The following is a 72,089-nucleotide window of genomic DNA, read 5'->3' as shown; positions in this document are numbered from 1 at the left end:
AGACTTTATTTCTTGACTTGATATCATTCTCATTTGTTCTAGGATTTGTGTGCATAATAAAAAGAAACTTAGCTGCATATAAAAAGATAAATTATACTACACAATGTGTGCCTTGGGGGAGAGTGGGGGCTATAATATTCTACTCTACCACATGTGGCTGATTGCTCCTTGCCACATGGCACACAGCAACCATCCACCCTGAGGAAAGCCTGCGATATCAGTGGGTACCACACACGCAGGGAGCACTGTAAGGCTGCCTATTATCAGGCTGTGTTTAAAAGCTCAGATACATCAAAAAGTGAACCACATTGAGTCATATCTGCTTTATGCATTATATTTTGCTCTTGAAACTTATGATTCTTTTTTCCCCTTTGTTTCTGATTGATTTGGGGCTTGGTTGGAAAGGAGATGTGCTTTTCATAGGAACCCTCAGGCACACTGCAAAAAGGATCTAAGAACCACACAATGATTAAGCATATAGTGGGAACTAAAGAAGCGACACACTGAATCATTTAGATGTATCAAAATCTCCGTAGGATGTTCACAAGCATTTGATACCGTTCTTGGGACTCAAACTTTTTTTTTTTTTTTTTTTAGGATATTACATTCGTTGGAAGAAAATGAGGCAATTGGAAATTGCTCCAGCTTAAATTTCAATCCTTTTGAGTCAATCTTCTTTTTGACTCCATGTGATTGCATTCCAAAATTGAGGGAAGTTGTTCATCCCTGGTAGTGCAAAGTTCTACCTGCCCAGGTGAAGGCCCAGAATCACGGACTGAAGTCTTATCTGCTGAGAGCATTTGCAAAGAGTTGGTGGTTCAAAGACACTTGTTGGCTTTTCCAGGCTAGGACACAGCTTCATGTTCCTTCCTGACCAGGATGCAAGATGTTTCATTCCTTTGGCTATTTCCCAGGGGAAAACAAAAAAAGGAATTACCTTAGAATTCCTTAGGTCTCAAAGCAAGGAGAATTTGGAACTCCTGCTGTTTTCTCCTCAGGACATGCTGGTCTTTCCTCCACTCTTGCTTGAGTGCCAAAGTGCTGAGACATGGTAACGCTGGGGAGAGCCAGCTCCAAGCAATCTGGCCTGACAGCAGAGGACCTTCCCTAGGATGTGCATTTTACTCAACAGCTGTTTCTGCTTCATTCTAATTTGTTCAGGATTTTGTTGGGACCCTAGAGTTCACCTTTTGCAAAATATTTGTTAATTTTTTGTTTTTAGTTCAGAAAATACCTTTTCTCCTCCCAAAATGAGAACAATTTGCTGTGGGATTGAAGATGGATTTGTATTATAGTTGCAGTGGAGATTTGTACAATTGCTTCATAGCCACATACCCAATACTCACTAATTCTTTGTAACAAGAAAATGGTAAACAGGTGGGGTTGAAATCATAGATAAATAAAGCGTCCTCTCCAATCCATTCAGTTAGGTCTTTGTAAAAGGAATTCCACCCAGCTGGCAATTCACGTGCTTAAACACATGGAACTTTTCCCTGTGTAAAAGCAGCGTTGGGAATGGGAGACATGATAACAGGCTCCTGAAACCTATTCAGTCCGAAGACTCCAAAGCAATCAGCTTCATTCTGTTAATTGTTAAAATGCTCTTCCAGACATTATCATAAAAAAAAAACTCTTCGAGCTTTATAAAAATGAGACCACAAGTATATTGAATATGCACAGTTTGCTTTTTGGGTACATATATACATTATTAAATAATTCATATAATCAAGCTAATTAATATATTACTTCATATAGTTATTAAATATCTGTGCATATATACACATGTGTGTTGATAACACTTGAAAGCTAACCACTGGTTAATTTAAAATTTATAATAGATAGTTATTATTATTAGCTACAACCACCATGCTGTATATTAATCTCAAAAACTTATTAGTGGCACACATCTATAATCCCAACACTCTGGAAGGTAGAGACAGGTATATTTCTGTGAGTTCAAAGCCATCCTAGTCTACAAAGCAAGGTCTAGACAACCAAGGCGACACAGAGAACAGAGAGAGAAACCATGTTTTGAAAAACAACAACAACAACAACCTTATTAGGGTCTTTTTGATCTATATCTCTTCTTTCTCAACACCTGAAGCTCCTAGGTACTATTGTCTTACGCTATGGTCCTATGAATTCTACTTTGGAAACCAAACAAGAAAGGGTTATAGAGATCTCTCTGTGGTTCAAGCTCCTGTCATCCATCCATGGAAATGCTGGGTTAGCAAGGCAAGCTGCTGGTAAGTCCAGTCTAAGAAGGCAGAAATAGAGGATCTCTAGAGCAAGCTGGGAAATGGTTAAGTTCAAGTTTGATTAAGAGATTCTACCTCAGACAGAGCTCAGGGAGTCTTGTGGAAGAGTTGTGGGAAGGATAGAGGGACCCAGAGGGGACAAGAACTCCAAAAGAAGATGAACAGAATCAAATACCAAGGACCATGGGGATCACAGAGACTAAATAACCAACCAAGGAGCATGCATTGACAAGATCTAGTAGGTTCCTACACATATGTCGCTGACAGGCAGCTTGGTCTTCACGAAGGTATCCTAACAATTAGAGTAGGGACTGTCTCTGACATGGACTCTTTTGCCTGCTTTTGGATCCCTTTCCCCTAGCCAGGGTGCTTTGTTGGGCCTCAGTAGAAGAGGATGCACTTAGTTCTGATGCAACTTGCTGTGCTGTGGCAGACAGGTTGGGGGCTCCCTTTTCTGAGGATAAGGGGAGGGGAGAAAGGGGGGAAATGGTGGGAGGGCAGGACAGGGAGGAGAGGAGGGAGAAGGCTTTGATAGGGATATAAAGTGAATAAAAGGGGGGAGAGGTCCTATTTCATTGAATATTGTACTAGAGCAACTAAAGATGATTCTGGACATCCGCAATACTTGTGCACCCACACACATGTGCACATACACATGAAGATGAAGGAGGCAACAAATTCCGTGTGTGAGACTTGTAGGATTTGTCTATGTCTGGTTCATAGTGCATAGAATCATGTTCTACAGGTTCATTCATGGGATAGGGTTAATGTTCTTGAAGTCTGATAATACTTTTATTAAAGACTTGGATACTCAAATGCAAAATCTACCACCCCAAAATTCCCTATCCATTTATCTCGCACATGACTCTTAAGTTTTGTCCTTATCTTGGCAATCCTGATAATACTGAAATGGAGAATAGAGATGTGTTTGAACTAGTTTTTGCTAGTATGTGTCAAGAAGAGACTGATAAATCACATAGCAGGTCTACTTCTGATTTTTTGAAAATCCCCTTACGTACTGTGAATTTTACAATTACTGTGCGAACTAATACCACCTTCAGCTCGATACAAGTGCTCTGCTTTGTCTTCATCCTCTCATCAAAAAAAAAAAATCTCATCTCAACCTGTTTGATTTCTTCTTATAGGAAAAGCCCTAAAATTATTACAAGGAACACATCTAGGCTTGTGTCTTTGAAAATGTCTTTGTAAATATTATAGTCATAAATCTGAAGCAACTCTCAAAATGTTTGTCCATTCTTCACTGAAAAGTTAGTACACAGAGAAACAGGCATGCAGGGAGAGACTGTTCTGTAGAAATTATATACCATTGGTCCTATGTAATAGTCTAGTGTCTATAGGTGTCCATAGGTATGTAGATATATTTCTGGGTCTTTGCTTCAATTTCATTGATCAACCACTCTATTTACATGCCAGTACCATGCTGTTTTTATTACTGTCACTCTACAGTACAGGTTGAGATCCAGATGGTGATTCCTCTGGAAGATCTTTTATTGTACAAGATGGTTTTAGCTATGCTGGTTGCTCTGTTTTTCCATATGAAGTTGAGACTTGATCTGTTAGGTCTGTAAAGAATTGTGTAGGTATTTTGATGGAAATTGCATTGAATCTATAAATTGCTTTTGGTAAGATAATCATTTTTACTATGTTGATTTTCCCAATCCAGGAGAACTGGAGAGCTTTCAATCTTCTGATATCTACAATTTCTTTCTTCAGAAACTTGAAGTTTTTTTTTTTTTCATAAAAGTTTTTCACTTCCTTGCTTAGAGTTATACCAACACACTCTATATTATTTCTGGCTATTGTGAAGCGTGTAGTTTCCCTAAATTCTCTCTCAGCCCATTCACCATTTATATACAGGAGGGCTACTGGTTTTTTTTTTTTAGTTGATTTTTGTATCCAGCCACCTTGCTGAAGGTGTTTATCAGCTGTAAAAGTTACTTGGTAGAATTTTTTTGGATCATTATTTATACTATCATATCATCCACAAATAGTGATAAGTTGACTTCTTTCTTTCCAATTGATTTCCTTTAGTTGTCTTATTATTCCAGCTAGGACTTCAAGTACTATATTGAAGAGATACAGAGAGAGTAGACAGCCTTGTCTTATTCCTGATTTCAGTGGAATTTATTTAAGTTTCTGTCCATTTATTTTGATGTTTGCTATAGGCTTAGTGTATATTGCCTTTATTATGTTTAAGTATGTGCCATGTATTCCTGATATCTCAATGTAGTTATACTGAAAAATACCAAGTGGAACCTATATGATTATGAGATAAATCACTACATTCTATGTAAGGTGGTTCTGTTCTGGCTTTGGACTGATATACACAAATACCTGCATGCATACATACAGCACACAATCAGTAGCTTGCTTTCTCCATATCTAATATTTAGGCACAGTAGTTTTTATGCTTCTATGTTTGAAATTTTCTTTTTTTCTGTATATATAAGCTATTTATTAATACTAAAAGAGGCCTAATAAGATCAAGGCAGATGCTGAGACTCACAGCCAATCTTTTGGTCAGAGCACAAGGAGTCTTTTAGAAGTGGGTGATAGAAGGACCTGGAGGGGCAGGAGGTCCACAAGGAGACCAACATAGCCAACAAATCTGGGCCTGGGGGGCAGGGCGCCAGCAGAGACTGATATACCAACCATGGACCATGGATGGTGAGGACCTAGACTCTCTTGGTTGGATGTAGTTGATAGACAGCACAGTCTCCTTGTGGGTCCCATAACAATGGGAGTAGGGGCTGCTTCTGACATGGACTCTGTTGTTTACTCATTGATCACTTCCCCCCAGCAGGGTATCCTTCTCAGGCCTCAGAGGAAGAGAATGTAGGCAGTCCAGATTATACTTGATAAGCTGGGGTCAGATGATAAGGGAGGAAAGCTCCCTCTTTTTGAGGACTAGGGGAGGGGAAGGGGGAAAAGTAGGGAGTATAGGACTTGGACGATACAATGGAGGGGGCTACAGTCTGGATGTACAGTGAATAAATTAAAAATAAATAAATTTTAAAGAGAACCTTATTATAAAATAAAGATTATACTATTTGTTATTATTTAATGTCCATTGAATGGACATCATTCAATTTACTTTCTAACTTACCTCTTTTGTTTCCTGTACAACTATCCTTCCTGAATTCAATGTTATGCCTCTGAGCTGCAGATGGTGTGTGTGTGTGTGTATGTGTGTGTGTGTGTGTGTGTGTGTGTGTGTGTGTGTGCATGTGTGTGTGTGTGTACTCATGCATGCTTGAATGTGTTTGTGTATGGGTATATGTATATGTGCATATATGTATGTTTATGTGGGATGATTTTCTTTCCAAAATCCCCCTCAGGAACAGTCATAGGGGAGGGAAATAAGGGGAAAATGGGAGGGAGGGAAGAATGGGAGGATACAAGGGATGGGATAACCATTGAGATGTAACAAGAATAAATTAATAAAAATAATATAAAAAAGAGGTTTATATATTAAACATGGAGTAGTCTGAAGCTTGTGATTATCTTTAGCCTCTGAAGTTATAGGATTCCAGGTACATACCACAACTCTTCAGAAATACTTTCATGTCACTGTCTTCAAAGGAGACACTAAACATTCATTGAACTATATTTCTCTTTACTCTCTGGACTTTGTTTTGGACTTCCATATTGAACCATTTTTCTTTATGAACTACTTATAATTTTAACTGTTGGGAACAATCTGAAGTTGGTAACATCCTTCCCTATCCATCTTCAGTCCCAGTTAAGATAGTCCCACAACTCTTTACCCTACCTTGAGTTAAGCCTTCTGTGTCTATCTCTTTCCTGAACTATAACTTCCATCAAGTCAAGAACATGAACTAATTACCATTCCATTTTGTTTCCTAGCCCCTTCCTTGTGTCCCAAGACAGTCTTCCCAAAAAAGATACCATGTTTATTTAAGTTTTAAAATAGGACACTTAAGGAACCCTCAAAGTGTATTTCACATAATCTGTATATCTCTGACAAAATATTTAATTAAATAATATCTCATTGGGTGGTTTCAACAAATATAATTTGACAAACAATTTGAGATTATATTTTGTGATCTATTGAGTTTCTCTTCACTTGAATTAAATTTCTTCCAACCCTATTTCTGTGTTTTTAGATAAATGCATGTAAAGATAAGATTCCTGCATTGTACACAAAAATCAAAATGCTAGTGAAACATTGCTAGTTCAGTCTTGAAAGCTTGTCCCTTGTCCTCTTACTCATCTGCTGTTTCCTTTCCACCCCCATCTTGCCCTCAGCTAATTCTCTGTGTTTTCTTCCTAGTCTCCCTTTGCTGTTCTCCACCTAACTTTATGTCCCTTGTGAAAGTGCTATCCACTTCCTGACTTTCAGTTGTCTCTTAAGTTCACATGCCTACTCTCTCCGAAAACTTCTTTTACAGCTCTTTGTCAAGTTGTTTCCCATTCTACACTTGCCCCAGGATATGAACCAGTCAGTTCCCCATATACCCTTCCACATTCATATCAACAGCCCCTAAGAGTTCCAATAGGTTCAAGTATTTTTACACTATTTTATCAGATAAAATAGAAACAAAATCTACCGTCTGAACCATTGCTTAGTAAGAGTTTTAGGAATACTAAGCATATTTATATTGGGCAACCTCACTAAGGCCCTTCTCCAGGATTAACTACATCTTGTAATCTGGAAACTTGCTGATTAAACAACTCCCTGTACTTGCCCATTGTCTGATAACTAGCACGGTTTATTGTGTCTGTGTGTAAGATGTGTGTTATAGGCACCTATTACAAATGGAATCATAAAGTACTTGTTTTGTGATTGCTTTTTACATTTTATTATAATATCTTCCAGGTTCATCACGTTCTACAATATGTCAGAATATTATTCTTTTCAATGCTGAACTATTACCACAATTTGAACATATACCACATTTTCGCTGTCCGCTTGTCTTGGGATAGGCATATTTGTTCCTTCTGTCTTTCAGGAAAGGAAATGATATGGTTATAAATATAAGTATGCCTTGATCTCAAGTTCTACTATAGAGCAACAATAATTAAAACAGCATGGTACTGGCACAGCATTAGGCTAATGGAGCAATGGAATCGAACTGAAGACCCAGAGATGAATCCACACACATTTGGTCACTTGATTTTTGACAAAGAAGCCAAATCCATTCAATGGAAAAAAGACAGCATCTTCAACAAATGGTGCTGGTCTAACTGGATGTCTACATGTAAAAAAATGCAATTAGACCCCTATTTGTCACCATGCACAAAACTCAAGTCCAAGTGGATTAAAGACCTCAACCTAAAACCAGAGACATTAACCCAGTTAGAGGAAAAAGTGGGGAAGAGTCTGGAACACATAGGCACAGGAGACAACTTCCTGAACAGAACACCAACAGCCCAGGCCTTAACATCAACAATTAATAAATGGGACCTCATGAGGCTGAGAAGCTTCTGTAAGGCAGGTGACACTGTCAACAGAACAAAGCGACAGCCTACAGACTGGGAAAAGATCTTCACCAACCCTACATCTGACAAAGGTCTAATATCCAAAATATATAAAGAACTCAAGAAATTAAACACCACCAAACCAAATAACCCAATAGAGAAATGGGGCTTGGAACTAAACAGAGAATTCTCAACAGAGGAATATCAAATGGCTGAGAAACACTTAAAGAAATGCTCGACCTCCTTAGTCATCAGAGAAATGCAAATCAAAACGACACTGAGATTCCATCTTACACCCATTAGAATGGCTAAGAGCAATAACTCAACTGACACCTCATGCTGGTGAGGATGTGGAGAAAGAGGAACACTCCTTCATTGCTGGTGGGAATGCAAACTAGTACAACCACTTTGGAAAGCTATCTGGCACTTTCTCAGAAAAATGGGAATAGGGCTTCCTCAAGACCCAGCTATTCCACTCCTTGGAATATACCCAGAAGATGCACTACCACACAACAGGGACATATGCTCAACCATGTTCATAGCTTCCTTATTTATAATACCCAGAACATGGAAACAGCCTACGTGTCCCTCAGTAGAAGAACGAATAAAGAAACTTTGGTACATCTACACTATGGAATACTAATCAGCTATTTAAAACAAGGAATTTCCAAAATTTGTGGACAAATGGATTGAACTAGAAATTGTCATAATGAGTGAGTTCACACAGAAGCAAAAAGAGTCAAATGGTATATACTCACTTATATCGAGACACTAGTCCAAGGGGTATGTCCCCATGAAAAATTGTACCTACCAGGAAAGTGGGTCAGAAGGGAGGACATCCTATTGGGACTTTAGGTGTGAGAAGCCTGGGAGAATTAGGAAATAGAAGGATCCAGCGGGTCCTGGAAAACTACAGGTGAGTCTGGGCCCTGGGGTCCTCCACAAACTATGGCACAAGCCAAGGAAAATATAGGCAGTAAACCTCGAACCCCTACCCAGACTAGCCGATGGACAGGACATTCTCCACTGTTGAGTGGAGAAGGAGATATGACTTTCACACAAACTCTGGTGCCCCATATTTGACCATGTCCCTTGCATGGAGACGCCTGGTGGCACTCAGAGGAAGGATAATAGGTCACCAAGGAGAGACTTGATACCCTATGAGCATATACAGGGGGAGGAGGTCCCCCTCAGACACAGACATAGGGGAGGGGAGTAGGGGGGAAGTGGGAGGAAGGGAGGAATGGGAGGATACAAGGGATGGGCTAACAACAAAGATGTAATATGAATAAATTAATAAAAAAATAAAAAAAATCATTGAATAATGTACATGATTCAGCATATAAAGAAAATATAATTAGGTGGGTGAAAGCCAAAGGGAAAAAAATAAATATAAGTATGCATATATTTGAGTGTCTGTATTCAATTACTCTGAATATCAGGAGAGAAGATTGTGGATCACATGGTAACTTTACAGATGAACAATTTAGTATCCTTCCTTAGATATTCAAGTTTTCAAGTTGATATTCTGAGGCTTAGTCATTGGTTACCTGGCTTTAATAAACGGAATCCTAGTTGTTCATATAAAAATGAATTATCCTGTCATAATTTCTCAAATGATTAAATGTAATATGTAAACAATTTGTGTTGTGTTTCTGAGTTATTTTTGTTTCACCATCTATCCTTTCCGGTGTCATTTCTACCTTCCAAAATTACAGAGGTCAGTCAAAGCAAAATTTCAATATTCATAGTTTCAAATACATGCTACATTGAACCCATGCTGTGTGAAGCTCTGCCTTATGTGGGTAGCTAGGCAATAATATCTGGATTCATAAATCATGGAACAAGTACTCCACAAAGTGAGAAGTGTCATCTGGCTTAGCTAATGCTGAGCACCAGCTGAAACACACTTCTGATACATAGGCAGCCTTCATCCTGTTACCTGCCAGTTACTGTCAAATGATAGAATTCCAAGCAAACTCTGTCATATCCACCATACACAAGCGTTTGGTTTCTCAGAACAGTATTTGCAATGCCCTTTGATAAATTGGGGGAAATTCTAATGGAATTTGAGTAAATAAAAAAATAAGTCCTGTTATTTTTTTTTATTTGACATCATCTCCACAGTGTTTAAATGTTGGGGGATGGTCTGATGTATTTTGATGGTAACTATTGCTTGCTGTCTCTGTGACCCACATGTTGATTAATAAAAAGCCATCCCACCTGGGCAAGGCAAAGAAGATAGGTGGGGCAAGGAGAGGAATCCTAGGAAGAAGAAAAACGGTCTCTACAAGGAGGAAGGAGAAGAAACCAGAAGAGAGGGTCCAAGAGGGAAGAGAGGAAGGGCCATGGGTTAGATGGAGGAGAAGCACATGGCAGGTGTGGATGGAGATTCCAGGCCAGATAAAGAACATTAGAAAGTATATGGGATTGCAGATAGGAGGTAGCTTGGTAGAAATTATTAGAAGCAGATGGCATGGGATTGAGGCAGGGATCTCATACCTGCCCCACTATGGGAAGTAGTTTAGAGGATTAATGTCTGCCCTGCCCCAGGTTAACCAAGGCTATCTTAAATATAACAAGGGTCTCTATCTTAATTGATTGCTAGCCGGACCTACAGATAATACAGTAATATAGATAATTTTTAAATACACTATATAAAAAATAAACGTAACCATGAAAACAACTAGAATGCTATGGCTGCACACGGCTGAGTGGCTCCATCACACTTCTTATCCCCTTTTTGCATCCCTGACACTTCTCCTGAGCTTACTTTCATAGTATCTGAGGAAAAAGGCTCTATGTAGGATGCATAGGATCTCGGACAAAAGACAGAGTCAATGTCAGAGCCATCACCTTGCACTTAACACTGATGATACAGAAAAGGTGGCCTGAGATTCCCAAGGGGACCTTTTCCAGCAGCCACCTTGGATTCAGCACAACTTTGTTTACAGGGCAGCACTGAGCCAGAGAGAGAATTGTGCAGGACAGAGAGATGGAAGCCTGTGTGCAGTGAGGCAAGCATCCTCATCTGCTCCTAGCATGTCCACCATGGCTTCTGTCAGATCCCACTCTGTGGGGAGCAGAGTGAAGTCTTTAATGAAAGTGTGCTACAGGTGCATCCACAGCAAGAACCTCAAAGCGTTAGCCACTTAAGACTAGGCAAACTGTCCCTGGGTGAAGCGCAAAGGGATGGCAAAGCTTTCTTCTGTCTCTGTGAAGATGTTGATAGCATGTGTAGAAAATGTGTCGCATAGCTTCCCTGCCCCACTGGATGTTTTCAACCTGAAAAATGGTCCTGTACAGAGACTGTTCTTACCAAGATTACCTAAGCCTGCCTGCATATAACCTCCCTTCTTATTCATCTGTATATAGTAAACCCACTTCTTGTTCAGCCATATGAAACAATGCTACATCCTTATTCAACTGTGTCTCATAAACACAAGTAGCTTCCATGATGCTTCAATACCTCCATCAGGAACACCAGACAACCCAATGCCATATTTTCTGTGTCCATGTGCTTGTCATTTCTTCATTCCCTCACTTCCCCAGTTAGGTCAATTCCTAGAGCCATACAAGGATACAATGCTGCTCCACTAACCAGCCACTCCTCAGCACCATTACTTTTTAAAAAATAATTTAATTAATTTATTCAGATTACAACTCAATTGCTATCCTCCCATTCCTCCTTCCCTCCTGCTTTCACCCTATTCCCCTGCCCTTGGCCTATGACTGAGGGGGACCTCCTCCCACACTATATGGTCATAGGCTATCAAGTCTCATCTTGGTATCCTGCCCATTGTTTCACTGAGTGCTAACCGACCCCCCCCATCAAGAGGAAGTGGTCAAATATGGGGCACCAGAGTTCATGTCCAAGTCAGTCCTTGCTCTCCACATAACTGTGGAGAATGTCCTGTCCATTGGATAGATCTGAGTAGGGGTTCAATGTTTATTGCTTGTATTGTCGTTGGTTGGTGCAGTAGTTTGAGCAAACTCCTCTCGACCCAGATCCACCTGTCATGATGTCCTTCTTGTGGGTTTCTAGGACCCTCTGAATCCTTCTATTTCCCCATTCTCCTATATTTCTCTTACCTAGAGTCCCAATAGGATGTCCTCACATCTATCTCAATCTCCTGGTAAGTGAAGACTTCCATGGGACATGCCTTTGGACTAGTGTCCAATTATAAGTGAGTGTATATACCATGTGAATCTTTCCTCAGCATCATTACTTATGTCTCCCCTCTCAGATCCTTCTCTGATTCTTATAGAGAAATCACAAAGACAGTCCGTGAGTTAACTCACCATGGAGCAGTCAAGGTTTGAGTCTAGACTAATGAAGATCAGAGGGTGGAACTTCAGGAGCAGCATTTACTCAGTTGCTACATACAACCATGCACCAGACATCTGCCTCCAGTCCATACTCTTTTTCCAGCTTGTTCTCTATGAATAGTGATGAGGACACTGCTCCCAGACCTGGGGACATGACAGAGAACAAAACAGATAAACAACACTTGCCACTGTGAAACCTTCATAGCAGGATCTCAGCACTATATGGATTATATCCATTGTTTCATGAGAAATCGTACTTTCTGATAAAGAAAAAAAACCAGTTTTCTGACTATAGTTTAATTGTATTTAAACAGCAGTCATGGTTAGATGAGATTAGTTGATTTGATAGAGGAGGGAAACCACAATTTTTATGGAATTATTGGAGACGTTTTGAAACTGGTCTAATATTCCTTTGGTCATGGCTGCAGAAGCCAAAGTTCAGAACAGAACTATTCACAACTGGACATCCAAAATGTTTTTCTAGGCAGGCAATTTGTTTAAGCGTCTTCACATAGTCAGTAAAACAAACACCAGGCTCTCCATACCACGCCCTCAAAATTGGCAAGGATCTCTGAGCCAGGCCCAGTAGGGCCTGACCCCTAAAAATAATGCTGTTTAGACTCTCTGATATAAAAATGCCTGTCAAGACGGACACATTTGCCAAATAATTCAACATGGGCATACTTAACCTATGGTCTTACTTATACAAAGTATTCCATCCAAGAAGGAAAACTAAATGGAAACAGGCATGTTCTCTCTTTTAGTGTAGTATGTATATGTGCGTATGGCTGCACATACGCAGTAGGGACCTAACCTGTGCTTATCCATGACCTGTGTACTTTTCTGACATGCCTATGGGTCCTGATATATCTGATGGAGGAACATTTAATGAGGTGGGATACCCAACTAACAAAAGATACTTCTGAACAGGCTGCAGGAAAAAAAAATCTCATCAGGATACAGGAAAGTAAAAATGCAGTAGAAAGGAGAAACTAGGAGGAAAAGAGAGTGGTATTCCCAACAAAATTAGTCCACATCCCTCTCAAAGGGCAATGAGTAAATTTTGATATTGTTTCTAGAACCTGCAAAAAGTAGTGAATTTATGGGAAGCCCTGGGACCCCTACCCATATCAATGTATGGGTGTTAATGTATATTCAGTATATTTTCTGGCTTTCGGCATTTTCACTGAGACAAGTCAGGACCTTATTAATCACCCCAGCTGTTACATAATGGTTCTGAGAGATTAGCATATGCCAGGTCCCAGCTAGGGATACATTATCTCATGTATTAAGTACTATGATAATGCCATTTTTTTTAAAGATGAACAGATAAAGAGAAGACTTTGAGAAACACATTCAATTAAGAGGCGCCTAGCATTAGGCTGCTATTCCACTTTTAGGTCTGATTTCCTACACACCTTTGGATCCCAAAATATCTACAGTGATTTATAAATTAATTGAATGTTGACCAAGAATATGAGGACAGTAGTGTATCAAATAGCAAAATATTTCCTCTCTTTTCTACCCTAAAATGCATGCCCTGAGGGTTGGGATGTGTCCATAGTAATCACAGTAAAATAGATAATTAAAGCATTCCTCCCAAGGATACTTCGTTAGGACCAGGATGTGTGTAGTCTAGACACAAAACACTGCTATTTATTTAGATGGATTGGAAAAACAAGTTGACCTCTCAAGGTCTCTATTTAATTCTCTTGCAATTCAGTTTCTGTACCTAGAGACCAAAGGAGTTCTACAGAAGTAAATGCTCCTTATGCCTTCACATGGGAGCTGGCATCACGATCTATGTTTATAGACATGGCCGACCTGCTTCTTCTAACTGCATTATCCCAAGGACCGTTCTTTGTTCCCTGACTCTGAGAACCACAAATAGGACCTTTGTTTTTAAATGCAGTGTGTTAATAGAGTGTACAGGAAAGGGAGTTGGAAAATATAGGTAGATCAGTTGGAAAGCAACTAACTGACCAGTTTCTTCACAGAAAATATGCAAATGTTCTCTTCTGGCCTCCAAGCCCTCTCCTAGTGCTGTTCAGTAGCTTTGCACTGTGCTAATAACATTCAGAATGAAGTCTTTCAAGCACAGGTGTACAGACCTTTGATGGTTTTCATAAGTGACCATGTCACCAATGTCACATCTTCTTCCCTGTTTTACAATTCAGTCTTTGTGCCATTACTGCCAAGAAACTTCTCTGTTCTTTCCCTGGTAGCAGCAGATCACTTATACTCCTATATGATTCCAGAACACCCTAACCTTCATGCCTACTACACTATGACACACAAGAACCATGTTTATTTTTTCTTTTTAGCCTCATTGTCTTGTAAAGGATCTTGACTCTGGGAGTATTTGGTGAAGTTTTAGTCAATTAAACTACACTACTATATCTCCAGTTTCTTTATGGTCAGGACAAGGTGAACCCTAGCTAAGTTGATGATGACCAAATACCCTCTACTTAAAAGTCTCATTATTTGTTATTTTTCTAGTGTCTATGATCTCTCCCATTTACTTCCTAATTAATACCAACATTTCAACTATTAGTCTGTAGAGGTTTCTGTTGTTCCATTGTAACTCTGTCAAGGATAGGAATCAGTTTTTTAAACTTTCAAATCACAGATGTTCAATAATGTTTAATGGTTAAATGAATGTAGTGAGTGAGTAAAATTTGGTATATCCATTTGATATCACTTCACATAAATAAGAACAATTTTTTAGATATAATGGTTTCTCAGCAAATGACTTCTAAATAAACAACAACAGCAACAAATGTCCTTCTTACTTTTTGTCTAAATCTACAGCAAAGTTGGTAGCATATTCATGCTCAAAGATTCTTGCCTGATGGTTGAAAAATTAAATTAAATAACTGTCAAGTGAGAATTTGGCTACATTTTTAGTTTTAAGACTTTATGAAGTTAAGTATGACAATGACTGCCAAATGTTCACATTTCTAAGTATAAAGATACTAGAAAAAACATCATTAAAAGTAGCATCCAGTGGCTATTTAATCTCAAGATTTTTGTGGTTATACATGAGGTGACCTAATATTTGGCGATGGTCATGGTAGAGTTCCTGCATTGATGCCTTTAATGAACAGCATATCCAGACATGAAGTACTTATTATGGCAATGACAGAAATACTGCATTATGCTAAATGTCAACCTCTTCTGCAATATATTTTCAAAGCTTTCCTCCAACCAATCTCCCTCTCCCCAGGTGCCCAATTAGAGCTCATTAGGATTCATGCCACAAAATCTTCTCTGTGTTTTGCCCATATAAAGAGATTAGGCCTCAAGGACCAGATGTAGCCAGATAAATTCACCTCAACATGGCCTTTCCTGACCAAATAGTCTAACTTGCTCTCTCTTCCAGGAAACTCATGATTGGATTTTTGTTGGGAAAAATCAGACTTCTCCAAACTGAGTATATTTGGCTGAACAATGCCTCACTCTCCCAGTGGGGATCATAAGGTGAAAGGAATTATAAATGGAGGAACTCAGGTTCAAAGGTGAAGGCAAGGCAATCCCACACGAACCAATGCAAATGGACAAATGTTGAAAAGTGTGGACATCTTCTATCCACGGGAATTCTGTCTCTGGTGGGAATTTTTTTAATCTGTAGTAAGGTTTACAGAAGACGGATGGAGAACTCACTGGCAACGAAAGGCTAATATATTATCGATACAACTTCTTAGACTTAAATATTCGCCAAGAATTTAAAAAGAGGGGCCAATGTGATTAAGTTGGAGAAATGGGCTATCTCTCCCATAGCTGGTCCATGGTGTAATGATGTATTGATAGATTCTTAAAAGGGGTTAAGGAAGAGAAGAAATAAGCTTAAATTCTTCATTAGAAAAAAAATCAGCTTAGCACTCAACAGCTGCCTTGTATTAACTGATCTTCTTTTCATCACTAACTTTACTTTCTCTCATAAATTGTTCTTCCCACCACTGATCATAAACAAAGAGCAGACACAAGTTCTCTGTGTCTCATTGAGAGGCAGTCACCAGTCATAAAACTGAATATGGATAGCCAATGGAGAGGCACTTGATTGTAATGCAATATGCTTCCCTACTATTTTCTTTTTAAATTATATTATTGTTAATGTTTTTAAATTTATTTGTTTATTTACATCCCAATTGTAGCCTCCTCTCCTCTCAACCCCCTAACACACACCCCTACCTCCATTTTCTTTTTCTCTTTACTTAACTCATTCTCTCTAGTAACAAGCCAGTATTCCCAGCTGCCACATCATCTGAAGATGGTAATGTAGCATGCATCTGCCATCATTATTAAACATGATCAGATCATAACAATGTCATGGAAGACCCCGAGCAGAGCAACCCACACCCTGCCCTATAATGACGAGTATCAGGTAGACCAGCTCCCCTTTTGCTAATCATAACCACAGCTCTTGAATCCCTTGTCTCTCCAAAGAACTTCAGAGAGTCACCAAGTCCCAGTGGTTCATGACTGTGACTTCAAATGTAGAGAGGAATGCAAGCCTAGTGTCTTTTTTAAAAAATATTTTTTATTAATTTGTTCATATTACATCTTGATTGTTAGCCCTTCCCCTGTTTCCTCTCATTCTTCCCTCCCTCCCACTTCCCCCCTTCTCCCCTCCCTTATGTCTGTGATTGAGGGAGACCCCCTCCCCCTATATATGCTCTAAGAATATTGAGTCTCTTCTTGGTAACTTGCTATCCTTCCTCTGAGTGCCGCCAGGCCTCCTCATCCAGGGGACGTGGTCATCTGACTCTCACACAAACTCTGGTGCCCCTTTTCTGGCCTAGTGTCTTTTTACTTTCCAAATATTCGCAAAGCCACTAAGACAGGTAGAAGGTAAAAGTACCAACAGCCCTCTCCCAATATCTCAACAGTAGAAATAAAATGGGAAGCCCACTGTTATTGGGTAGACAGGCATAGGTCATGAGAGGCCCTCTCTATTCTGTGTGTTCAGTGTTCTCTTACCTATGGTCAACATGTGGGGAGTAGCTGAGCATGCAACTTCCAGCTCTTCAGACAACACAACTGTAAGCTCAGAAAGGCTTTAAACATGGTCAAAATGGGAGAGATGATGTGGCTCAGCGGATAAGGGAATGTTCTGCCAAGACCCACAGGAATTTTGATGCCTGAAACAATGTAGAGAATGTAGAGAAAGAGATCCAACTCCAGCAGGTTGCTCTATGAAATCCACACATGTGCTGTGTGTGCATGAATGCATGTTCTCAAATACTCTCTCTCTCTCTCTCTCTCTCTCTCTCTCTCTCTCTCTCTCTCTCTCTCTCTCTCACACACACACACACACACACACACACACACACACACACACATACACACACACATTTCAGAAAATGCATCACACACAAAAATAAATAAATACAATAATTAAAAAGGGACAGAAGGACAAATAAACAAAAATAGCATTATAATGGCTCAAAATTTAAATTTTTGTTAGGATAATAGCTGAGGAAAAAGGGTAGAATTTAACATTTTATAGAAGCAAAAATTGGTAGAGCTGAAAGAAGAACAGGACAAATTCATAAATATAGTTGATTAATTTATTCTTGTTACATCTCAATGGTTATCCCATCCTTTGTATCCTCCCATTCTTCCCTCCCTCCCATTTTCCCCTTATTCCCCTCTCCTATGACTGTTCCTGAGGGGGATTACTTCCCCTTGTATATGTTCACAGGGTCTCAAGTCTCTTCTTCGTAACCTGCTGTCCTTCCTTTGAGTGCCACCAGGTCTCCCCCTCCAGGGGACATGGTCAAAGGTGAGGCACCAGAGTATGTGAGAAAGTCATATCCCACTCTCCACTCTACTGTGGAGAGTGTTCTGTCCATTGTCTAGATCTGGGTAGGGGTTTAAGGTTTACTGCCTGTATTGTCCTTGGCTGGTGCCTTAGTTTGAGCGGGACCCCTGTGCCCAAATCTGCCTATCATAATGTCCTACTTGTAGGCTTCTAGGACCCTCTGGATCCTTCTACTTTGCCATTCTCCCATGATTCTCTCATCTAGAGTCCCACTAGAATGTCCTCCCCTCTGTCTCAGTTTCCTGGTAAGTGAAGGCTTTGGTGGGACATGCCCCTTGGGCTAATATGCAGATATTAGTGAGTATATACCATTTGAGTCTTTCTGCTTCTGGGTTAACTCACTCATTATGATCATTTCTAGCTCAATCCATTTATCCACAAATTTTGAGAATTCCTTGTTTTTAATAGCTGAATAGTATTCCATAGTGTATATGTACCACAGTTTCTTTATCCATTCTTCTACTGAGGGACACTTAGGCTGTTTCCATGTTCTGGCTATTATGAATAAGGCTGCTATGAACATGGTTGAGCAAATTTTCTTGCTGTGTGCTGGAGCATCTTCTGGGTATATTCCAAGGAGTGGAATAGCTGGGTCTTGAGGAAGCCCTATTCCCATTTTTCTGAGATAGCACCAGATAGATTTCCAAAGTGGTTGTACTAGTTTGCATTCCTACCAGCAATGAAGGAGTGTTCCTCTCTCCCCACATCCTCGCCTGCATGTGGTGTCACTGAATTTTTGATCTTAGCCATTCTGATGGGTGTAAGATGGAACCTCAGAGTTGTTTTGATTTGCATTTCCCTGATGATTAAGGAGGTTGAGCATTTCTTTAAGTGTTTCTCAGCCATTTGATATTCCTCTGTTGAGAATTCTCTGTTTAGTTCCAAGCCCCATTTCTCAATTGGGTTATTTGGTTTGGTGGTGTTTAATTTCTTGAGTTCTTTATATATTTTGGATATTAGACCTTTGTCAGATGGAGGGTTGGTGAAGATCTTTTCCCAGTCTGTAGGTTGTCGCTTTGTTCTCTTGACAGTGTCTCCTGCTTACAGAAGCTTCTCAGCCTCATGAGGTCCCATTTATGGATTAAAGACCTCAACATAAAACCAGAGACACTAAGTCACTTAGAAGAAAAAGTGGGGAAGAGCCTGGAACATATTGGCACAGGAGACAACATCCTGAACAGAACACCAACAGCCCAGACATTAATGTCAACAATTAATATAGTTGAGAATTTACAACATACTCTTGACAATGTAGACAGGAAACTAGCAAAAATTAGAATAAATGAATGTGCTTATCTGTTATACAATCTAAATGATAGTTATGAATATTCTAATGGACAATAATAGAATACTTGAATTCTCCTAAGAACATTCTCAAATAATTATCTATAAACTTTGTTAGATGAAATGAAGAACCCAATTTTAAGTAATATGGATACAAGTTTTTTATTATGAGAAAAAAATTCAAACTTCTCTTCATCTATCTGTAATGAATGGGAACTGAGTATATATACTTTTTTTAAGTTGAAGTATATGTATGAGTCAGGTCCTCTTAGATAGTCCTATAATGAAGCTGGCATGAAAACAAGAGGTGACCAAAGGCACAGTCTTTTCCAGTAGTGGAATAAACAGTGGTTATGCACAGGGTTTTTAGAGCCGCCCTGGAGCTCTCAGACAAAGGCTTCTTCCTGTGGGGTCCTTGGAAGGCTTTCCATCTCTCCCTGTGTATTCCTTTTGGAAGATTTTTTTTGGAAAATATTCACATTGATCTTTGGTTTATTCCATTGCTTCTCGAAGGAGCCAAAGTTAAAAACTGACCTTGAGCTCAAGTAACTTCTAATGTGTCACATATGGAGGCAGAGAGATAAGGCTGTGCCTCAGCTGCCGAGAAGGAATAATTCTGCCAAGGAGTGTCTCAATAGTTCTGATAGTACCAACAACTCTGTATAATAGTCAAATGTTTTATGTTTTCAAATGTTTTCATATACATTATGACATGGGATTCTCAGAGCAAAGCTCTGAAGTTGGTGAGCAAATGTTATTTTCTCTAGTATTCTCAGATGTAAAAATAAGGCTCTAGTCTGCAATAATTCACAAGCAGCTATTATAGAAAACACTGGAACTTCAAACTTCATTTTTACTACTAAAGAAAATGACAATGACAAAATTCAGCATACCAAATGGGCCAGTACATTTAATATTTAAATGTGTATGTTTTATTATATATACATTTGAACTTATAGCAATTTCCACTATAGTTTTGCACTAAACATTTCAGTATTTAATCAACAATAAGAACATGATCAAGATATTGCATGCCTTTTATAGTTTGGTTGCTATTCTTAAAGTGGGGAGCTGTAATTCATTTCATCATTCACCAAGTACTCTTCAGCTTTGTTGTATTCCCCCCACATTGGGTGATTGTTCCCTTAAGATAATACTAAGGTATCTTAAACTATCAGACTCTGAAAATTCTATGCCCTTGCTTGTACCTTTTATGTCAGCATACAAAGTAATCAATGTTGTTGAACATCTCATTCTTCTCAAGTAGAACATAAAACTTCAAAGGGCTGTTTCTGCCCAAACTCATTCCCAGTTCATTGCAAGCTACCCTCTTTCAACTGAGCAAGTACGAAAAGGACTCAACCGTTGGGAAATGTTCTCTTCCCAATGTTTAGACACCACAGATCTTGCTCATGATAAATGCCATTGTTGTTCTTATGGATAAAGGTATGTTCCAGATTTGGTTTCTTCAACATTGGCTTCATATTAATAAAGTTTTTGCCTCTGTAGTTTAAAAGCCTGAGCTCTTCTCCCAAATTCTGTTTTTGTTTCTCTCTCCTGAAACTTTGCTATAATGTAGTGGCTCTACTTTTGACCCATCAGAAATATTTTGTGCAAGAATATACTTCTAAAATTTTAAACGTGATTTTTTTCTTTTTATTCATCACTACTCTTAGGCAATCTGAGGCAATATTTGAATGAATGAAGCTTTTGTAGCATTTACAATTCCATGTCAGTCATTGTTTTTATTTGTAACTACATTTTTATCTTCATATTTGTCTTTGTGTATTTGTGTATGCATATATATATCCACTTACATGTACAGGCTGATACTGTGAATTCTTCATTTTCTTTTTCTCTATTTTATTTTATTTTTTTTTATTTTGGGACTCACCTATCTGCTTCTCAAGACAGGAAATACCTACTTACCTCTTTACTCACATATGCCCTCAGACTTCCATTTCCCCAGTAAAGCTGCATTTTTAAGTCATTTAGTCCAATCCACTTTAGTTTTGCAAATATTATTTACAAGTGAGCCCGCTAGCAAGCTACAACTTTTTCCTATCTTGCATAAATTTGCTCTCCTTAGGGTCAACGAATGTTTTGTTTACTTCTGTTTTCTTCGTTGCCTGTGTTATTATGACTAATTCACCCCAAAACATTTCCCCAGTGTTCTGATACATCCAGTTTTCTACCAATTGCATCTTCTTGGAAGTCTTTTCATCCACAGCCTCTGACTTGCTTCAGTCTGGTTCCATTATTCCTAAACCTGCTACCCATTTTTGTCTTCATCTCAGAATTTCTTTTCTTTATCCCAGTTGGTATAGGCTGCAATGACAGCTTCAAGTATAAAATTTCATGCTCTTCCCACAACCGTCCAACATGGTGGGGAGTGTTAATAGAATCCCTTTTCCTTGTGGTAACTTACTGGTTCAGGTTATTCCATCCTACAGGTTCACAGTATAAGAAGACCCGGTGTTTATCTGCACCAAACATCCCAACATGGAGCAAGCTTACAACTTGACACTACTAGTCTAAAACCAGCAACATCAGCTCTACATGCAACACTTACCATGAAGTCACACTTCTGTGTGATAGGATACCAAGATAGACGATTTGACTGCATGAAGCCAGAAAAAGAAGTGATGTTTCAAGAGCCCTAACATACCTACAAAGTAACCCTCAAAGAGAAGTCACTTGCTACAATGGAATCCGATTTCCCAAGTTCTGTGTCTCCTTCTTTCTTGTTCTATTTTCTCCCACTGGTGTATATACTAAAGTAGTTTTCTGAGAAAGAATGATTAAAAAGTAAACACTGATGATGTTGACTATCCAAAGATGCCTCTCTCCTACTCTCATAGGTAACTGATACTTTTGAGTACATACGTCTAGGTTGGAAGATAATTTTTTGTATAACTTATGGACAATTATTAAGAAATGTTTTGATGCTATTGCTCGGTTTCTACAGACTCTAGTCAATTCTATTCATAATCTCTGGTACACCTGAATATTCTTTCTAGAAATCTTAGGCCTATCATTTAGCACTTTCTAATCTGCAATGAGATAATATGGATCCACATGCATTTCATTTTATAACACACAGATGCAACCCTTTGGTCATACAATTCATTTTTCTCCATTGTTTGGTGACATTTTAATTATTTCTTTACAATTTTGAATTTCATTTTAATTTTGTGTTTTTATAGATATAATTTTGATTATTGGTCTTACTGCAATGAAAAGTGACATTCTCAATTTTCTATTATGTTTCCTCCATTTTAATATCTAAATTTCTTCTGTGATTATATTATATTGTATACATTTAAATTTTATGACCTTTTCATCAAGTCATAGCATCTCTTTCATACCATGCTATTCTTACATTATCAGTATAAATTCTTCTATTTTATTTTTAGCTTATATATATCCTAAGAAATAAAGTATACATATATATGCATATATAAAAAACATTTCTATGCACAATCTGCTCCATACAAATGACTGCTTATATAGTTACAACTCTATAATCTCAGGCCTGAGAAGGCTGAGGCAGGTAGATTAACAGTTCAAAACCATCCTTATCTACTTAGCATGTTTGAGGTCACCCTTAGCTAAACAAGACCCTGTCTCAAAATGAAAATCAAAACACCTAGAGCTTCTTGCCTGTCTAAGAGGATTTTTATGACAACTGACTAAAAATGATGATCGTGCTTGGAAACTTTAATCTTCACCTGAAGATGTATCTGACTAGGACATTTCATTGAAGAAAACTCTGACAGGTTGTTTTAATTTTTATTGTTAATTATTTAAATTCTGCAAAAAAAACCTTATAGTTTATTAAGAAAAATATAAGCCAGGCTCCCAGACTTCCGAGAGCAGTGTGGGAGAACAGTACAGCACATAGTCAGCATGTGAACTGATGGACCTTCCCAGTGTGCAGTAAGAGTTTCCTCCTCTAAAATATGCCCAATATTCCAAATCCAGTGGCTGGGATGCACTCTTTAGAGATTAAACCTTCAGTAGCTTGAGGGTACGTGCGAGTACCTTTGGCTTTTAAAAAAGAAAAATTGATATTTTAATAAGATCTTAAGTTATAAATAAATTCAACCTCCTGTTTTCAACAATGTCTCATACATTCGCTCCTTTCTATTCCAGAGTTAGCTGGTGCTGATGATTTCTGAGCCTCTTGGGAAGATCTGTGAGGTAAATTATGTGATTACATAATTTCCTCTGTAGCTGACTTAGAACCGTTGCTTCCTTATACAGTCTGTGTGTTCATATTCTTCTTCTGTTTCCATCTTTTAAAACTTTTGTACCTTTTCCATCTCACATTTTCTCCATGATTTTCTAATGTTATGCTTAGAAAAATCTCATTGTCTATTTAGTGGATTCATGAAGAGTGAAAGTAGGCAGCCAATTCTTGATTATGAACCTAGAAATATTTCATATAACTCTAACTTCCCAAATGATTGTCTTCTTAAAGCATCATTGAATGAGTAATATTCATATTTTCCTTGTTATGGCTATTTCTTGAAAAAAATTAACCTTATTTCCAGATTTTGTAATCTAAGTAGCCAGCATGTTTCACACACTTGTGTGACTGATAATTCTTACTGTTTTAGAACACATTAACACATTCTTGTTGCTGTCACAGGCTAGTGCTTTGTCTTTTCAGCTAACCTCTGTAACCAGAGATATGCTAAGCCTCATCCTGAAAGCACCATGCCAGCAATCTGTGATGTTGCTTTGCTAAAATTATTTAAAGAAACATATTCTTAAAAACAGTTCCAATTTCTTCAACCATCCTTCCAGCCTATGAGAGACAAAAATGTCTCTAAAGATTAGTCATCACCTGGGCTAAGGTTTAGTGTGGAACATGATCATTTTACTGTGGTCTTCCAACATGAAACCCATGGGCACATAGAAGCAGATACATACTTCCATTATGCATAGTCCTTTCACTCACATTTCCATATCTTTGACTTTAATGAAGGTTACTGTTTTTGAATATCAAGGTAGCTCCTTACAGGGTTTTAGCAGCCTTAGTAACCCACCCTTAACCCATCAAAGTTGTTAAAAAAAAAAAGAGCACTTTGGAAAATTCTCAAGAATATAAGAACTCATTTCTAACCATCTGGGATCTCATCTGTGCATATTCTTACACATCCCCTCCTTAGAAGACCTTCCAGGCTGTTGAGATGAATTTGAAAATGATCTTCTACACTGATCTTCATGATGTCCAGAGTAAATGATGTTACTTGTACAGACTTAAACATACAGAATTTCTCTTGTCTATATATAGATTTACTCAAGAGAACATTATACTTTTACTACATAGAAATGTAGTAGAACTGTTCAGTATATCTAATAAATAAATATAAGTCACATAATTATCACTGAATTATATCTGACATAAATATTCTTATACCAAGTTAGTACTATACTTTCGCAATGATTCCCAGATGCTAAAACTCATTATCTGTAGCAATTAGAGCAGTTAGAATGAACCAGAACACAGACTGATGGGTACATGATAGAATAATCTACATGTTTCAATTTAGATTGTAACAAGGAAGATCAGTTATAACTGTGGAAAGAATTATGAGATGTAGTAATTCTATGGTTGTGAGAAATATGTGCACATGGCACTCCTGGGGATGATAATTCAATTATTTCTAAAAGAAGTTTGTACTAGTTTTAAGCTGTTTCGTTTTATATTCTAGGTTGTTTGCCTCTTACAGATTGATTATGTGATTTTTGGCTTTCCTTGTGATCACTCAGAAACATTCAAACAGTGGTGTGAACCTATTGGAACATTCCTCTCCTAATCTCACTGGAAAAGTATAAAGTTTTAAATGACCTATTTATGGTTCTTAAAAAATTTGATTTAGGGTGGGAAATATTGGACTAAGCCACTTTTTTGTAGTCAGAAGCACATACCAAAAAGAAGATAGTCTCAAAAGATTAGAAACATAGGGTCCAAAAATAAAATAGAATCCAAATGTTTGCTGAGAGAGAGAGAGGCAGAGACAGGATTCTCTCCCATACTGTTTCCACCAAGAGGAGCCTCTTAAGGGGCTTTGCCTTCCCAAAGGACTAAGACTCCTTCCAATGGGGTGGCCTCTGCAGTGGAACCAAGGTACAGTAAAATCAAGACGGTATTGAAAAGTGGCCCATTTTTCTCCACAAATAGGACTTCCCTTGACTCCAGCTGTTTGATTTTGTTGACTTCGAAGACTGTCACCAGAGGATGAGTAACAAGAATCTTTCCATGTTAAGGCTTTAAATTCTTTCCTTTTGGCTTTCTCATCGGAGGCATCCAAGAACAATACACTGATTACCCTCTGGGCCACGGGGCCAAATCTACACAGTACTCCACTTCAGGGAATGGGCTTCTCAAGGTCCTTACTCTGTCTTTTGTTTCTGACTGGGTTATTTGCCTGATTAAAATAGATGACAAAATAATTTATACTTTCTTGGTGTTTATTATGCAAGGAAATACTAGATTTCTTAATAACTAGTAGAACACCACCACAGACATGTGAGTTTCCTTGCCATGTCATTTTTCTAGCTTCTACAATAGAACCTGAGTATTCCTGTCACTGTCTGGCTCAGTTAATGAAGTTATTTGGTGCGAGTGAACAATAAGGATGAGGCCCAGCTAATTTTGTTTAGAGCAAATGTCAGTGGTGTGCTAACCTCTCCTTCATAAGGCAATTGCCAACAAATAATGTTATTTATCTCTCATAAAAGATTAGGGAGAGAGGGATCGGGTAATGAGGAAAGACAGACAAGGGTGCATATGAGTCAATTTTTGGAAATGTCTGAATAAATACTAATCAAGCTAATGGCAAGTAGAAGGAAACACCCTAACGACTCTGGATCAGGACTGTCTTAGAACAAACATAAGTTGAGTCTTAAATTTCAGTGTCTTAAGACTGGTCTTCTAAACCCACAGACAAGTACACACATTTTTTTAAATCACTCATGGAACAGCGACACGAATCAATGAATACATAAGAGTTAGAAATGGATTAAAAAAGGAGGCAATCTCGCTTCATTAAAGATCTGAACATTCAATACAGGCCCCGCATAAGATGTTTTGTTAGCAGACTCAGGTATACTTTATCCTATAGGCTTTCATACTTGGGAGTATGGGTTAGGAATGATGATTTTAAAGTCGGTTTCTGCCATTTCTTTCAGCAGCAGAAGTGGCCAGTGAATCTTATTGCTAACCTGAAGATGCTATTCCTAGTGTCTTTGGTTCCTTGTATATGAGATAGAACTGGTAAACAACCACTGAAATTAAATATGACAAAGGATGGAATAGTATTTATTCACTTAAAACATACAGTAAGAACTAAGAGCATTTATAAATGACCTATTCCTGTATCGTTCATATACATTCATATGTTAGAATGCAATAACTACAAAATATATTGATATAAGCCTTCTAAAAGACAAATTGTTCAAATAGCAAGGTAATCTTATACCATTGGCTAACACTTCTATATATGGGAAGTTTTAAAGAATATAATAGTGTTTGAACAAAACTTCATTCCCAAATGTCTTCGTTGCAGTCCTATCATACTACCCAGACAAATTAGCTGAGGCCTAATGTCTAATAAGACAACAGCATACATGTACATTAGCTACCATAGGGTGAAAAAGGAAATAAACTTGGTAATGCTCATATTATATCAAAACACAAATATTTAAATACACTGGGACCTAACTCACAAATCATATATGTTCATGTATATTCACAGACGTGTACACTCTCTCTAAAAATAAGAAAATATAACTTAAATTAATGACTATTTTTAATGCTATACATATGTGTTCCCTTAAAACACTTTAAGCTCTATCTCATTATCAAATAGCATAACAATTACAGGATTAGCTAGCATTATTTATCAATGTCTAATAAATTCAGAGATCTAAAAATTGATCATGGTGGAAGGCATAATTCAAATATTATCCTCCTTGTTTCTGATGATAGGACTCCCCTGTGATTATATTATGGTACATAGAGCCAAAATGCTAACCAAGAATATCTATCAGCAATGTTTATGTGCTTTTAACAGAATCAAATGAATTTAGCATCTTAGTGGTTTTTAGAAAGGGAAGTCAGAAAGAGTGAAAACATGATGGGTTTGAGGACACACAAAAATACACTGGAATGAATTCTGGTGACCAAGCACAACATGGATCAACAACCAGCACAAGGGTAAAGAGAGGTCTGGCGATGTAGCTCATGTGGTAAAGTGGCTGTCGAGCATGCACAGGGCACTGGAATTCTCTTACAGACCATCAACTGAGAAGGCTGGCACACACCTGTATCCCAGCACTCTGGAGGGGAAGGCAGGAGGATCAGAAATGGCATCCTCAGCTTAACAGCACTTTAAGGCTTGGCCTCTCTACAAGATGCTGTCTCAAAAGAAAAAGAAATAAAGACACAAGGAGAGGACTTAAATAAGTTCAGTTGGCTAAAATGCCATCTGGAAACGGTTAGATGACTTCTGTGTCGGGGGAAATGAGTATGAAGGATTGTGGCAAACAGAAGGTCGCTGGGTGAAAGAGGGAAAGCTAACTGTTCCTCTGACTGCATTCTCAACACTCAACACAGACACTTCTATAGTGAGGGGAGATGGCATCCTCAGAAAGCGGTTCCTTAGAAGATACCAAACAGGAGTCCAGATAAGTTCTGCTGTTAACTATGGTTAACAGAGGCTCTTCAAGTTAAGGGCTTGTTCCCACAACACTAGTACCACTTCAAACATGAATGACAAAGTGTATTTCCCATGTTCCTCATGTCTTCTGAATGAGTTAATTCTAAACAAGGTTCCTACAAGCCTCTTAAAAGTCTGATAGCTAAATTAGCTCACAGAGCCCAGGACAATAGTTCACTATTGAAGGCTGGGTGTAAAGGTTGTCTTCCTGAGGACAGAAAGTTTACTGCTGCTTCTTGTATTTAAAAAAAAGTTATTAGTTTTCATTATACATATTTAGTGAACAAGATGGTGGTTTTTCAAACACACACACATAGTTAAATGACTACATGTAAATAAATGAATACATCCAATGTTACATGACTAACTTTTTTATATGCGTATAGTAAAAGCACCTACAATCAATGCCCTTAACAATTTTTGAGATTAAATTAGAGAGCTAATTTTCACAGTACTTCTTTGGACCAAATGACCCTGCATAATACTAGTCTTGTGGCTCAACCTCCAGTTTTCATTTCCTAGTCCTATGTTCTAGGGGAACCACCATGTAACCCATATCTCTGCAGTCGTCCTTTTTAGTGGTCCTAAGTTTCACAAAAGAGTGAGATCAAGCAGCATTGCTTACCTATATCAGGTTTGTTTCACTTAGCATAACATGCTTTAAATCCATTTGTCCTGAAAACAATGGTCCTAACTCTCCACCTACTCATCTGCCAATGTATGCTTAGCCCACAGCCCCCATCTTGGAAGCTTAAAAAGCAGCTCCAATGTAAAGGTTTGCACTATCCTTACACCTGCTGGTTTCATTTCTGTTTCATAGATTCCCAGTGATGGCATTGTTGGGCCATAGGACAGTTGTATTTTCTTAATTTTGACCCTCATTAGCACATGTTGTTAGATTACACCTTACTGCAGATGTATTTTTTTTTTTTTACTTCTCCACTAGTCAAGGATATTTGATACGTTAAAGAACTGTGTTGGATAATTTTAAGGTTTTCCAAAAAAGCATGTCCATTCAGTTTCTCTGTGAATTTTTAAGAGATTGATTCATTTTTTCTACTAAAATGTGCAAATTCCTTATATATTATAAAAATTAATTCCTCATTGAATATAGGATTTTATTTTAAAAATTCTCAATTTACAGACTGCTTTTTTATTATGGTGATTTTTTTCCTTTTCTGTGTAGATGTTTCAGTGTGATCTATTCCACTCTTGATTTTAATTTTGTTGCCTGAGCTCTTGGTACAACTTCCAAAACAGAAACCCTTTTTAAAGTCAGTGTCTGGGAGCTTGTCTCTGTTTGCACCCAGAATTTTCTCATCCTCCATGTTTAAATGTTGAATATATTTGAGTTTGATTGTTATGGATGATTATTATAAGAGTTTTGAGTGATTATTTTACATGTGAACATTCAGTTTTCCCAACACCATTAATTGAAGATGTTTTCTTATTTGTATATCTCACTGAAAATTAGTTGATCATATATATTCTTCAGTTTATGGCCTTTCTACTCTATTCAACTAACTAGTCTAGGTATGCTCTCTTTTTCCCTTTTAGAAAGTCTACTTTAAAGGGTAGAAATGAACTTCAGAGGAAGATAGAAAATGTAGGTTCAGAAGACTCCGGATGAAGAAACTTCTACTCCAGTGAAGTTAGAGCATGTAACCTCTCCAACATATGAATGCACACTTGTTCATTTTTCTGAACTCTGCCCTCCAGGGAATTTTAAGGAGACTTCATTACATGGGTATAAAAATTATTAAATTAATCTACATACCTTTTCCCTTCCTAGTTCCAATCTTATACTCATAAGCTATTGTATGGCTCATGAGCCTCTATCAAGAAACCCACAACTATTATCTTATCAAACACGAGCTCCTCCTATTGCCTAGGAAATGCATGTGCCTAGGGTCCTTGTGTCAAGAACAGGGTATAAAGAAGACCATACACATTTCTCAATTGGAGTCACAGTATCCCTCAGGACTTCTCTAAAAGGAAACAAAGGCTTCTTCTTTATAGATTTCTGCTAATAGCTGGACTGGTAACAAGCGTCTTTCAACTGGCCTTTGAGGGTATTGCTGACCTTAGAGATTCTCTCTCTCTCTCTCTCTCTCTCTCTCTCTCTCTCTCTCTCTCTCTCTCTCTCTCTCTCTCTCTCTCCCTCTCTCTGCATCTGTTTCTCTGTCCCTTTATCTGTTTCTTATTCAGTAAACCAGAAAAGAGCCACAGAATCAGCTAAATCTTTGACCATTAAAGTTAATTACCCTATGGTCAGGTTGAAGCAGCATGGTATCGGTTTGCTACCTCTGTATAAAAAGCAAAAACTGAGAATTTGTGTATTTTATCTGTTATATTACTCTCTTACAGCCATGATCTTGATTGCTTCCAATTTACAGTTGGGTGCTGCCAGCCCACATGAGGATTTCCAAACAGAGAAAAAGTACCTTAGCCATTTCCAGGATATATATATATATCCAAAAATCTCATTTGGCTTCGTACTCTTTTCAGCCTACATTCTTATTACATATTGTCTGTGGAGCTGGACATAGCTCAATAGTACTTGCTGGTTTTTCAGAAGACCAGAGTTCAGTTCCTGTCAACCAGGTTTGGGGCCCACAGCCACATTTAAATCCAACTTCGGACCTTCACTGGCTCCTTTTATAGTCTATGGCTCACATACACCCACCCCTTACTCACAAGCACGGTACACACCTACACAGACTCATACACATAAAATATAAATACATCTTTCAATGTGGTCCTTTCCTGTTCTGAGAAGGCAAAAAGGACCAGCTCTTTGGAGAAGGTCAGAATTCTCTAGAGAGTCATGTCAGTCTCTGCAGCAGGTGATAGAAGTCAGGATGTAGGAACTCCCGGGCCCTTAGGTATCACAGAAAAAAAAACAACAATTTCTACCACTTCAGCTTAAAACAGAGAGTGTGCTGCAGGCTGTGTGGAAACTGTCTGTTGAACGTATGTCTAAGCAGCAGCTGAATGTTGCCCAGAGTTTGCACCATTAGCACCAACACCTCATCTCAGAATTTGTCATCTACTGAGAACTCTAAAGCCGCAGCTTCACAGCTGGTCCTCTTCACCACTGTACCCCTGAGTGTGAAAAGGGAATCTGAAGTTATAGCTTGAAATGTGTGCAAAATTTCTGTTGTAAAATAATATTATTTCCAGAAGTCTCCCATTGTTAAAATTTGGCTTTCAACTCAAAGGGAAGGAATGGCAATGAGAAACTAAGATCCTATGCACCCGGGCTGTCTAGCTAGGTTCCAGATGTCTCACAGTGGAAACCGAGAAAAGGCTTTTACACACTGGATAGGGGCCTGTAGCCTGGCTGACACTGGCCACTCTAAGACTCATAGGATCAATGAAGATACTGACAATTCCACACAAATACGTTTAGCCAAACATTGCAGGTCAAGAAAATTCCCAAGTTGTTCTAATCACAGAAGTACAAATCACTGTGATTAAATTTCTCTTGGGTATTTCATGGTTGTATCAACATAGTACCAGCAAGAGCTAGAAAGATGACACTGTGGTGCTTGCTGTGCTTCCAAAGGACAAAAATTTGGTTCCAAGAACCCATATCAGGTGCCCCACAACCACCTGTAACAATGGCTTCAGGAGATCTGATGTTTTCTTCTGACCTGTGCTGCAGGGTCCTGAACATATGTCTCTCTCTCCCACATGCAGACACACACAGACACAGTCTCTCTCTCTCTCTCTCTCTCTCTCTCTCTCTCTCTCTCTCTCTCTCTCTCTCTCTCTCTCTCTCTCTCTTCTCTCTCTCTCTCACCCCCCCACCCCCGTTTCCCTGCCTCTCTCTCACTAACTGACCAGCAGCAAACAGCAACAGCAAAACAGCAGCAGCAACAACAAAAATGGTATTAAGAAGATCTGGATTTCTAAAGATTTATAACCCAAACAGAATCTTAGTTTCCTTTTATTATTAAGGCTTGCTGGATAATTCTTGCTCTTATCTGCATCTTTGTTTTGTGCATGAACACATATTTACCTTAAAGTCTTTCTTAAACACCAAATACACATCAACACCATGGTGTAGGTGCCTGGAAATAAATTTTACGCCAGGCGCCATGTTACTTGTAGTGGCTAAGAGTACTGGCTGCTCTTCGAGAGGAGTAGAATTCTATTCCCAGCACCCACATGTCAGCTCACAACTGTCTGTAACTTCAGTTCCAGGAGCTCTGACACCCTCACACAGACACACACTAAGGCAAAAGACCAATACATATAAAATAAAAATATATTATATTTAATTATTTTTTTAAAAAGAAGCCTACAAAATCCTCTACCATTAAACAGCTCACAATTACAGCTCTTTTCTGAGGTTCAGTTTCCATTTCAATAAATGAAGAAGTTGGATTGATAATTCTGGGTTGTTATTGTAATCCATTAATTCCAAGGTATGTGTGGCAAGGATATAAATGGCAGATGTCTTTTTTCTTTTATCCAAAGCGTATAATCAGAAACATGCATAGAATGGGAGGAAACTCAGAGAGGGGTGGCAGAGCTCCCATGTGAAGTATTCAGGCATAGACGTGTCTAGCCTTCCTCACGTCACTTACAACTGTGGACCCGTTCCAATGACTCATCTCTCTTCCTGCATGTCCTCCATCCACACAGAACATACCTCTATATTATGACCTCTTGATACAGCTGCATTTTCTCTGCTACCATACCCTTGTGTCATGATTGCACTGAGTATCATTGATGAAAAATTAATCTAAACTACATGGAAATTAGTGCCCATGTTGGTAAATCAGAGAGAAGGAATAAATAAGTAGATGGGCAAGAAAAAGTTTGAAGTGGGTAGGAAACGAGATCTTGCGGAGAAAGACTAAAACCATGCTGAAGAAGATACATGAACTAAAGAAAAATGCTGTGTTTTGGAAATGCTTTGATATTACCCTTAATAAAGGCATATGATTTTGATTTTCATGTACACTTTTTAAAGAACTTTGGATCCCTTAAGTTATGATCTATACTCTTATGAACATTAAAAACAGAAAGGGCCCACATTTAATATGTTCAAGTTCAATAACATTTAGGTTGAAGTAACTTCAGTTTCTATTTTTTTGTACAATAGTTCAGGTATGCCTCATAATCTGAAACTACGAATGTGCTTTATAATTATTATTTTAAATAATACTTGAATTTTCCTTATGACTAAAACTATATAAATAGAATGTCTTAGGTCATTACTATAAGTATATTATATGGGAGGGTGTGCCCATGCATGCTCATGTGAAGACAGTGGCCCATGTCAGGTGTCTTCCTCGGTTGTCATCCATCTTATTATCTGGGCCAGTACCTCTCACTTAACCTGAAGCTTACCAGCTGTCTATACCTAGCCAGCAAACCATCTCTACCCTACCCTTGTGATCTTCCTGTTTCTGATTCTCAGAACTGGAATTACCCGCTTGCTTTGCCACACCTGGCTTTCTATATGGGTGCTGGGGATCTGAACTTAGGTCTTCATGCTTAATTAAGGTCCTGAACCATCTTCCTAGGAACAGCATTATATTATAGAACAGGCACACCAACCTCTATCAGACTAGAAGATACTTACAAGATTAACTGATATCATCAATCTTTAAAAGAATCTTTATGTGTTTTTATTTACTCAAATAAGACCAACAAAACTCTTACCATGCTTTTGGTACTTTGCTTAATAAATGATGGTTTGTCCTACTTTCAGTGACCTGATTTGTGAAATTCATATTTTATATGACTGTGAACAGAACTGGACTAGAAAAATGGCAGCACAATTAGTGTGTTTCTAAGAGCAAGGCACAGAGCAAAGTATATCCCACCAAAGGTGTAGTGTTTCAAAACAAATTCTAATTATAAAGCCTATAGACAAGGATACCATTTATAAGATGAAAGTCATGATACTTAATCTTTTAGCATGATACTTATCTTTAAAATTTGTTCAATATGTATGTATTTATTAATGCATGATTTACATGGCCTGAATTTTACTCTTTGAAAGTGTTTGATTCTTTTTAAGGGTTTTTGAGGGGTTTTGTTTTTGTTTTTGTTTTGTTTGGTTGGGATTTTTTTAGCTATTCATATTTCTTGTTTTGAGAACGCTCACTTATGTTCCAAAGCTTGATTTTTTTTTAATTGGGCTATTTGTTTCCTTGCATTGTTTTGTATTTGTTAATTTGTTTTAAAAGACTTTGTACATGCTATATTAAAAAAATATTATCTGTTAGATAGAGAATAGTAAGTATTTTCTCCCATTCTGTAAGACATCTCTTTACTTATTTGATGATTTCCTTGTGGGTACAATTGTTTTTAACCTGCTGAAATTCCATTACCAGTTGCTAGCCTTATATCCCAAGTGGACAATGCCTATATATTGTAGTTTATTGCCTAATTTTTCTTCCAGCAGTTTCAGAGTTTCAAGTTTTATGTCCAGGTACCTGATGCATTTGTATTTGATGTTTGTGGAGGGTGTGCAAGAAAGATCTGGTCTTAGTTTTCTCATGTTGATATCAACTTTTCCCCACACATCATTCATTGAAGAGGCTTTCATTTCTCCAATGTATAATATTGGCCTCTTAAGCAAAAACCAGGTGACTATGGTCATATGCATTTATATTTTGGAGTAAAATAAGAGAGTATGGAATGTTAGAGTAGTCAGGTGCACTATATACAAATATAAACTTGTCAAAGAATAAATGTTATCAGTATAAAACCTCTGGTTCAATATTTAGAGTGTGTGCATAAGGGTGTACAGCCTTCATCACTATGTATTAGCAGAACACAGATCCCACTCCAAATAGAAACTCAGAAACATTAGTGATCACTCCCCAGCTCCTTGTCCCATGAGACTCTGGCAGTTATTAGTTTCTTTGTGATGCAATCAGCTTCTTTATAGTCCATACAAAGTGGCTATGTGCTGTTATGTTTATACTTCTTTCATATTTTACTTCTTTATTCTACCCATGGTGTGGCAGATATCAGTGCTTTCCTTTCTTTCTCTCTTTCTTTTCTTTTCTTTCTTTCTTTCTTTCATTCTTTCTGTGCAGCTGTATCACATTCTACTAAGTGTATAGAATGATTATTTATTCATTACTTGAAGGCCATCTGGGTTGTTCCCACTTTTGGCTATTATGAATAATTCAGCTATGAGCATTCATGCACAGTTTTACATGGACACATGTTTTGAATTCTCTTGGGTATGAATGTAGGAGTGGAACTGCTGAGTGAGATGGAAACTCACTAAATTCACTAAATGGTTTAACATTTATAGAGACTACCACACTGCCTTCCAAAGTGGCTGCACCATTTTACATTCCCATCAGCCCTGCATGAAGATTTCAAGCTCTCTGCATTATTGTCAACACATGCATCTCATTTAATCTTTATTTAATTTTTGAACAACTCTATGGGATAGATATGATCTTGGTTATTAGAAACCTTATTAGGAGACTGAGGTTCAAATAAGTTAAGAAATGTACCCAAATGTCACAATCCCATTTGGGTGGGTTAGAGCAAAGATTCAAGATATGAATTCAGCCTGGTGTCTGTGATGTGGGCTTTTACAGCTGTTTCACAAAAGCTTTTGTATGGATGGTTAGTTTACATTTGTGTATCCTGGGTCGGATCCCTTCTAATCCTGAACTTTCTAGTATAAGTGTCTGTCTTGGCAGTGACATTGTCTTACGGTGTTTTCTGAGTTGTCCTTAACCTAAAACTCCATGAAATTCCTACTGATTTGGACAATATTAATAATGAATTTTCCTTTTTCTATTAAAAAGATTTTAGGAATAAAAAAGTGCATGTAAAAGTTGTTTCTATGGATAAAAACACCACACAGTAATGAGAGACCACTTTCAGTGAATACAAACTATGCTCTGGACTATGCCATGTACTTAGGGTTTTATCTCATTTAATCTCCTGAGCCTCCCAAAGCCAATGCTAACATAATTCCCATGAGTAATCTGAAGTGTAATAATGAGTCAGAATTTTTCCAAGGCCATTAAATGACAGAGCCAGATTGGCTATCTCGACATCTACCTCCCAATATCACTGTTACTACTGCTTGCCTAATTTTTGATAAAATCCAAGCTTATGATGAGTCCTTTTTATTAGTGTATCAGAATACAGACAAAGTTGGGCTAGTCCAAAAATAAACAAAGAGGCTATTTGTCTAATATGATTATGAAGAGTTTTCTTTTTCTATTTTAAAAATTATTCTTAATAATGATACTAAGTTTCTAGAGAGGGACAGATACACACACACACACACACACACACACACACACATACACACACACAGAGGTGGGGTAAAATAATATATAGTATGTGATATAAAATGGTGAAATTTTATATTTATGGACATAAAATTATTTACATAAATGTAAACATAAATTTCTGACCACAGCATATACTCGCACGTGTGTCAGAATTCGCCCTTCTTTGATATCATTGGGAAGGTGGCCTTTTCTTGCCATCTTCTCCTAGCTGTAGAATACACTATGTAGTGTAGACATCAAGTAGTTTCCTTTCCCTGTCAATCCCCTTATTCATGTCGCTATCCCAGCGCTGTTACTGTTAACTCATTATTACTCGCCCTTCTCCTTTTTTATTTCCAGTGCCCTGTATGAATAATGAAGTCTGATATAGAAGTCTTTTGGGTTCAGTTACCCAAGAGCTGTGCCTGGACCTGTCACCTGTATGAAGAATTCTGTGATTGCATCATATGAATGATGGGTCTGCTTTGTGATCCACTGAGTGAGCTTAACGAAAGACAATATATTTCACACGCAAGTTATATAACCAGGACCCGTCACTAAATGTCAAGCACCAAGGAAGGGACAATAGAAGTCTAGGATTATAAGCCAGCCCCCAGGCTAAGTAAAGCTGCCTGAGGTAGGCGGATGTCAATCTGCCTGTGGGCCTTTGTGATGACAACACAGAACCTGAAAATGCAGCCCAACATGGTTATGTAGCCCCTGCTTACAATTCTCCCTGGAGCAAAAGCAGTACAGCATATCCTGCTCTGAGGAGAACTAGAGCAGAGCCTGGACTGTTTCAGAAAGTCTGCCCTTATTTACACGTGGTGAATTGTCGGTAGTTATTCTTGAGAAAGGCAAGCAAAAAAGTGGGGTCGGAGAAAGAGGAAATAATTTGTTTGCATGTTATATCACAGGTCCTGATACTTGTGACCTTCCAAAGAAGAAGATGGAACAAGGAATAGAAAACATAAAACAAATGAGTTTTAGGATCAGCTGTGAAATGGGTACTATACCTCAGACAATAGAACTGTAAAAAACAAGTCAGAGATTTAGATTGCCAGATGAGAGGTTGTCGGCGAATGTCAGCACTGTTGCTTTGACTACCTATAAACCCACTGCAATGTCTAGTCTCTCAATCATTATTTCTCTGCTTCCCCATGCCTTCCTGATATCCATGTTCCTTCCATAGATCCACCAGTGCTTCCTAATCTCACTTATATTTTCTTCTACGCAGAGTCTTCATTCACAAGCTCTGTTGTCTTCCACAGACCCACTACGATGCTCTACACAAAAATTCCAATCCAGAAACCTAATGACACAGACTTTTAGCAGAGGAAAAGACCTGTATATGAGTCACTGCCTGCCCCCCGCCCCGCAGCGTGTGCTGTCATTCATTTCAAAGCATTTAGTTGACTCCCAGTGAACATCAAAGAACCAAATAGATCCTGTAGATACAAAAATAGCCATTGTCCCTGGATTACTTCCTCCTCAGCCCAGCTTTTCTTTGGGACTCACAAGCTTCAAAATGCCAAAACACTGCTTCTGACATATCACACCTGCCTCCAGGGAAAAGTCTCACCCTACCAGTCAGCTGCAGTCCGGGGGCCGTATCTCAGGAGTCTGCAGTGCCCAGATGAACTCTTGTTGCTTGGCTGGCTTTTATGGATGTAGCAAAGTCCATTTGGTCTTGTTTTAATAACATCCCAATAAAAGAACTGGGAAATTAGATGCTAGGAATGACATTTAAATCCTCCATTTCCCTTTGCTACAATAATGGCTTTCTTGATAATAAAGTAGATAAATTTTATTAAATTATATGAAGTTTTTTCCATTTGAAAGCAATTAAAAAATGCTTTCAGTTCAGAATTACAAAACTATTCACTTCGGATCTGAAGTTGACATTTTTATTGGTAATCTGAGTTATAACATGCTCAGCTCCATGCCCATTCATTGGTCCCTGATACTTCTGCCAACTTTTTATAGTTTTATGTGAAAGTACAGTATTTAAGCCTCCTTTAAATTCATGAGCCGCCCCTGCTTCTGTAAAAGGCTTTCTCAGTGTCTCAACAAGCACACCAGGACTGATGTTTATTTAAAAACATCTGCTCCATCCTTTGTGGTATAACATACCAAAGTAGCCTGACGTTTTAAAGACTTTTTCTTTACACTTTGTGTCAAACAACGAGAGAACGTAACTACTTTTGTGATGAAAAACTGTTCAGGGCAATTACAAGATGATACAGTAAGTGGACTAAATGGTGCCCAAAGTAATCAAAGGAAAAACACTAGGATTAAGCTATGCCAAAAAGCCCACTTTCATGGACATTTCTAGCTCCCCAAATATCTGCATGACTGTGTTCCCTATCTTAGTACTTCCTAACTGATAAAGAAAATAGACCTTTGTTATTTAAATTTTAAGATAAGGAAGTGAATTATTATATTTTTAAGCTTTTTGACAAGTCAGAACTATCAGGAAGGCCACTATCTCTGTCGTCCTTGTTTCTCTTTCCACCTGGCAGTCGAGGGTGGACAGGACTGCCTTTAGTGCTACTGTCCACTGGTTCACTAGAAACCCTTTTCTCACAGCTTTCTTTGCTTACCAGTGCTTATGTTGAGTGCAGAAGTACATCACAGTTAGAAAGATATGTAGTTGTCTACAAAAAAGTATATACAAATCAGTCACTATTAGAATATTCCTCAGTAGAGACTAAGCTTCATGATAAAATACTTGTTTCTAGAAAAAAAGTATCTTTGATATTTGAAAAGCTCATTTCCATCAGTTAATCAAACACACCGTAAATGCACCCCACTCACACACAGAGTTGTTTCCCTTCTACGGAGTAAACAGAAGTAACCTTTGGTAAAGCATTTATCAAGAACAGATCCCAGCTTCCTCTTGTCAGCAGAATGTATGACTGACTGCGTGACTAGAGGTCCTTCAAGTTGCTCTCAGACACATTATCTGAAGCAAAGAAGATAATTCAAGGGGACGAGGTTACAGATAGTAGCTTCGTTGAAGGCCATTTGACAGCAACAATGCATTCAGTGTGCAGGGAAGCGAGGCTGGGAGTGCTCTTCTGATGCTCAGAGTTGTTCTGCAGGAGTGCACATCTTTAACACAAATACTGAAACCCTGTGTGCCCTCACCCAGATGGCAGAACCCCTTCTATGCCTTTATCAAGAGGGCTTCTTGTTAGGTGTCCAGGCAAACCCACCAAGTCTGCCTTCTCATGACACATGTGGGCTGCTTTAAGCCATGTGGTTAGCCATCATGAATTAGCACCACTGCTCACACCACATGTAACAGCCCACAACTGTACTTAGATGAATTCTTAACAGGCAGCAAAACATAGAAGGCCTTAGAAATGTAAAGTAGACGTGACGGGGAAATGTTATTTGTGACCTTTGATTATTGCAGCTCACTTTCAACCATAAATCTCCTTTTTGACCATTGCAGTCTACCTTGTAAGTGAGCAGGAGGCCTTTGACTGCAGTCTTTATTAGCTTAGCAAATGGAGTGACGTGTGAGCCCCTGTCATGATGCGGACTCTGTTACAAAGTGTGAAGGGAATTTCCACCCAGCCATGGACCAGAAGGTACACTAATGCCAAAATGCATCTGTTTTATGAGCATCCAGTGAGCATGTTTTTATCAAAAAGCAAAATTATATAGCTTTATCTGATGCCAGTCTGTTCTGAACCCCTCTATTCACCATATAACATGTAAAATTGTCTTTACTCTAAAATCAAAGGAAACAAAGAATTGAAACACCACCCGTGAGCAACCCCCTGCATCACAGCCATCCGTATTTCTTTGCTTCTTTTCATAGTAAAAGTCTTACCTCTTCTGATTTTTCTTTTGATCTACTTCAAGAGAAGAAGATGGTGAGGGTTGTTGTTCCCACATCAACCATGGCCGCTGTTTTCAAGGCTGCCGAGGAACTCCCTTTAGACACATTTTCTTGATATGCTACCTTTCCTGACCCTGTTTGACCCTCCTCCTAACCATGATCTTAAATGTAAATACATGCACACATGTATACATACACACCTATATTATGTATGTATGTATTTTTTCCTTCATAAGAATACGATTTTTCTTAGATTATTTCATACTTCTCAGTGACATTGCTTTGCTGTCTGGACCTTCCTTGGGATGTAGAGCTGCCTTCCTCAAGCCTTGAGTTGATTATATTAAAAAAAGAAGCCCATCTCTTGCTCGTTTTGAGGCCAATATGGTTTTAATCTTTTTTCATTAAATTTTTTTTATACAACTTATCATGATTACAGTTTCCCCTCCTCTACCCCTCCCAGTTCCTTCCCACACCCTCTCCCATGCAGATGCACTCTGTTTCTGTCTCTCATAGAAAACAAACAGGCTTCTAAGGAATAATTATAATAAAATAATATGACACAATATAATATCTAAGATAAAACAAAACCAGACCAAACAAAATATGAAAAAACAAAATTAAAAGGACAAGAGCCCAAGAAAATGCACAAGAAACAGATGTTGATCCGTTTGCGTACTCAGGAATCCCATAAAAATGCAAACCCAGATGAAAGACTTGTAGGGTATATTTTTTAATATATTTTATTAATTTATTCACATAACATCTCAATTGTTATCCCATCCCTTGTATCCTCCCATTCCTCTCTCCCTCCCATTTTCCCCTTACTCCACTCCCCTATGACTGTGACTGAGGGGGACTTCCTCCCCCTGTATATGCTCAGAGAGTATCAAGTCTTTTCTGGGTAGCCTGCTACCCTTCCTCTGAGTGCCACCAGGCCTCCCCATCCAGGGAATGTAGTCAAATATGGGGCACTAGGGAAAGTGTAGGGTATATTTTTAAGAGAGAAAATAAAATAAAAATGAAAAAGAGGACAAAAATTTTCCAAAAAAAATCCTGACATGGCATTATGAAACAAGGAATGTGTAAAGATGCTGTCCATTGACTGCTGCACACGCACTTACCCTTAGCAGTTTGCTTTCTCAGTGTGGTTCCCTCAGGGAAACTGAACTTCCATTTTCAGGAGGTTATCAATTGGGGATAACTTCTAGGTTAAAAATGAAGGCATGTGTCTGTTTTTCCTTTCAGCTTAGAACCCAACTTGATGCAGACCCATGCAGGCTTGTGCATATTGCCTTAGTCTCCATGAGTTTCTGTCTGTCCCTCCTGTAACATCTATTTGTCTTATTTCTTTGGTGTCCTCCATTCCTTCTAGCTCTTACCCACTTTCCACCCCTTCTATGGGCCTCCTTGACCCTTGAGTGGAGGAATTTGATGGAGATATCCCCTTTAGGGCTGAGTATCCCAAGGGCACTCACTGTCCACATACTATCTAATTGTGGGTCACTGTATTTGTTCCCTCCTTTTGTAGGAGGAAGCATCTGTGATTGTAGATGAACAAGGCACTGATCTAGTAATATAGCAGAATATCATCAGAAGTTGGTACATTTCAGTAGAAGAAATACTATTTTGTATTATGAGTTTTATCTTGTGGAGTGGTACTTAAGGCAATCAGATATTGGTTGTTTACTCGCACAGCTTTGTACCACCATTGCACTGGTGTATTTTGATGTCATGACAACATTGTAGATAAAAGGATTTGTGGCTCAGTTGGTGTTTGCATTTTTTCCTTTAATAGCATTCTTATAATGACTACATGGTAGTTGATACTTTGGGGGCATGAAGTGTCATGATCCTAAGCTCTTATGATCAAAAGCCTCTGGTAGCTTGCTGATGTCCCAATCAGGGCCCTGAATGGTTTTTGTCACTCAGGATTTCTTTGTACTCTTGAGCTTCCTTTCCTATCTCCTTTGTCTTCTGTGGCACAGTGTGTCTTGCCATTCCTTAAGCTGACCAATAACTTTCTCAATTTTGCTTCTGTTATGCCTGTAATGATCATCTTCTGAGTAAATGCCCAGTCTAACCCTGGACACAAATTGGGTCATTTAATTTCATGACATCTTATAAGAAGAGTTCTCTATAATTACATCACTGAAGGAAAAACCTCAACCCCTACATCCTTATGCACTCTACAGTACTGTGCTGCCTCATAGCCCTTCCCATAGCACATGGCCTGCTTTTCTGCTAGTTATCTGTACGTTTATTCTTCTTCTTAGAAGTATCAAGTTTTAATGAAGGAGGAATATTTGTTATGCACTGGTAGATTCCATTGTCTAAAGATTATGATTACATAGATATACTACTATATAGGTTAATGGGCTCAACAAATAACAGAATATTAAAAGTAAAAAAAATATATCTTAGACATTATCAAACTAAGTTAAGTTGAACACATCACCAACAATATATAGACATTCTACTAAACTTTGGATATGTTTAGAGATTTAGAAGATATTTGCATAAGGATGATGACACAAATATTCTACATACTAAAGTAAACCTTCACTAGTTATGTTCTTTGTCTTCTTACACATATATGATGTTTACAGAGGAGAAATAAAAGTTGTCTGAACAGATATGTTACCATCACGCACAACAACATAAAAGAAAGGTGTAGGAGAGCATTTGGGAAGCAGTAATCTCTTTATATGTGATTGGTGTGTTTGAAAAAACATCAGGTGTGTAGCAGAGTAAACGAAAGTCATAATGGTTGGTGGACACTACCAGTATGGAGACTATCTGACAAATTGATTTTCTCTTTTTTTCTTTCTTTCTTTCTTTCTTTCTTTCTTTCTTTCTTTCTTTTTTTCTTTCTTTCTTTTTCTTTTTTGGTTTTTCAAGATTGGCTCTCTCCGTGTAGCCTTGGCTGTCCTGAACTTGATTTGTAGACCAGGCTGGCCTAGATCTCACAGCAATCTGCCTGCCTCTGCCTCCTGAGTGCTGGGATTAAAGGTGTGTACCACCACTCCTGGCTTTGATTTTCTTTCTTTCTTTTTTTAAATGTATATGTTTCTTATTTTCTTTAAGGAACAATGGATATCTCCTCAATTTATAAGTCTCAACCACTCCACTTCTGTGTATATTATAGGAAACAGGATCATATGGACAATAGACAGCTTGCTGAGCATGAAGTATTACTTACCTACCTGAGAACACAACCAGCCCTAATATCTACGGCCTGTCTTTATACCTTCATTAGCATCTCCAGTGCAATCTATAGTTAGAGTGATGTTTCAGAATGAAGCCAGTGTATTAATAACTTTTGTAAATGGCTCTAAAATTATGGCTCATTAGGGTAGGTATGATATAATTATTTTAAGAACAGACTTTGTACTTTATGGGTAATAAGTGAGTATATACCATGTATTTCTTTCTGGGTCTGAATTACCTCACCCAGGTTGATATTTTCTAGGTCCATATGTTTGTCTGCAAATTGCATGATGTCCTTGTGTTCAATAGCTGAGTGGTATTCCACTGTGTAAATTGACACATTTTCTTTATCCATTCTCCAGGTGAGGGACAATTAAGTTATTTTCAGTTTCTGGCTACTACAAATAAAGTTACTATGAGCATAACTGAGCATGTGTCCTTGTGGTGTAATGCAACATCCTTTGGATATACGCCCAGAAATGATATATCCAGGTATATCTATTCCCAATTTTCTGAGTAAGTGTAAGATTGATTTTCAAAGTGGTTGCTCCAGCAATGGAGGAGTGTTCCTCTTGCTCCACATCCTTGCCAGCTTGTGATACCACTTGAGATTTTTAATCTTAGTCATTCTAACTGGTGTAAGATGGAATCTGAGTCATTTCAATTTACATTTCTCTGATGACTAAAGATGTTGAGCATTTCTTTATGGGCTTCTCAGCCATTCAATATTTGTTAAGAATTCTCTGTTTAGCTCTGTACCCATTTTTTAATTGGATTATTTGGTTTGTTGGTGTTTAATTTCTTGAAATCTTTATGAATTCTGGATATTAGCCCTCTGTCAGATGTAGAGTTGGTGAAGATCTTTTCCCAGTCTGTAAGCTGCCATTTTGTTCTGTTGGCAGTGTCCTTTGACCTACAGAAGCTTTTCAGTTTCATGAAGTCCCATTTATTAATTGTTGATCTTAGAGCCTGAGCTGCTATTGTTCTGTTCAGGAAGTTGCTTCCTCTGACAATAAGTTCTTCCCAACTTGGCTTCCCAACTTCCCAAAGTTGGCTCTTCCCAACTTTCTCTGTTAAACTTAATGTAGCAGGTTTTATGTTGAGGTCTATGATCCACTTGGACTTGAGTTTTGTGTGGGGTAATAGATATGGATCTAATTGCACTCTTCTACATGCAGTACAGGGTAACCATGCTATAATCCACAGACCCAATGAAGTTAAGTAACAAGGACCATCTAAGGGAGGATGCTTGAATCACACTCAGAAGGGGAAATAAAATAGGCACTGGAGGTGGTTAGAGGGAGATAAATGGGTAGGAGAGGAGATGGGAAGGGGAGCAGGAATGAGGATTAGGAGTAGGGAGAGTGGGAGAGAGAGAGGGACAGGAAAAAGAATAGACATCAGAGGTGGAGGGAGCATCTCTGGGACATGCCAGAGACCTGTGATAGAAGAGGCCCCAGGAAGTCTATGGGAGTCACCATAGCTGAGCCCCATAGCAGTGGGGGATGTGGAGCCTGCAGTTGCCACTTCCTGTATCCAGGAAGGCCTTCTAGTGGAGGGATGAGGATACCAACCCACTCACAAAACTTTCACCAAAAAATTTGTCCTGCCTACAAGATGTGCAAGGATAAAGATGGAGCAAATATAGATAGAATGACCAACCAAAGACTGGCCCTACTTGAGACACATTCCATGGTAGAGAGTGAACCCCTGAGACTATTAATGTTACTCTGGTATGCTTATAGGTAGGATCTTAGCATAATTGTCTTCTGAGAGGGATCACCCAGCAGCTGATGGAAACACATGCAGAGATGCAGAGCCAAACACTAGACAGAGCTCAGGGAGTCATATGAAAGAGTTGGAGAAATGATGGAGAGAGCTGGAGGATTCAATGACTCCATAAGAAGATCTACAAAGTCAACTAACCTGGACCCATAAGAGCTCACAGAGACTGAGCCGTCAACCAAAGTATATGCATGAACTGGTCTTAGGACCCCTGCATATATGTAGCAGGATGCATCACTTGGTCTTCATGTGGCTTCCCCAGCAACTAGAACAGGGGACCTCTCTGACTCTGAGACTCATTTTTGGATCCATTTACCCTAACTAGGATGTCTTATCTGGCTCAGCAGGAGAGGGCATGCCTAGTCCTAAAGTGACTTAATATGCCAAGGTCGCTTGGTACCCATGGGGACCTCCCCCTTCTCTGAAGAGAAGGAGAGGGAAGAATGAGTGGGAAGGTGTGTGTAAGAGGGGACTGGGAGGAGAGGAAAGGGAAGCTATGATCAGGATGTAAAGTGAATAAATAAATAAATACATTTCAAAAGAAAGAACATATTTTACAAGCAAAGACATCAGATTGTTGGATTCCTATAGGTGAATGTCCTTTTCTAAATATCCAACCAGATAGTCTTAGGATCATTAATTTTATGTTTAAAAAATATTGCATTTTGTCCATTGGCTAGATCTGGGTAGGGTGGGGTATGACTTTCACACGAACTCTGGTGCCTCATATTTGACCATGTCCCCTGGAGGGGGAGACCTGGTGTCACTCAGAGGAAAGATAGCAGGCTAACAAGAAGAGACTTGATACCCTATGAGCATATACAGGGGGAGGAAATCCCCCTCAGGAAAAGTCATAGGGGAGGGGAATAATGGAAAAATGGGGGGAAGGGAAGAATGAGAGGATGCAAGGAATGGGATAACCATTGAGATATAACAAGAATAAATTAATAAAAATATTTTTTAAATTATTACATTTTGAAATTTTTTAATTAATTTTTTATTTAACTAATTTATTCAGATTACAACTCAATTGTTATCCCATCACTTGTATCCTCCCATTCCTCCCTCCCTCCTGCTTTCACCCTATTCTCCTCCCCTAGGTCTATGACCAAGGGGGACCTCCTGCCCCACTATATGGTCATAGGCTATCAAGTCTCATCTTGGTGCCTGCTTATTGTTTCTCTGAGTGCCACCAGGCCTCCCCACCAAGGGGAGGTAGTTAAATATGGGGCACCAGAGTTCATGTCAGAGTCAGTCCATGCTCTCCACATAACTGTGGAGATTGTCCTGCCCATTGGCTAGATCAGAGTAACGGTTCGATGTTTACTATTTGTATTGTCCTTGGTTAATATAATAGTTTGAGCAGACCCTCCTGGACCCTGATCCACCCATCACAATGTTCCTCTTATAGGTTTCTAGGACCCTCTGAATCCTTCTATTTCCCCTTCTCCTATATTTCTCTTACCTAGATTCCCAGGGGGATGTCCTCACATCTATCCCAATCTCCTGATAAGAAGATTTTCATGGGACATGCCTTTTGGGCTAGTGCCCAATTATAAGTGAGTATATACCCTGTGAGTCTTTCTGCTTCTGGGTTAACACTCAGTATGATCTTTTCTAGTCTCATCCATTTGTCCACAAATTTCGGGTTTTCCTTGTTTTTAGCAGCTGAGTAGTATTCCATAGTGTAAATGTACCACAGTTTCTTTATCCATTCTTCAACTGAGAGACATTTAGGCTGTTTCCAGGTTCTGGCTATTATGAATAAGGCTACTATGAACATGGTTGAGCATATATTCTTGGCTGTCATTCCTTCTGTGTAGTCCTTCATGAATGTGTTATTTGTTCTGCTTTGAGATAATCTCTCATTTGTTTGGAGCTTGCTAACTATGTAGGATATGATTGCTAGTGAAAGAAGTCAAGGGATCTAAGACCTAACTGTCTCTACTTCCCAGTACACAGGGTACCTACCACATCTGCCTCTTTTACGTATGTTATAGAGGGCTGAACTCAGGTTTTCAAACTTAGAGACAAACTGAACCATCACCTCAGCCCTGAAGATGTACGTTTAAATGATGCCAAATTTTTCTTCTAATTTTTCTCTCTCATCAGAGGAGTCTGTATCTAATTCTTCTAAAAGAAAAAAACAAATGACTTATGACACGCTACTGCTTACATACATCCTAGGTATAATCAAATTAGTTTCACAAGAGTAATGGTATAGACCAATGCAAATTGGATAGAGAAACGTTTCTATTTTTCATTCTGTTGATTTTCTCTTCTGTTATTTTTACATTTATACAATTAGGATAGTAATATCCAGTCTCTACAAGAGAGTGCTTTGTTTTCTAAATAAATGGCAACTGAATTAATCCCATAACTCTTTGTTTCAAGAAAAAAAAAACAAGACTATACTATGGAAGTTATAGCTGTACAGTTGAAACAGCTATGAATTTTGGACATTGGAGAGAGCTCACTGCTGGCTCTCTCACTCAGTGACTCTCTCTCTCTCTCTCTCTATATATATATATATATATATATATATATATATATATATATATATATTTGTCTGTCTCTGTCTCTCTCCCTCCCTCCATTTCCCCTTCCTCCCTCCTTCCCTTCCTTGCTCCCTTCCCCTCTTCCCCTCTCCCTCTTTCTCCCTCCTCTCTCTCTCAAAACAAAACAAAACTATACAAAATTAAGTTTGTCATTCCATTCAGCTACAACTATTTATTGGTTAAGTTTTTCTGATTGTAAGCAAAATTATGAGGCAGCTATTTCAAAATAAACTATATAAGCACCTACTATGTGCTAGCAAGTACAAAATAAGATCATGACTTTGATAATAGATGTCAACATTTGCCATCTTCACAATACTTAGAGTTTAGACTGAATGTTCACAACTAGTTAATCTGAAAATCTCCATAGGGGATTATATTATGTGATAAATCTCTGATTGGTTGATTGAAAAGATGAGCATGCTTTCTGAGGTAGCCTGCACAAGCATTTCCTATGGTCATTTTAAAGCTCCCAAATGGCCAGATGTGATGGACTGTGCCTGTAATCTCAGCACTCCAGACACTAAGGAAGGAAGATGGGAAGTTTCAGACCAGCTTGAGCTGTCTAAATAAAAATAAAACTCAAGCAAAATTTTTAAAAGTCCTGAAATGTCTTGGTAGAAATATGACAAATGATATGTAAACACATAACCAGAGCACACCATTTGCTTCTTAAAATAGATATGCCTGAGAGTGAAAAGAGTTTATTGAAGACAAGTAGGACCAAACCACTGATCCAGCTCAAGAGGACTTTAGAATGAAATTATAGTGCTGCTTTCCCCAAGTTTAATTCATTGAGTTTATCTGCTTCCTGGCCTCCTAAGGACACAACTTAGACTTAAAGGCAGGTCTGAGGTAAATGAACTCAGCACACTGAAAAAACTTGAGAGGCTGGAGAGATGGCGGCTTAGCATTTAAGAACATTTACTGGTCTTGAAAAGGACTAGAGTTCTGTTCCCAGCACTCATGTCAAATCACTCATAGCTGCTGGGAATTCCAGCTACAAGCCATCGAATGTCCTCTTCCTGTCTCCCTTGGTGCCCATGTTCCCCTCCATATACCCACACAAGCATGACATAATTAAAAATAAAATAAAAGTTTAGAAAGGAACTTAACCCAAATGGCTATAATGTTTGGTATCTTCATTACAACAGGCATATACTATATTCAGAGAGAAACATGGAGAAGAGGAGTATTATGAGTGAAAAAAGAAATGGTCTGGGCTACTTAGAGGACATGTAGAAAGTTAGGTACTGTTTCACTTAATGTTTGTTGTCTACTCACAACTACAGAAGGCTGGGGAAACCTTCATGTCATCTTTACTTGTGCAGTATGGACATTTGTCATGTAGGGAGTTCTAATTATCGTTTAGTTGTTGTTTTTAGAAAGTTAGTTCAGCCAGCAGCATCTACTTTCAAGTAAGCAACAAATAACATGGGTATTAATTATTTACAAAATATATTACCTTTACTGTCACTGTTTTGTGCTTAAACTTTGGCTGTTAACTTGATACTTAAGAGATTTATTTACATTGGTAACCAGCCAGTAAGAAATATTTAAATACTATGCTTGGAAGTAAGGATTATCTAACTATTCATAAGCTCTTATAATAAAACATTTATCATAACCCATTAATCCATTAGGACTTATTTTCCATCCCATCCATTCACTAGCACCTTGGTTTGAACATAGTCAAGTTTGGCTTCAATTTCCCTTTTTATCATATATCATAATTACAGGATGGGATGCACCAAAGTTGAATTCCAACAGCCCTGCACTCTGCTTGAACTTGGCACACAGAAACTCAGCTAGTAATTCCAGGGCTGGGATTTATCCAGGCTCAAGTCCTGAGATCGCACTTGGATCATGGGATAGAAGGCAACAGGAAAGATGTCTGGGTATATTATTATCTCAAAGAGATTTGAAATTGGGCTTTAAATGCACCTGGCACTATTCTGGTGGCCTAAAGTGTAGAGCTTGGGTATCCACCTCACGGAACACACACCCTTTACCCACAACTCCAGCCATTTTGCCCTGTGAGATACCTGTGTCACTGCAAGCAAAACCCTTTGCATACAACTCATGTTTGAATGTATCAACACATATCAGTCTGCAGATTCCAGTTCAAAAGCAAGTAACATTCACTCAAATACTACCCATATTCAAAGAATATAACATAATTGGATGATTTTATCAAATCTGGCTTTTGATGGTCCTCATGGTTATCATTTTTACACAAAGAGAAGCTGGAGGAAACACAAGATCATTGACCCAAAAGTAAAGATACTTGTTTTATAAGCAAATGTATCATCATTTAATAAAACTGTTAACATTGTTTGTCTGAATAAAGTTATATAGCTCAAGCTGCAATTTAAAATCCACTTTGTAAATTACAAAGCAGTAGGTATACAGACAAATATTTGAATAACTTATGGGAATAAACTTGAAGTTATATTTTATTGGGTACTGTGCCTATATTTGTGCTGCCACTTGGAAAAGTCTAAGGACATAATGTATGGATCCAATGTAATAAAAAAAAAGTTCAGGCAGTGGTTGTAAAGACAAAGAAATTGAGGTCTTCAGATCAGGTTGTTTGCCTCAACAGTGCCATGTGGCAAGAGGTGATGCTTAAGTTGGAACTGATTTACAAAAGATTGACTAGCAAATTCGTGTTTATCCTGACACTATTCACAACAGCTGACCTGTGGAATCAGCCCTGGTGACGATTACAGGTGAACGGATACAGAAGATGTGGTGTGTATACTCAGCAGAATGTTATTCAGCTATAAAGGAGAAAAGCCATATCATTCGCAAAAATAAACATGGACAAATGAGGAAAGCATCTATGAACTAAGCCAGAATCAGAAATTCAGCTATCACATGTGCTATCTCATCTATGGAGTCTAGAAAATAAAGATGGTGAACGTTGGAGCTGAATTATGTAGAGAAAAGAATCAGACCAGAAGGAAAGATTAGAGGGGAGAAGTATGGATAACGGGGATTTGAACATAATGAAAGCATGCTATACGCACCTGTGAAATGTCATGACGGAACCCATTATTATGTATGCTATTACATAAGAATTTTAAAGTGACGAAAGCTGTTTTTCAAGCCTACCTCAATGGGATGCTCTGCTTCTAAGCCTCAAAATCTTTAAGAGGTTAATGTGCCTGCCCAGGTACGGTGAGCAATTGCAGCACAGAGGAACACCATAATTGTTATGGAGACTAAGCACTGGAGGAAATGCCTTGTGTAACAACTGGAATAAAACTGGATATCAGAAAGAACTTCAGGTTTCACTGGTCCATATGAATTTCCAGTACGCTTAGCTTATTTTTTAATTATTTATTTTTATTTTTTATGGGTGTGTATGTACTTTTCAGTGTAGCTTTGTGCATGCCTGTGTGCAGATTCCCATGCATGGACATGTATGTGCATGTGGAGGTCAGAGGTCAACATCAGATGTCTTACCTCCATTGTTCTCCACCGCTGTTCTTTAACACAGAAGATCTCTCACTGACCTTGCAGCTCATGAATTCTGCTCTGCTGGCTAGCCAAGATACTTCAGGGGGTCCATCTGTCTCTGCCCTTACCACACTGGGAGCCACAAGCCTGTGTCGTCATGCCCAGATCTTACTTGCATGCTGGGAATTTTAACTCAGGTTCTCAGGCTCATGTGTCAGGTGGTTAACTGACTAAGCCATCTTCATATTCCCAAATTTATTTTTTAACTGATAGGTTATAATTGTATACATTTGTAGGGTATAATATGATGTTAATACACACACACACACACACACACACACACACACACACACACACACACACACCAAAATGCTGTGTCATTTTCAAAATCAAACATACCTATTAATGGAATGTCAAAATGTCAAATGTCAGCCTGGTCAATGGAGGTAGAGTGACCACTAGGGGACAATTTTATGCTTTTCTTTGTTCTCTCATCTGTGAAGGCAGTCATCAATCTCCTAGGCAGTTCCATTGGTAATATCACATAGGAGCATATTTAAGTTTAAATTTATCACACCAACAGTTGCATAAAATGCTTGAAGATTATAGTATGTAGCAATTCTGAACAAAAACATTTCTAAGCACACCCCTACTCTCCCATGACTCAGGAGATGTTAGTCAGAGGGGGTGCAGAAAGATTGCTAGAGCCAGAGGTTCAGGGTCACTACAAAGAAACAGTTTTCCTCACATGTAAACTCACAGTAGTTACTAACAGCATGCAGAAGACCTGCCCAAGCTCAAGCCAGACAAAAATCCCAACATGGGTGTGTGGCATGGAGTCTCAATCCCAGCTGAGCAGCTATTGGCAACTTACAGGTCTTGGAGAGGGAGAGTTTTCTTTTTTCTTCCCTTCTAGTTCCAGTGGAAGGACACACACACACATACACACACACACACACACACACACACACACACACACACACACATACACACATACACACACACACCTGAGAGTATATGGACAGGCCAGCTTGGATTGTCTGGTATTTTGTTTTTCATGAGGGTATAAAGTTGGTGGGATGGATCTGGGAAGGACTGGCTGAGGGAGTGATTGATCAAGATACATTGTATGAAATTACCAAAGAAATAAAATTACCAAAAAATGTTTCATATCATTGAAAATATCACAAATTTCTAATCATGTGCCACTCAGTTCATATAAGAATTCATGTTTTAACTTAACATATGTTTTTTCTGCTAGAACAACTGCAATCACCCCACAGGAGTAATAACCACACGTGATATTAGACTAGTAAAGATATGACCACTGGGTTTGTCCATATCCTCCTAGACAAGACACAGGCTCTCTACTAGGAGAAATTCATCAGACTGACTCTGGATTCTCTCAGAAGAACTTACTGGATTGTCTGTGAGAAGTGACTGAATTAATGGGAGAAGGAATGAAAAAGCAACTTAGTCATGGACAGTCCCAAAACTATACCATCATTCCTAAAGGTACAGGTCAAGATAAGCATTTAGGAGAAGATATGTCACCAGGGTGTTGCCTGTCATTTCTTGATTCAGAGAAACTTCCAGACTCTCCCTATAGGATCATCTACAAAGACTGATGTTGTACCTAGAGAGGAAAGCTATGTACATCATATAGATAATTGTATGTTGGTAGTGCTTTGCGAAGAACAATTAAAATATATTATGTCAGGCCGGGCATGGTGGCGCACGCCTTTAATCCCAGCACTCAGGAGGCAGAGGCAGGTGGATCACTGTGAGTTCGAGGCCAGCTTGGTCTACAAAGTGAGTCCAGAACAGCCATGGCTAACACAGAGAGACTTTGTCTCAACCCCCCCCCCAAAAAAAAAATATATATATATATATGTGTGTGTGTGTGTGTGTGTGTATATATATATATATATATATATATATATATATATATATATATAATGTCACTGCTCCCATAAACAGGTTATCATTTACTCTAATGATCTAATGATGTGGTTATCATTGTTAATATGTTAGAAGCAGGCTACCAGGAAGAGAGCTTACAGGCTGTGATCTTATAGTCTGGCACAAGGTCTCCTTCTTTCAAGACTTAGGGGAGGGGAATAGGATGAAAGAGGGAGGGAGGGGGAATGGGAAGATACAAGTGAGGGGATAACAAATAAGATGTAATCTGAATAACTTACTTAAATAAATAAATAAAAAAGAAAACAAAACAACAGAAAAAAAGAATCAATGGTGTATGACTAAGATCATGAAAGTTAAGCTTTTTTTTTTCTGAGACAGGGTTTCTCTGTGTAGCCATGGCTGTCCTGGACTCACTTTGTAGACCAGGCTGGCCTTGAACTAACACTGATCCTCCTGCCTCAGTATCCTGAGTGCTGAGATTAAAGGCATGCACCACAACACCCAGCTAGTTAATCATTTCTTAATGACAAGATGTGATGGAGACTGATTTACATTTAGAAATTTAGATGCTCCAAGATAGGAAAGATGTTTTCTTCAAGGCTGTCAAATACAAATAGCCAAAACACTAAAAATGTAATATTTATATAGTTCCTGATTGTTTCATGTTTCTTCTTGCTATAGATTGTTTACTGTATATGTGTATGTGTGTGTGTGTGTGTAATAATATAAATGTATATGTAAAAAATAAAAAATGTTTAATTAAAAAAAGAAAGTTAATAATTTCTAAGCATGGGAGCACACATTTCAAGGCTGATCAGGAAGTTTGCAAGTTTAAGCCCAGTGAGACCCTATCTCATAGAAAACAAAATAATCAGGTAATTAATAGGAAGTATATCCACTAATCAACTGTTATATAGCCCCTCCAAAGTGTTAATACCCCCCTCTCCAATGTTGGATCTGTTCTGTTTGTCCCATGTGACTGACCCTGTTATGGAAGAGAGAGAGCATTTACAGTCCATTTAACAAATTACCGATCTTTACACCATCCCTGGCCATGAATGATCCATAGGACACTGCACCTGACATTTGAGAAGCCACTGCATCTCTAACTATTACTTCTTGTAATAGTATTTGGGGAACACTCCTTACAGACCTTATGCTGAACACACACAAGACCTCTGTCTCTTTTCCCAGGCACTCTAAGAGGGATTCCTGCCAAACTAAATGTGACTTACCTAAAGATGATCTTGTGCCTTTGACAGGGGTTTTGTAGCCACATGGGTTATGTCACTTTCCTTATCTCTAAACTTCCCTCCTACAAGTCCCGATACTTTAGACAATAAAGCAATTAAAGTGGAACTATTTTTCAACTACTTCCAATCAGCAGCAGGTCATCCACGCCTTGCCTGGCTAGACTGTACCATCTCACACTCCAATTTCAGCTTATCTGTAAAGCAGGGAGAGCCACACTCTGATCCCTTCACTTGCTTTAATTCATTGCTCATTTAATGACACCAAAACCAGACGTGTCCAAATGTCTCCATCCACTGACATGTTGCAGATGTTCATGCTTCTGCTTTCTGAGGGTAAAGTTTCGACACTGAAGTGTTGGGTCTCTGATTGCTTCCTGACCATAGTAAGCTGTCTCTGCAACTGACATATGGATCATATACTTTTCCACCCTATTTTCCATGAGCACATATATGTGCATGCACTCTTCCCTCTGTAAGTATAACTAGTCACATTTCTTCCTTTGCTAATGGAAAGATCAAGTTAACTATAGTCATAGTAGCTCTGGTCATGTGTGTGTGTGTGTGTGTGTGTGTGTGTGTGTGTGTGTGTGTGTGTGTACATGTACATGCAGGTTCATGTGGATGTGGGTGGGTGTGCATGCATGTTTGCCTATGAATATGGAGGTCATCAGATAACCCTGTGTGGTGCTCCTCCTCAGTTTCAACCCACCCAAGGTCCCTCACTGACCTGGTATTCACCACGCAGGCTGGGCCAGCTGATCAGCAATCAACAGGCTCCATCTCTCGTTAGGTCCCTAGCACTGGGCTTTGTCAAGAGTATTCTGGGAATCTCGGCTACTACATCATGCTCCTGTGGAAAGCAACGTACCAGCTGAGCCTTTCCCCCAATCCTAGCTCCTTTCCTATCTATGTTGGTTCCTTTATTTAGCTTCACTGAGGAATGGACATTCTAAATAATGCATTGTAAAAATGAAGGCTGCCCTATTTAATTTCCATGTGATGTAGAAAAAGATCCCATATGTCAGGAAAATCAGCATTCATTCAGCGAATATTTTTGAAAGATTTCTAGGTTCCAAATCAGATTTAGATATCAACAACAAAGAGATGATGAGGAAACCCTTGCCGCATCAGAACTGAGCAAAATAGCAGACCACCTCCTCCTGCCAGCCTTGGTTTTCTGATATACATGGTCAGAGAGAGGTCTAGGGGCAACAATTTCACTCTTCTTAAGTCTGTTATTTCCCTAACCCATACTTACTTTTACAAGCATTCTTCCTTTCTATAAACATGAATGACATAGCTGTTAAGTTGAAAGTCATTGTCTGCACTGTAAATGTCTGTTCAGGCAGATGGCTATGTGCATTTATTATCTTCATGACACTAGTAATAATCGGGGATGGTTTTACATACATCTGAAGGATCTGAATATTTTGAGTCCAGGGTTTAGCTATATTTATCAATTCCTAATGTAATTTGTCAATTATAATTTCTAAATACACTAATTTGCTTTTTGTGTGCTTTCTTCATCCTCATAAAAATTAACTCAAATACTTGTGTGTAGGGCAGTTGATAAAAATCAGTGCTCTCTGTATATTAAGATGTCATCAGGCTTTAAATGGTTGCAAACAACAGTTAATGAGGAAGTATGACTCACATTTTAGCATACTAAATAATTTAAATTATATGTACAGGCAAGCTGCATTTCACTGTTCCTTTGCTAAGGTGATTTCAGGCTCAAGACAAGGTATTGGCAATGCATGGAGAACTGGCCTTCTGACCTTCCAGAATGAGGATCCTCTGATAGATGTCAGCTTCGAGTGATATGTTTGTAGGTAGACTTTTAAATCCCTGCAGAATCATTCCCAAGGAACCTTAGAAATGGCCCACTGAATCTTCGTGTCTAGAGTTCTAGAGGCCCTTGGTGAGAAAGCATCTTAAACACATTCTTTCAGAGTGTTTGGACAAAAGAATGGCCAGGTTTTAATTTATGTCCCATGTATATGGGAAGAAGGTAGATAAGGAAGGAGTGAAGAGGAAAGAGGAAGAAAAGGGTGTTCTGGTCCAGCATCCTGGCTTCGTCCTATTTTGTACAGCATTATCTTAGAAATGAAGCTCAAACTGCAGGATCCATATCCATTATTCGTTTATTTATCTAAATCAAATCCTTGATCTCTTCCTTGAATTTCACCCTTAAAATTATATTTATAATGATTTCATGAACAGCCAGGATTGTTTAATGGAGAGTACACTGAGCTCTGTGAGGAATAATTAAACTGGGACTTTACGAATTCTGAAAGTGTACCCTTGACAGAAAAGAAAAACAATCCTCCATTTTACTTGTTTCTGTATGCAAATTCAAACTCTGCATGGGCTGAGGAATCTGCTTTCCAATATGAAACCATTCTTGGCCTCTTTGAACCACATTCAGGGAAGTAGCTATGGATTCTCCTTCCTGTATCCTCTACTCTCTATAGTTATATTTAGACTCCATGCTTTCCCTGTGTTCCCCACTGCCTGAATTACCTCCTTGATGCATACATCCTTTCCAGACTTACACAGCCACCTAGGAACCTCCCGTATCGTGTTGGAGACCCAGTCATTCTAACAAAGCAACAGAAGTTATTATATTTCGATTGCACATATATCAACCCCAAAAGAGATGGGATTCAGTTTCAGGCTTTGTGACACTGGGGACTTGTTTAATATGTGACTCTGGTCTACCCCCTTTTAAAGAGGAGAATTCAGAATGATTAGAAAAACCATTAGAACTTAGAGCCATTGTAATGTCACCCTCCTTCAATTTTTCACCAATTTTGATTCATACACACACACACACACACACACACACACACACACACACTATTGGTTTTTGTTTCTCACATAAGATTACAAGTTACTTGAGGGAAAAGCTCTGTGTGTGTGTGTGTTGCACATATGCATACATATCCAATTTCCTTCTGTATACTCGAAGTTGTACATAATAAGATTGGTCTATTATATAAATAATTTTAAAATGATAAAAATGATACTAGTCAAGTTAGTGTTTGAGATTGATTACTGATGTTTGTGTAGCCAACTTACTCTATTCAAAATGGTCAAGCCTAACAGAAAGCTCTTTGTGGCTGCAAAATGCATAGGTGAGCATAGAGAATAAGAAGGGAGAGGAGAAGGAAGAGAAAGGAAAAAGTAAAAGGGAAGGGGAGAAAGAGCAAAGGAAAGAAAGGAAAGAAGGGAAGGAGATGGAGATGAAGGGGAATAAGACTTCAAAAAGCTCTGAACAAAGTGCTTGCAATTCCAAACCTTTACACTATACACCTTTGCAAGATATCCTAGAACGTATACACACCTATAACACAGAAGAAAGTTTCAAAGATTGACAACCATCCCCTTCCGGCTTTGGAAAAGAGAAAAAAATGTGAGCATTCTGCCTCCCATGGATAGCAGGTTACCAAGAAGAGACTGGATACCCTATGAGCATATACAGGGGGAGGTAATCCCCCTCAAGAACAGTCACAGGGGAGGGGAATAAGGGGAAAATGGGAGGGAGGGAAGAATGGGAGGATACAAGGGATGGGATAACCATTGAGATGTAACAAGAATAAATTAATTAAAAAAAAGTACTTGTAACCGGACAGGGTCAATGAGTGACACATGGCGGTGCAACATGTCCACAGATAGCCCAAACATTTCCACAGATAGCCCAAACATGTCCACAGATAGCCCAAACTGTGGGGTGGTATTCCCCTTTTCAAGGTGAGCCATTCAGTGGGAGACTCTGTTGTGTCTCACATTTTATCTTTGCTCCCATGGACTTCCTTTCCTTTTAAGAGGAGACACGATGTTGAGAATGTTTGCATTACTCTCCTTTGCTCAGTCTATTTGGGTATCTACACATTTGAATCTGTATAAGCAGAGAAAAAATAAATCTCTTTCTTAGAGCTGAGTTGAGTTAATCTTAGCCATGGATAAGATGTAAAAAGGAGGTGATAATAGTCTCAGCTGATGACTGTGTTTACAGCTATTCTGTCTCCAGAGAAAGGCCACCTGCCCTCTTCTTGTATCAACACAGGCTGAGCCAGCCAGGAGAGGCTCCCAGGCAGGGCTTGCAAATCCTTATCCTGTTACCAGTTTTCCGTTTTCAGATGCTGAGTGCTGAAGCCTTTATTTGACTTGTTCAAGAATCCTACACCAAGAACTATGGTGAAGTCCTTCAAAGAACACATATTTGCATAGCATCCAAAGCTTCCTTAATCCTCCCTTCTCTCTAAAATTAAAAGTATGTTAGTCCATGAGTGTGATGGCAGACATGTCCAGAAAGCGGAAGGCCCCTAGGCCCAGCTCTGTGGCTCCTCGGTGGAGGGGCTGAGCTGGTCACATTGTTTGACATTGGGGTTAGTTTTCAGATAGTGAAATTTCAGTTACCAGGTGCCAGAGGCAATTTATCAGACACTCATAAAATAAGGATCAAAAAGCTCATGCGCCGCCCAGTGCATCTGGGATCTAGGAAGGAACGCTCCGATCCCACCATCCTTTAAACAGCTCTCACTTAAAGAGATTGATGTTTATAATAACAAGAAAAGGAGAAAGGGGTCAGGTCAAATCCTGTGGAATAGCAGGTGTTGTTTTGAGGTTTTTTGCTCTGTCTTTTTTTTTCTTTCTTAAAATGTAATCTAAAAGAATATTGAGCTGTTGTACTGAATGTTCTCCATAAGCATCCTTAAAATGTCTGTCAACAGAAAAATATGACTTGAAAACCAGTAAACAGAAGTCTTGAACCTTTAAAGAAGTTTTAGATTTTTCCCATAAATTTCTCAAAACACTAAAGGAACTAAATAAAATAAAAGTTTAGCACTAAACAGACTTCCCAGGTCATATTTATCTATTTATGTTTATGGAGGAAAGAGAGGAATAAAGAAAGTAATGCCATTATATTATAACATTGAAAAGAAGAAAACAAATCAAATAGATTAACATTTTCTGAAATGGATGATGTCTAGCAAATTAATGTTATGTGAATTGTGAGTAACTAACTACACTTGTGCCTGTGTAAATCTTTTGCTCTCCATTATTTCCTTGAAGGGATCAGATTTACATGAGATCCTAGATGCACAATTGAACAGGGCTTGTGGCACGAGGTCTGGGCTCCAAAGCCTGCATTTATTTTGGCACCAGGTGGTCAGTGCTATCACGGAATGTCACCTTCTCTCTTTCCATTGATTTGAAATTATAATATCTAAAGCTTTGGCTAATTAAAAGCCAATTTGGGATATCCATTTAATTAAGCAAGCCTTTCCTTGTCTTCTGAAAATGTTTGGATGAGTGTGCCACAAAATGTCATGAGCCTTAATCTACAGGGTAACACTACTGAGCGGCGGGGGTGCCTTTTGGAAAGGGACCTTGTTGAGGCAGTCCTTACGTTTGGGGCGTTGGGGACCCCACCCTGTTCGGTCTTTCTCTGTGTGTTAACAGGTAGTTTGGTTTAGGGCTACCACATGCTTTCCATCTCTGCCACCCAGCCACATCACCAGAGCCCTGAAGCAATGCACTGGAATGCACTGGAACTGGAAAAACGTTAGTCAAAACAGATTCTTCCTTTTAGAAGTTAATTGGTTTTGGCTATTTTGTTATAGAAAGTGAAAGGTAACGCATATACCTAAGTTCCAAATGCCGATTTTCTTCCCATTACGTTAAGCAACTTAGGAACAGTGCACATTATATAGTAGTCATAATATCCTCTTAGAGTTCATCCATGGGAAATCTGAAGTTAAGTCTGTGTCCTATGAGAGGAGACCACCTTGTCTGTTTCCATTTACTCATCTTGCTGCTTTAGGCTTACTCGTCACTCATTTGCGCGCTCTCCCCCCCCCCTCCTCTCTTCTTCTCCTCCTCTTCCCACACCTTCTTACTACTCTTTCTCTATTTCTTGTGATACATCTTGAATTCTTCTTGACTTGTAAAAGACATGGAGAGGAAAGAGAGGAAGGAAAAGCAGAAGCAGGAAAAGGACAGAGGTCAGAAGAGAGAAAGCAGAAAGACAAAGATGGAAAGAAGATGGAAAATACAAAGTGGGAGAATAAATAAAGTATGTTCAAAAGTAAAATATAGTATACAAAGGCTAGTTAAAGACGAGAACTCAGAAATAATGAGGAAACAAGGTAAGAAACAATTTTAAAAGGAAAATAATGGCTTTTATAAATGGAAAAATTCCCCTACTGTACATATTTCTAGCTTTTTTAACTTGTTCGCTGAACATTTGAGTTCTTTAAAATACTTTAATACAGTTAGAGAAACTTAATACTATTAAATATGGACAAAAGATAGAAGAGCGCAAGATGCCTGGATAAACAATGGGTTGATGTGAAGATAGATGAACAGAAGGATAGACAGACATACAGACAAATAGAAGATTTGGGCCCTAGAAAGTGCTTTGTTATCATCACAGTATTTCATAATAAATACAATCATTACAAAAGGAATAATCAACTTCACTGCCAGACCTTAGCTGACAGTACTGAACCAAGAAGGTATATTTATAAACATATCAAACTTGTGAATGGGAAGGGACAGGGGTGGATGCTTAGCAAACTCAGACAGTAAGAATGAGTTTCTAGTTCAGCCAACAAGAAAATATTATTTTCCAAATGTGTTGGACACAGAGAAAATAAATTGAAGATAGCATGTGAGACACTGTCATGTGTTGGACCTACAACTCACACATGGGATCCTTAATTCAAGTATTTGGAGAAGACGAAAAGTCAGTTCTTAGGAAATATATTTTTCTTAGCCCTCAGCCATTCCTAAATATCACAGTTCTTTGGCATTCTTGTGAGAATTATATATCTTGGGGGTTTTAAAATTACTCCCCCAAAATTCACATTCTCTGGGCCAATGGCAATTGAAGGCATGGGGGCTAAAGGACTTTGCATCAGGGGATTCCTGCTGAGTTACTGAGAAGGTCTGATATGCTGGCATCTGTCTCACAGCAGAGAACTGGGGCTGGAGCCAAAATAGTTTTAGGTAAGTACTCTCAAGCCCTTGGCAAACAGGGCCCATACAATAGTCAGGCCAGTGGGCACCAGATAAATCGCCATCTCTGATTCCTTACTTCATGACCAAATGGAATACATAAGTTGCAGCCACTGAAGAACATGGGTCATTTTCAAGTTCCCTGGGACTTTAGATAGCCAACTGTCCTTTGCACTTATTATCCCTAAAGTCAGACAAGATCCAGTTTTCAATGAAAGCTCAGCCTAATTGAGCAGCACAGAATTTATCCCAAATTTGGAAATGTCAAATGACTTTGTAAATCTATGATTTTGATGATAACACTCAAATCTTCCATGTTGGCTTCTAGGAGCAAAAGGCCTATAGAAACATCATAGTGACCTGATGAGTCATATTCTAAATCTGTAGATCCCAGGAGGGCTACAATTAGAAATGGCAACTGCGCCATTTCAGGTTTTTGTTCCAGGCTATTATGGTTAAAATTGTATTGACCAAAAACTATTTGCTGAACCTTCAATGTCCACTTCCTCAAAGACATAATCTTATTTGCAAATAGTTGTTTTTGATGCTCTGTTTAAAATGAAGCAACACTAGATTTGAGTGGGCTCTAAACTCAACAGCTGGTGTTCTTACAGGAAGGGCATCGAGAGTCCCAGAGACTTGATACACAGAGAAAAGATGGCCATGGGAAGACAGATTCAGAATCTGGGTGGAGCGTCTTGGAGGCCAAATATAGCAAGAGTTTGAGCAGACACAAGGAGCCAGAATAAACAGATAAAACAGAACCTACCTCAGAGCTTCCACAAGGAACTTATGATGTCAAAATTTGGATGTGAAATGCCTAGCCTACAAAGCAAGAGAAAATGTACATTTTAAGTCAGAAATTTGTCTTAAATAGGTGACATAGCCTTGGAAGCAGATCTGTAGGACATGGAGCATAGGACATGGAGAATCCTAGGTAACTTGGTACAGTGAAATTCTGGGATAAGTAAAGATACATGTGGCATCCTGATTATTGCCCTCTCCCCATTTCTTATGAAGTGAACACACATTAGGTGCAAAGTGCTACATATTTAAAGTGATTAGAACAGGAAAATGAGAAAGACAGTGCTGATCATCTTTTCATAGAATTTGGAGGAAGTTTGCAAGAACTCAAAACCATGACCAAAATCACCCTTAACAAAGTCAAAGTCAGACTTTGAACATGTACTGTCTAAATCAAAATCACCTAACTCTTAAACAGGTTAGACTCCTTCATAGAACTAACTTAAAGGAGGGAAGAAAAACTGAGCAAATTACTATACCTAAGCCTCCTGGTATAGGTATAGTAATTTCAATATATTCCTAATAGGTGAATATATTGAAATCTGGATGCAGATTTCAAAGCTACACATAATTCATGGCATTAATCTTTGTTCCCTTACTCCATCTTACCTTGTTCCTGCACTATTACCACCCTCTCCCCTCTATTTAAGCTTTGTCATACATACCACATCTTTGATAAACTTAGGAAAGTATAGAAAAGCCATATCTTCTTCAGACAGAGTTAGGTGTGGGTCACACAGCGATTCATTCATGAAATACTGTCCTGTCATACTACTCTCCTGGATCAATTTTTTCCATTGGTTTCTGACTTATGAAACCTGAGTACCATTGTATATAAACACACAGGTATATACTGTATATAAACACACAACATTGTATCCATTGCTGTCCTAAAACAGCAGCCTGGAGGACAACCAAAAGACTCAGATACATGCTAGAGACCACAGCACACAAATTACATCTCCATTACAAACTCAATTCCTAATAGTAGAGTGGCCTTTGCTCACCAAGTACTCTTGGTGTGTGTCATGCAGTGATTCCCGCCTTTACCAATGATATATATCTCTTGTCAAGGAAATACAGTGAAACAATTTGGAAGCTAGGATCACACACAAAATAAAACGTGATCGTGTCCATTCAGTTCAATATATATATGGAAGCACATAGGCCAAATATACAAATGACATGAATCTTTGACAACTATAACAAGACATGTTTCATTATCATATGGCTCTCAGATTGTCAAAAAAAGTCTCATAAATATTTCTATGCTTTATGTGTTAATGTCACTGGTAAGTAAATAAAAATGTAGATTAACGTATAAATGTGTAGACTTTGGGCTTTAATAGTTTTGGATTTGTTCACGGGCTATTGAGGCCCTGTACAACCCATTAATCTTTCTGCACACTCATTTTCTCACTTATACAATGGATATAATAATCAATTCTGAGAGTTTACTGTAAGGATTAATTATTAGAACACGCATTCAGCAGTGTAATTAAAAGACAAAATATCAATGAACTTATTATACAATGTATGTTTTATAAAAAGAAGTAAGATTTCCATTTAATTTTGTTTATTATTACTGCTAGCATATGTGTAAGCATGGGAGCGCTCAGGTGCCATAATAAGTATGGCAAGGTCAGAGTCCTTTCCCTTCTTTCACTGTGGATTCATGGATAGGATTTAGTTCATAACGTATATACAGTAAATACTTTTACCATGAGCCATCTCCCTGGCAGTAACAAGTTCCTATTATAAAAATATGTTCATTTTGATGGTATATATGGCAATGTGTGAGAAACATAAAGTAACGTAACAACTCAAAGTGCTAGAGATGTTGAAAGCATTAACATTAATTCCTCAAAAGAAAATAATTTCCTTGAGACAAAACTTTAAAGAAAATACTGCTTGTGGCCTTAAAGATCTTAGCATCATGCTAAGCAGATGCTTATGCAAAATGCAAGTTAGTATATGGATGCAATCCAGGGAGGGTGGGAATAAACAGGATGCTGTGTGGGATCTGGATCAATAGCATGGAAGGGACTGGTCCTATAGGGAGACAGATGGTAAGAAAAGGGATGGCTTTCCCCTGTGGAAATCAATGAACACCCTAGTACCCAGTCCATTCTTTGGAGTACTCATTCTGAGAGGTGTTGGGTATAGTGCTCTACAGCTCTAACTCCAGCACTCAGGAGTCTGAGGCAAGAGGTTTATAAACTGGATGTCACTCTGCCCTACAAAGAGAGTCTCAGCCTACGCTGGGGTACCAATGAGGCTGCCCTCAAAAAATTAAAAGTTAAAAAGCTGTTATTGATCAGAGACCTTTCCAGGTTTTAAATTTTCAGAGCAAGGTAATGATTGCCCTTTTTAAAGAATGATTTCATATTCTTCTGAGTTTGAAAATATGTGTTCTTCAACACAAATACTTAATACAACATCCCCATATAATGTCCTCGAAAGGGGAACATCTTTGGCCTGTGCCTTCAGAACATTTCATCAGAGACTTTCTTTAGCTGTGATCTCCAGTGAGCTAGGGGCACCATAGTCCTCCAACCTGTGGTCATTGTTTCAAAATACAAAATGATACAACGTTAACAGCAACTACTCATATTGAAAGCATCTAAATGTATAATAACCAAGCCAATTTATTACAAAGTTCACTAGGATTCTGTTTGCTTTAAAAGTCAGGAAAACTCCACTCTCTTACCTCACGTGGCTTATCCTCAGAAAACGTGCTAAAATTGATAGTATCCTCTCTCTACACACAAGCAAATACTGTGTCTGAAGATGTGATAAGGAAATTATTTTCCCTAAAACAAAGACAAACAGAAAAGATAAAACAGAAACAGTGTTTTACTCTTCATACTTTCAGATGACAATTAAAGGGCTTGGGATTGATTGTTCCCCCATTGGAGTGACCTGAAATTTTACAAAGTTATCTTAGGAATTCTCCACTCCAAAACCAAGATTAGAGTCTTAATTTAAAGTGTAAAATCTATGTTTAAACCACGCTCCAGTTTCCCAGCACCAATTGTAAACCAATAGCACAAGTAAAAGCAGAGACAGGAAGGAAGGTGGTGGCTAAAAAGTCAGCCGCTCCTCTGCCTTTGATGTTATAAAGCAATATCAGGCTGAAGATAACTTCTGTTCCTTAAGTTGCTTTCATTTATTGTGTTTACAGTCTTGATATATAGCATTAAGTTAGTCAAAACTGCAAGGTCACATACACACATAGAGAGAAATACAATACATATACACACAAATGCACCATACTTTTGGAGCCCCGTCCTATATGAAAGTGCTGCCCCTCAGGTGGATGAAAGGAAAGCTAGAATGAGACTGCCAACATAATGGCAATCCTTAAAACAGCCGAAATGGCTGAGAAAGCAGACTGTCTGCAAGCCTGGTGCCTGAGTGCCCATCCTGGAACCCACGTACTTAGAGGGGATCGCTGACTCAGGAAAAAAGGACTCTCGAATCTACGTAGGTGCCACAGGGAATGCCATGCCTCCCTGCATGCACACACAACATAAGTAAAACTGTAACACAGTATTTTTGAAGAGTATTAAATTTATATATGTATGTGATGGGTTAAACTGAAATCTCTGGGATCTTAGGATGTGATTCCATTTTATATATGGCCTCCCAAAGAGCCAACTTTGTAGCGATTATTAGATCTGTACTTAACTTCTGAAATAAACTTGTATCTCTATATAAAGTAGTCACTGCTCCAACAAAGCAAAAGATCAATTATCATGAATGCATTTTAAACAGAAATTTGCATAAAAGCTAATACATACAGAGGAATATTTAATTTCATAAAGAGAGAATATCCCATTACTTAATTTGGAAAAATTCTATTAATTCTTCTTCTGATTTGTTATTTACTCCAAAGAATCTCTCTTTTGGTGTCAATTCTATAAAGAAATATCAGTAACCCTTGTTGTCCAGTGTATATTCCAATATTCTGATTGCTGGTCACCACAAACAGAAGTGGTGTGTGCACACACATTGGCATGTATGTGTATGTGTGCATGCACATGTATCTGTGTGTGTGTGTTGTGTGTGTGTCTATCTGTCTAGGTCTATGGGTGTCTATGTCTATGTGTCTACATCTGTGTTTACCTGTGTCTATGTTTCTATGTCTGTGTATCTCTGGGTGTGTGACAAGCAATGGTCTATTCTTTCCTTAACTCTGTTGAATCATAAAGATGGCAAGCAAATAGGCATTTGTCATCCCTTCTTTACATATTGGCCTCTAACACCATCAGCAAAAGCCAAGGAGCAGAATCCTCCCATCTCTGAGCTCTCCCGTACTGATTCAATTAGCTCAAAATTTTGCTGAAACACTTAGCTAGGTCTCCATATTTCCCGAGGCATAATGGAACAATTTATGCCTCACTCTATAAAAGGTTTGTGCATGATTTGGTTTACTCCTGAGAAACATAAGGCCTAAAAGGCAGGAACATCTACCCACCCAGCAGGAATGCTTTCAGGACTGGATCATGTTTTTATACTTGCAATGCACCATTTAAGAGCTACTGTGGTTTTCTGAAGTTCCATTTGCGGAGCATTAAACATGGGGCCATTCTTCTTTATGCTGCATTATGCTACATTATACTACTATATTCCAAAGTTTTTTTTTAACATTTCCTCCCGAAAATAAAAGACATCTAAGTTCCTGGGGGGTAGTGTTTTTGCACTCTCTCTATTTTAATGCTCTGCTACTTTCAGAGCGAAGCTAAATTAGCTCACAACTGCACAGAAACCAGCCAACATTCCACAGCCAAATACTGCAAACACCCAATTTAAGCAAGGATTTCTTAGCACAGCTATTTCATTTAATAACTACAGGATGCTACTTCCTCAGCAAAGATTCCTGAAATATAAACCTAATATTCCTGTCAACTATTTAAAAAATATTGACTTTTTTCTCTTTGTAAAGTTTAATTTTTTTTAAATTAAGAACTGGGGATATAACTTGGAGGTACAGGGCTTCCTAGCATTCTGAATATCCTGGGTTTAATACCAAACACCATAAGGACACACAGACACAGAAACACACACACACACACACACACACACACACACACACATATGTGCGCACACACGAGCGCGCGCATTCACACACAAATATGCACACACAAAATGAGAGAGATAAAAAGAGAGAATCTCATATTAGAATTACCATTTTAAGGAGAGAATGGTTTAACAATTTGCCTTAACACATCTAAATAATAGCCATTAAAGTATATTTAATCCAAAATTCAAAATGAAAGGTAAAAATGTTGCCAGTCTCATATTCATTGTACTTAAAAACCTATGCAATCTATATGTCTTTGTAAAATAATCATAATAAAAAATAGAGTTAGAACAATACATGGTGATCAAATAGAATGAAGTGACTTAAAGCATGATTAAAAATTCAAATGGGTGAAATACATGGTTAGAGATCTCAAAGCTAGATGTTGGTCAAGCCAAGGTAGACACTCAGTAAATGACGCTAAGTAGTTATTTTCATTAATGCAAGAACACAAAGAGTGACTTACACAAATGGCAGAGCATCCTTCCAATGTTCCTCCATAGCCATGATAGAAGGAACACAGAACGAACAATGTCTCCATCAACAACTGCCTGACACTTCCTGGAGTCAGTCACAGATTTTTGTTTGTTTGTTTATTTGCTTGTTTTTACTTTGGCACATATTCTTTAATGAAAGAAAATTTCAAAAACATGTGATTGAAAATTCCGTGGCAATTTTCAGTTATCAGAACCCAGTGATTACTAGTGACTATTCTTAGTCATAACTAACAGGACTTCATCAGTCCTGCTGCATTCATCTTTCTGTACCACTTTCTCCAAGACAGATATTTAAGCTGGTTTTATGTTTTATTTTGGTTTTTTTGTTTTTGTTTTTTATTTTTTAAAATATATTTTATTAATTTATTCTTATTACATGTCGATGGTTATCCCATCCCTTGTATCCTCCCATTCCTCCCTCCCTCCCATTTTCCCGTTACTCTCCTCCTTTATGACTGTGACTGAGGGGGATTCTTCACTTACCAGGAAACTGGGACAGAGGGGAGGACATCCTATTGGGACTCTAGATGAGAGAAGCATGGGAGAATGGCAGAGTAGAAGGATCCAGAGGGTCCTAGAAACCTACAAGAGGAACATTATAATGGGCAGATCTGGGTCGAGGGGTCCTGCCCAAACTATGGCACCAGCCAAAGACAATAGGCTGCAAACTTCAAACCCCTACCCAGATCTAGCCAATGGACAGGACATTCTCCACAGTTGAGTGGAGAGTCAGGTCAAACTCTGATGTCCCATATTTGATGACATCCCCTGAATGGGGAGATCTGGTGGCACTCAAAGGAATGATAGCAGGCTACCAAGAAGAGACTTCATACCCTATGAGCATATACAGGGGGAGGAAGTGCCCCCTCAGTCACAGATTTTGAATTCTGAGATTTGGGTCAAAAACTAAGAGAAAAGATTCTGGAACCCTGAACATATTTCAAGAGTAGTCTCTTTACAGCAAGACTGAAGGGGAAGAAAGAAAGGAAGAAGGAAAGGAAAAAAGGTAGAAAGGAAAGGAAGAAAGAAAGATAGATAGAAAGAAATAAAAGGGAAGAAGGGAAGGGAAGGAAAAAGAAAAAGAAAGAAAAAGGAAAGGAAAGAGGTGTCCTCTCCACGTGACTTACTCCCCCATTCTTTACCCAGCATGGATTTGGTCTGTTGGACTGCAAGTCTTTCCTTTATCCATAGATTTCACCCTAGGTAATAAGAAACCTCATACGACAACGAACCGTGGAATGGAAATTCAGAGAGATGAAGAGCACCGAGTGGGATTTGAGTGTGCATGAGGCTTTGGTGTATGCCGTATTCTCGGATGGCACTGAGTAAACATACCAACAGAATCCTCACAGTGCTGTAGTCTGTCCCTGTTGCACTTTGCACACAGTATCCTTCACCCCATCACCTCCGGGAACTTTACTAGGCAGAACTACCACATACTATTTCCACACCTCTTTTCATGGCGTGTTTTGTTAGAATGTCTTTTGTCTTTATTCATATTCACTTTCCCAAATTCACACTGCCCTGGAACCCCAATTATTATTGTTCTTCCTCCTTCTGAGTCTCACAATCACAGAGCTTCAGGTTTTCTTTCCCCAATATTCTGTTTTATGTTTCAGTCATAAAGCTTTGCTTTGTTTTGTCAGTAATGATTCTTATTGGAGAGGTTCCTGACTAGGGATCCAGGGTTGAATCAGGCTCGTCTTTCTAGCCTTTCAATATCTCCCACAGGGTTTGGTAGATGATTTAATAGGCATTTCCTGAGTTAAGATCTCATCAATATACATATAAGAATTACAGAAGCCCTGGTATTATTAATTGCTGATACTAATCTTAGCATTTCAGGTACAGTAGCCAGTCTGTTTACTCTCCCATTCTTGTCTTAGCCATCTTCATACTGTTCTAATTATTTCTAGCCTTATGATATTAATCAAGAGTTTGGGAAAACACTACTCATTAAACCTGACAACACGTAGAGATGGGCCTCAAGGCTGCACAAAGTCTACAGGCCTTGGCTCCTTCTGGTAGAGCATGAGATAGCATCTCCTTCCTAAATCAACCAAGATTCTTTGTGACAGAGAAAATCTCTGACTATGTTTTTTTTTCCTGCGTTGGCATATATAAATTATCACTGAACATAAAGGCATAAAATAAGGCAACCTTAAAAATGCAGGAAGCTGTAAATTACCCTGAAAATGCTTAATCTCTCACTATCATTTCTTCCTTAGATCATAATCAAAGTACATGCTGTTTAAAGACTCCCTGATGGATTTCCTCATAGTAGAATGCCTCGTTTCAAACCAAATGTCTAGAATGGATCAAAAAGCATTTCCATGTTGCTATGCGATTTCAGCGAGATGAATTATATTTAAACATTGAAACGGTGAGCCTCTATGAATTCAGGCTCCACTTCTGAGTAAAAAATCTTGGAAAACATAGTATAAAATCAACCATTCATCTCTAGTAATACAGTTGTTTAAACATCTAAGTAAACACACACATACACACACAAACATGCACACATTTCGTTATTAAGCATGTTCTATGCCCATGTCCTTATGATAAGCAACAACTATGGATGCTAAAATTCTACAAGTAAAAAATCATCAGCTTCCTTATTGGATAGAATTTTATTGAGAAAGGCTTAATGGATAGAATTTTGTTGAGAAAGAATAATAATAACATAATATTTACACAGAGAAAACAAAATTCTGAAAAAAGGCATCTTGATAATTCTGAAATACATGTGCACATATTTTACATATTTATATATATTACACATATATATGAATTTATTTGTATCTATCTACATATATATAACCATTTTCAGCATTCAGACTATTTTTCAACAGTTTACTTCCTTATAATCTGTACATGAACCTTACTATAAAATGAATGATTATATTTATATTATTTTTGTAAATGTTTCATAAAATATTTGGTGCCTTATATCCCATGTGGCTCATATTATTATAAAAGGAAGAAACATATGGGAGACATCTCGTAAAAATCCAAGTTTCAAAGCAAACACACACATACTCTTCTATAAACTAAATAGAAGTGGGCCCCAACCATGCCAAGAAAAGGACAGCATATGAGCTCACTGAAACAAGAAGCCAGGCTGACTGAGGTCTGAATCACTAGTACAGAGCCTAGCAGCCAGCACACAGGTTGCATCCGGTAAATATGTATAGGCAAGATATATGTATGTAATAATGGATTCTATAACTGGCAGTGTGACTTAATGTGAAGATGAGAAATTAGGTGAAGTGGTATGAATCATGACTTGAGAATCTTCTGGCTGCATCATTTGGTCAGTTCATAACTCTAATTTGACTCTCTAATGTGCTGAGAGATCAAAACTCTGAACTTAACCTCCCACTGTGCAAGAATAAAGACCTTCAAGACATAGATGTAACCCAAGTAAGAAAAGATATGAAAGCCTTCTTGCATGAATAACAGCTATATTGAGTGCAAATTCTGTGCAAAATCACAACTATAATTTCTCCTCCAACCTTCATAGAAATTTTCTGGTGGGTGCTACCGATTCTGCAATAAAGAAATAACTCTATAAACAGAGAATTCTCAACAGAAGAATATCAAATGGCTGAGAAACACTTAAAGAAATGCTCAACCTCCTTAATCATCAGGGAAATGCAAATCAAAACAACTCTGAGATTCCATCTTACACCCATCAGAATGGCTAAGATCAAAAATTCAAGCGACACCACATGCTGGCGAGGATGTGGGGAGAGAGGAACATTCCTTCATTGCTGGTGGGAATGCAAACTAGTACAACCCACTTTGGAAATCTATCTGGTGCTATCTCAGAAAAATGGGAATAGGGCTTCCTCAAGACCCAGCTATCCCACTCCTTGGAATATACCCAGAAGATGCTCCAGCACACAGCAAGAAATTTTGCTCAACCGTGTTCATAGCAGCCTTATTCATAATAGCCAGAACATGGAAACAGCCTAAGTGTCCCTCAGTAGAAGAATGGATAAAGAAACTGTGGTACATATACACTATGGAATACTATTCAGCTATTAAAAACAAGGAATTCCCGAAATTTGTGGATAAATGGATTGAGCTAGAAATGATCATAATGAGTGAGTTAACCCAGAAGCAGAAAGACTCAAATGGTATATACTCACTTATATCTGCATATTAGCCCAAGGGGCATGTCCCACCAAAGCCTTCACTTACCAGGAAACTGAGACGGAGGGGAGGACATTCTAGTGAGACTCTAGATGAGAGAAGCATAGGAGAATGGCAAAGTAGAAGGATCCAGAGGGTCCTAGAAGCCTACAAGTAGAACATTATGATAGGCAGATTTGGGCACAGGGGTCCCGCTCAAACTAAGGCACCAGCCAAGGACAATACAGGCGGTAAACCTTAAACCCCTACCCAGATCTAGCCAATGGGCAGAACATTCTCCACAGTAGAGTGGAGAGTGGGATATG

The 72,089-nt window shown here is 38.5% G+C and overlaps 1 long non-coding RNA gene across 1 annotated transcript; it reads right to left on the bottom strand.

The window, feature by feature from the left end:
- Nucleotides 1-12,103: 12,103 nt before the first annotated feature.
- LOC311603617 lies at nt 12,104-67,710 on the bottom strand. The gene is made up of 4 exons (XR_014781184.1): nt 67,596-67,710; nt 64,754-64,856; nt 62,009-62,064; nt 12,104-12,194 (listed from the first exon to the last, which is right to left on the bottom strand). It is a non-coding gene; the product is annotated as an uncharacterized lncRNA (long non-coding RNA).
- Nucleotides 67,711-72,089: the final 4,379 nt, after the last annotated feature.

This window comes from Acomys minous, assembly GCF_964271855.1.
Source record: "Acomys minous genome assembly, chromosome: 8".
Taxonomy (NCBI): domain Eukaryota; kingdom Metazoa; phylum Chordata; class Mammalia; order Rodentia; family Muridae; genus Acomys; species Acomys minous.
Note: the sequence above shows the minus strand (reverse complement) of the source record. Positions and strands in the feature narration are given on the sequence as shown.